We start from the raw sequence: 66,192 nt of genomic DNA, 5'->3' as shown, positions 1-66,192 counted from the left end.
TGTTAGATAAAGTTTTTCGCCCACATCATGGATATCTCATAATCTAGTAACTTTTATAGAATTACTTAAAAGTCTAAAATCTTTTCCATTAAACCAAAGAATAAATTTGGGATCAATCTCAAATTTACATATGATTTTCAATCCAATGTGTGCTTTAGTGCAATTATACACAAAAAAAAAATTGATTGTGGTTCAAATATATACGTGAAACTTTAATTTTGATGTAATTTTAGATAGCTAAAGAAATGAATACTTTAATTTATTTTCATATTAGATAAGTATTCTTATTTATATATGCAAACATAGAAATGTAAAATAGTGGTATAGTAATAATATCATTTGGGTTAAAATATGCTCAAAGCCTTTGTACTCTTCATACATTTGGAATTTAGTCACTCTATTTTTATTTCAAGGATCGATCCCTCTATTTTTTTGATCTAAAAATGTAAGTCCATTTGCTAACAATGTTAAAAATTTTCTATTAAATTCAAGTTCATTACAACATTTTTTCACCACATGGCTACCAATCATGTATTTTTTTTATTTGAGAATGTTACACCTACAAATTTAACAAAAGAATTTTAATGGTGTTAATAATTGGACTTGAATTTTTAAATCAGAAAAGTAGAGGGACGAAATTCTTAAAAATAAAAATAAAGGGATTATATCCCAAATGTATAAAGAGTACATGGACTCGGAGCATATTTTAACTTTATTTTTCTATTTGTAATAATTGAATCAAATCAAAATTTTAGGTATAAATTTAAACAAAATTAAAGTTCATATATCATATTACACCTTGAATCAAATGTCAACATTAAACAATTTTTTATGAAAGAAATATCAAAATCGAATCAAACATTTTTCTTTAAATATTGTTGTTTTGGGATTATTTCTCACAATTAAAACCCTAAGATATTGTGAAGTTCGTGAAATGTTGGTTACTCTGTCTTTGTGAAACGCATGATTAAGAATCCAAGTTGCTTTCAAAGAAATGACTAACCCCAAGTGACCTTTTTTTTCATCCAAATAGCAAAAACAAATTACTGAAATCATTTTGTTGCACCAACATCATTCAACCCGCAATATTAATGCTTAGTTCAAATGTAGCAAACATACCCACCAAAAATTTTACTTGCGTCATCTCGTAACTCTATCCTTTTTCCGTAAACTCTAACATTAAGTAACCAGGCGATTTTTGCTAGTACCTGCACTTGAATATAACCACTAATAATCTTGCTCATGTCACCAATTAACCCTAACCCATTTCCTTAAGCTTTAAACCTTTGGGTCCTGTATTAACTAACCACGTCTTCTAGGCTCACCTTGAACCGCAATTTGGGTGATTTTTAATTGTTGGAAATATACTATCGCAAACAAACCGTTAGCACTGACAGGAAACTAAATTAAGTATAAATAAATAAAGCAATCACTGTGTCATGGAAGAACCACTTCCTTAGAAGCGATCTCGCCCTGATCAGTGTAATCGAAAATGGACGTCGCCCCCCCAAGGTTAACACAGTACTTCCAAATTCGTACACCCGAATGAGGAAAATGTTAGTACAAAACTCCGGTAAGAAAAAAACTCGAACACACGATCGGAACTCGAAAAGAAAAAGAAGAAATAGGACAGGCTCCAAGGCGTGTATCAAGCCACTATCTTTAAGGTTATATTCGCCCCCACTTATCTTCAGTGTGCAAACGAGTTCCAAGCAAATTAACCTCGAGGATACAATGAAGCCAATGACTATTTGCGTTTTGCACTGACGAGAATAGTCCACTATGCACTGAGTAATGTATAACAAAAACTCAATTTCTACAAAGGATTTCTGCAGCAATACTTTATAGAATAATCTAATAATATTAGAAAATGAAGGAAGAGAAGAAATAATATTAGAATTTGTTGATATGATTTCCAAATGAAATCCTATTCCTATTTATAGGAATTTTCATGTCTCTTCATAGAGACATCTTTCAATAGGTGTCTTTATGAATAAATAAATAATAATAATTATTCATTTAATTTTGTAACTATTCAAATAATATTTTTTGAATAGTTATAATTCTTTTTTAAAAAATCAAATGATATAACTTTTGACCAATGACCAAAAGTTTTATCTTTTGATTAATTACACCCATTCATTTATAGTTATTGGGATACTATAAATATTTGAAAATATTCCAACAATCTCCCCCCATTTTCAAAATATTTAGATTTTGATATTCTTGGAAATCAATTTGCATAAATAAAGGTGTCTTACGATTGAACCTTCACTTAGTGAAAACATGTTAAAGTTAATCGAAATTGTATGGTAGACTAAGCTTTGAACCAACTATTCTATTTGATTAACTGAACACATCTCACACAATGATTTCAACATCAGTCAATGCATAGTATCTAGGGACACTATTATAGCCATGTGTCTATGTCCTCTTTTCATGAGTGTTGTCAGAGCCAAGCCCTTAAGCTCCTAGAAGCGGCCACACTTCCACTCACATAGGTAGATCCCATCAAAAGTGTTCCCGTAATTATAACACTCTAACATATTTATGTTATGGGTCCATTAAGAGTACATTACTCATCCTTCCCTTATCATTACGGGTACCTAGCACTTTAATCTTAGGATGGATTTATTTATAGTGCTAACAGTCATATACTAATGATGTACTTTGTCTCATTGAACTCAAGACTTGACGTTATACCAAGCGTTGAGTCGAGTTTCCATAATGGGTGACTCTAATTAATAGGCTTGAGTCCCATCCCTTTTGAGGTCCTTTTTACTGCATCTCTAGCAAGACTTTTTGTCAAAGGATCTGCCAAATTTTCACTTGACCTCACATAATTAATAGTGATCACTCCATCAGAGATTAATTGTCGGACATAACTATGTCTTAATCCAATGTGTCTAGACTTTCCATTATATACTTGGCTATATGCCTTTGCTAGAGTAGCCTCACTATCACAACGGATAGAAATAGGTGAAATTGGCTTAAGCCATAAAGGTACATCATAAAGCAAATTTCTTAACCATTCTGCTTCTTTAGATGCAGCAGCTAATGCAATAAATTCTGCTGCCATGGTGGAATCAGTAATACATGTTTGTTTCTTGGAACCCCAAGAAATGACTCCTCCATCAAGAATGAAGATCCACCCACTAGTAGATGCATGATCTTCCAAACTTGTAATCCAACTAGCATCCGAATACCCTTCTAAAACTGGAGGATATCCATTATAACACAATCCATAGTTAATAGTTTTCTTTAAGTACCTAAGTACTCTATTTAAAGCTTGCCAATGCAAACTACTTGGATTACTTGTGTATCTACTCAATTTTCCAATAGCATATGCAATATCTGGTCTTGTACAAGTCATTATGTACATAAGACAACCAATTAGACTTGCATACTTCAATTGATCAATTTTCCTACCAGCATTAGATACTAATTTTAATTGAGGATCCATGGGTGTAGATGCTGGTATACAGCTGAAAATATCAAACTTTTTAAGCACATTTTCAATGTAATGTGATTGTGATAAAGCTATAGTGCTTTCATCTCGGGTTATTTTAATCCCAAGAATAACATCTGCTACACCCATATCCTTCATAGCAAAGTTGTTTGACAAGAATTTCTTTGTGTTTTCTATTTGTTCCAAATGCGTGCCAAAAATGAGCATGTCATCTACATATAAGCAAATTATAACACCCTTTCCATTATCAAATTTACTATATATGCACTTATCGGATTCATTTATTTTATAGCCATTAGCTAAAACAACCTTGTCAAACTTTTGGTGCCATTGTTTTGGTGCTTGTTTAAGCCTATATAAAGATTTAACAAGCTTACATACCTTATGCTCTTGTCCTGGAACAACAAATCCTTCCGGTTGCTCCATGTACACTTCCTCTTCCAATTCACCATTTAAAAATGCAGTTTTAACATCCATTTGGTGAACAACCAAATTATATATAGAGGTAAGTGATATTAATAGTCTAATTGTAGCAATTCTTGCTACTGGAGCATAGGTATCAAAGTAATCAATACCTTGTCTTTGTGTAAAACCTTTTGCTACCAACCTTGCTTTAAATTTATCAATGGTTCCATCGACCTTCATTTTCTTTTTGAAGATCCATTTACAACCTATTGGTTTGGAACCTGGTGGAAGATCAACTAAGATCCAAGTTTGATTTCCCATTATTGAATCCATTTCATCATTTATTGCTTCTTTCCAAAAAGCAGAGTCTTGAGATTTCACTGCTTCTTCAAATGTAATAGGATCAGATTCGGTATTATAACAATAAGGTATCTTATTGCATATACTTTCACCTTTTCCTTCTACAAGAAACATAATGAAATCTGGTCCAAAATCTTTGACCTTTTTAATCCTCTTACTTCTTCTTAATTCTTGACAAGATTCATCATTATTATCAATTTGTTTCAATGGAATCTCATTCTCATTTGAAGAATGAATCAATTGTTGTGGTTGTAATTGTCTTGATATAGAATTAAATCTATTTTCATCAAAAATAGCATCTCTTGATTCAATAACCGCATTAATTGAAATTGAATCATTTGGTTCAATTACTATGAACCTATATGCCTTGCTATTATGTGCATAACCTATAAATATGCATTCAATTCCTCTTTCACCTAACTTTTTACGTTTAGGTGTTGGAACTTTTACAATAGCTCTACAACCCCAAACCTTTAAATAATTAAGGTTTGGTTTCCTTTTCTTCCATTGTTCATAGGGGGTTATTTTAGTTTCCTTATTAGGAACTCTATTCAATATATGACAAGCTGTTAGAACAGCTTCTCCCCAAAAACCCTGTCCAAGACCTGAATATGATAACATTGAATTTACCATTTCAATCAAGACTCTATTTTTCCTTTCAGCTACACCATTTTGTTGTGGTGTGTAAGGGGCTGAAACTTGATGGACAATTTCAGTGAGTTCAAAATAACTTGGATTATAGTATTCTCCACCTCTATCCGATCTTAAGCACTTGATAAATGATTCACACTGAAGTTCAACTTCAGATTTATAAACTTTAAATTTATCAAGCGCTTCATCTTTTGAATGCAATAAATATACATAACAATATCTAGAACAATCATCAATAAAAGTAACAAAATATTTCTTTCCACCTAATGTAGGAGTATTATGCAAGTCACATAAATCACTATGTATCAAATCAAGCAATTTTGTTTTCCTTTTAACCTTAGGGAAAGGATTTCTTGTAATTTTAGTCAACATACAGGTATTGCATTTTTCAATATTATTATTAAAAACAGGAATTAAATCTAATTTATACATGTCATTCAATTTTCTATAATTCAAATGGCCTAATCTATAATGCCACAAACAAAATGATTCAACCATATAAGCAGAAATAGTATTTTTATTCTTATTAATAATATTAAGTTTGAACATGCTTTCATACATATACCCTTTTCCCACAAAAATTCCTCCCTTAGACAAAATAAACTTATCTGCTTCAAAAACAAGTTTGAAACCAAACTTATTCAACAGACTTCCAGACACTAAATTTTTCCTAACTTTTGGTACATAATATACATCATTTAAGGTTAAAACCTTTCCAGAAGTGAATTGTAGTTCAACAGACCCTTTGCCTTTAATTGTTGCGGTGGAAGAATTTCCCATGTACAAGACATTGTCATTTTCACATTGTGTGAACTTTGTGAACATGCTTTTGTCTTTGCACACATGTTTGGTTGCTCCAGTATCAATCCACCATGTATTATCATCTTGTGCCATATTAATTTCAGATATCATTGCAACGAACTTTTCGTTATTATCAGCCTTAGAAGATGATTTCTTCTTTAAAAATCGACATTCATTCTTGAAATGTCCCGGCTTTCCACAATGATAGCATGAGCCTTTTTGTTTCTTTTTGAACTTAGGTGCTCTATCAGTCTGATTGAACTTTCTCTTGAACGGTTTAGTAGTCTGTACTTCCTCCGTAACATGTACTTTGGCATTTTCAGAATTTAGGTTCTGATCTTATTTTCGATACTCTTCTTCAATACGAAGATGATTTGCCAAAGCCTCAAGAGATATTTCCTCTTTCTTATGTTTTAGACTTCTTTTAAAGTCTTTCCAAGATGGAGGAAGTTTGTCTATTATGGAGGATACCACAATCATTTCATCCATTTTCATATCATATTGCTTAAATTGATTCAGCATCTTTTCAATATCACGAAATTGTTCCATAACAAAACGACCATCAATCATTTGATAATTATTGAAACGACTGACAAGAAATTTCTTACTTGTAACATCTTCGGTCATGTATCTTGCCACCAATTTGTCCCATAATTCTTTAGCGGTGACGTCGTTTTGGTAGGTGTCGAACAAACTATCAGATAAACCATTCAATATGTGGCCCATGCACATGTAATCAGCATTGTCCCATTTTTGTCTTTCTCGGGTTGCAACAACAGATTCATTTTCATTCTCTTCAGGTCTTGGAGTATCCAAAACATAAGCAATCTTCAAAGTTGATAACAAAAAGTGCATCTTTTTCTGCCATCGTCGAAAATTGCCACCATCAAAACGATCAAGTTTAACAAAGTTGGAAGCCAACTCCCTTAGTGTTCCACTTTCATGTGTTGTGGTAGTCATCATGAAATATAACCTTAAAATTGTTAGTACAAAACTCCGGTAAGAAAAAAACTCGAACACGCGATTGGAACTCGAAAAGAAAAAGAAGAAATAGGACAGTTTCCAAGGCGTGTATCAAGCCACTATCTTTAAGGTTATATTCGCCCCCACTTATCTTCAGTGTGCAAATGAGTTCCAAGCAAATTAACCTCGAGGATACAATGAAGCCAATGACTATTTGCGTTTTGCACTGACGAGAATAGTCCACTATGCACTGAGTAATGTATAACAAAAACTCAATTTCTACAAAGGATTTCTACAGCAATACTTTATAGAATAATCTAATAATATTAGAAAATGAAGGAAGAGAAGAAATAATATTAGAATTTGTTGATATGATTTCCAAATGAAATCCTATTCCTATTTATAGGAATTTTCATGTCTCTTTCTTAGAGACATCTTTCAATAGGTGTCTTTATGAATAAATAAATAATAATAATTATTCATTTAATTTTGTAACTATTCAAATAATATTTTTTGAATAGTTATAATTCTTTTTTAAAAAATCAAATGATATAACTTTTGACCAATGACCAAAAGTTTTATCTTTTGATTAATTACATCCATTCATTTATAGTTATTGGGATACTATAAATATTTGAAAATATTCCAACAAAAAATGCAACTCAAAAGGATTGCTCGTCTCGTAAAATTTCAGAAATAAACTGGAAGAAACTCGGGTAAACCACACTAGGTTCAATTCCTAAGAAAGATTGGAGGGGTCACAAACGGTCCCGCTTAAAACCCAATCTCCTAGAAAAAATATCACACTAATGTAATTTAGTAAAACAACGGAAATTTTAAAGAGCAAGAACGGGAGAGAAAAGAGGAAACTGAGTTTTCTTGTTTTTCTGTATTGTGAAAAATGAGTAGAATAGTCTGTTATTTATATTGTTTTCAAAAGGGGCAAAATGGTAAAATAGTAATGTCAATTTCAAAAAATAGTAGAGGATTTTCCTCGACCAGAAAATATTTTGAAAAAATATTATTGATTTTGCATTGCCAACATTATTCATCTAGACAGTTCTCTTAAATAACAAGGAAACTTGTTTGTGCTGCTAACAAACCATAATTCATTTCCATTTCCCTAAACCTAAAATTATGGTTCCTAACCCAAACATGAACCATAAACGTTAACTTGAAACATTTGATAAATGTCACACCAATTTGTTTTCTGGCGTCATATTCAAGCTTAAACAACTTATTAAGTCAAGAATTTCAATCGATTTCTAACTTCAAATGAAGACAACCTCAACTCTCTAAACTGGAAAGCCTAAATAATCTCAAGTCAAAACTTGCAATATTAAGATGAAGTCAAAATTTAGTTGTTCATATTTTCAAGGGATAAATATTAAATTATCATGAATTATGGTTTAATGTGCAATTGTGTATATGAACTTTGATTTTGTGCAATTTTATACATGAAATTTTGATTTGATCCAATCCTTGTAAATTATTAACGCAATTATTAATATAACATAATTTTATGTTTATATATTGCATACATAAATAACTATATTTATCCTATATAAAAATAAATTGATGTATTTGTTTCTTTAAATGCATATGATTAAATCAAAATTAAAGTTTCAAGTATACATTTAACCCTAATTAGAGTTTCACGTGTATAATTGCACCAAATTAAAGTTCAAATATGCAATTGCACATTAAATCAAAGTTCGTGTATAATTTTGAGATTTATCCTTATTTTTAAGGATAAGAAAGGAGTGTATGAAGCTGTAATTCCACGTCATTTTTATCCATTTACATAAAAGAATGATAAATTTTCAGTATTATTAGTTTGATTTAAATTTTTTTAGAAGGAAAAAACTGAAAATCAAGAAAAAAAAATTAGATTTATCATTCTTCAAAAGAGATAAAAAAAAAAGCCATAAAATAACAATTTCATGTAATTCTTTCTCTTTTTAAAGATATAGATTTTGTCAGAAATTGAAAGGACACAAACCTTGACACCGATAAATATTGGAAGTATCCTTAAAGAAATAATTTCAAACAACAATATTTGAATTAAAAAAACTCATCAACCACAATAAATTAAATCAATCTTTTTTTATATTTAATTTTTTTTTCTTAGCCCTATACACAGCCACTACTACTTTATCAAAACCCGATGCACAATTATTGATTTTATTTTTGCATGTTTTTCACTTTACTTTGGTCGGTTTTGAAAGCAAAAAAGAAATAAAAAAGAAATAAATACATATAGGTCATGTTTCCACTAAACAATCCTTAAGGACAAAGGTGCAAATGCAATGGGCTGCTTTTGGAAAATGACTAATATATCCCCAAGTGGCCTTAACTTCTAAGTTGTAGCAATAAAGTGTGGTTATGGGATGAAGAATGTGAAGGACATTTTTGAGAAATAACGTAAAAAAGTTGAGGCTATGTGGAGGGAATAGTTGAGTTGGTTTTCCAAAGCAAGGCAAAGGGGGGGGGGTGTGGCTTTGACCGAAGGCCGCCAACCAAACAGGGCATCAAAGTACGGCTGTATTACGGACACTGCCTACCAATAAATTATGTCATTAGGTGTTATATGTGGGGCTTTCTTTTCTTGGTATCTATATTTATATTTCACTGTTTGACCTTAAAAAAATTGCCCAAAAAAGGTACCTTCAATAAACCCTTCTAATTTCATAACATGAAGTTTTTATAGGTTTTTAAGAAAGATAAACATTATGGATCGTGTCATCTATGCTGGTAGTTGAACACTTTATAATGTGTTTCTGTATTTGTGGTGGGTGCATTCTATTTTAGGTTTGACTTAAACACATTTTTCTTTTATATGTATTTTTTTGAATTTTCTTTCAATGCCGTTTCCTTTGATTGTATGACCATAAAAAAAATTATACATCTTAACATCAATTCGTAATTATTATTAATTATACTAACTGATTCGTATTCTCTTTATTAATTCATTGTGTATTTAATTGTTAAATATGAATTAACATTGATTAAATTATAGTTGTTGTGATCAAATATAAGTGTTTTAAGTTTTATCCGAAAATGAGAATTAACATTTGTGTTGAGAAAAGGAATCTTGATTTTATGAAAGCATTGGGTTTCCTTGGTGTTTTTTGTTTACACATTTGACTTTGAAGATGTTAATTTGTCAACCATCCAATGAAAATAGACCCCTTTTTTTTTCTTTTCATAAAATATAACCCAGATATTTGAAAGAGAAATAAATAATGGAAGAAAGAATGAATATCCAAAGAGTTTAAGTGTTGGGTACTTTGAGTAAAGGTGATATAATTAAAATATAAATGACTTGTGAAATCAGATATACCCTGCTCCCTTCTTTCTCATTCTCTGACTTATGCTCAACTTTCCTTGCAAGATAAAACGACATCTAATCCTTTTATACCAAAATATTAATAAATTAATTAGAATATTCAATAAAAAGATTTTATCTCTATAATTCAATCCAAAGTGTCATAGGAATTGTATGAAAAGTTCGTGTTTTTAAAAACTTTCTGGGCAATTATATTTACCTATAATTTCAATAATGAGAACTTGTTTGGACGTTATTTTGTTTTTCTTTTTTGCTTTTAAAAAAAAAACTTTAAAAGAAAAACACTAAAGGAATAGAATATGGAAAAATGGAGGTGTGAGTGAATGAATGGGGTGGTGGGGCACTTTGTCCTGCTGAAAAAACATTATCTGCTTTTGTGGGTCTCCTTTCAAAGCTTATGGCTGCCTTCCCTCTCTCTCTCTCTCTGTTTGTTGGTATATTCAGTGAGCGCCATGAAAACCTTAAGGCTTAAGCTTAATCCTCTTCTTTTAACATTGATTGATCGACAAGTAAAATACACACCAGAAATTGCCAAAACTTAATATTAAAAGGCTTGGCCTCACAGCCTATCCACTATCCTACCCAGAAGCAAATGAAGTTGCTCATATAAACTAGTTATATACAGACACAATCATGTTTTTTTTTTTAATATTATCCTAAGTCCTACGAATTCATAATCTCTTCCAAAGGAACGCACTTGTCCATAATTAATTTTAATGCGTTTAAGTTTATAGTGCGAATATAGTTTAAAAAGTATATGAAATCGAACGCCAAGTTGACAAGTCCGTCCCCGTATCAACTGAACAAGCCACTTAGGGTGCAGCTTGATGGTTGAAGAAACAAATCCATATGCTGAAATGCAAGCTCCACACCTTCAAAAATGACACCAACATTTTCTTTGCTTTGCTCACTGCTCACGGTGCGGCGTCACCATAGTTTCGTTGCCGATATCAATGCATCTCAATTTGGTGACTAATGCCTTCTTTTGTTGGCCACCGATTAAAAACAGGGACAGTGATGACATGGGTTGCCATTTTTCCTGCCTTTTTTAATTGGTGGGGCTTTTCTCTCGTTGCAGGCGCATCATTTCTCACCATTTTCTTTTTGGTGTTACAAGTCAAATACTTCTCTTTCGGATGAAGCTTGATTTATTTGATTAAAAATTGACTTCATCAATGTACTCAAAATAAAAAAGCTTTGCTTCCAATTTAAGTTTCCCTGGATTTGCCAATTTATCTGCTTAGTTACTTTGTCCGCCAAATCCCAATGCTCCATAACAATACTCCCTCAACAGCTTTGCCATCCGGTTCGATATTGAAGAGATAAATACAATTTATTCTAATTGTTGAAGAAAATAAAACAAAATTCATTCAACTCTACACATCATCAGTAATGGGAAGATTATTATACCACAACAGTACCTTTGAAAAACTCAACACCAAGGTTTTCTGCAACAAAATTGAGGTCTCTCAAAACTGTGAACTTGTTCATCCTGTTGAGCCAACAGGCTTTTAGTGTAAGAACTAAGCTACTCCAGGCAAAGCCAAAAGTATCTGCAAGGAATATCAATGGGATATTGATAGGCATATAACTTAAGTCTCACACAAAACTAGAATATAAGAAGGTGAAGTTGAAATAAAACTGACACTAGCATAAGGATACTTCTTTACTTTTCACTCGCTCTCTCAAAATGGAAAACCTAAGGCTTTGCTTGGTTGCAGAAATCTTTTCTATATGGTTTCTTGACTTTTAGAAATTATATTTGAAAAGTATCCCTTCAATGCAAAAATGGAAAAGAAAACAGCAAACAGGACCATGTTTCCAACAAAGCACATCATTATTTTCATTTGACACTAGTATCCCTTGAATGCAAAAATGGAGATTAACCCATTAAGATAATACGGTACCTAAAAAATGCCAGGCTACCTATTTTTCCTCCAGAAGAACTTTCGTGCAATAAATAAGCGATGACAACTCTTCTTGCTTTGCAAAACCAAAGCCTTGCCATCTTATTCTACCAAATTTGTCAAGCAGGAAAATATACCTTCAAACAAGTGAAAAAGCATCTTCTCAGACTAACAAAACAGAACTGTACGAATATTAGTTATGTTATTGATTAGGATATAAGAAACTTTTGATTACCCAGTTAGAAGGTTCAGTATCTTAAGCTCCTTTCGGAAGTAATAATGATCACCAAATGAATAAACAATATGCCTCTGAAGAGCATCCTTCGCTCCATCACTAGATTTCCTCATAAATTGAAGAAGCAGTCGTTTAATGGGATTCAAGCATAAAAGCCAAGAGTCTATAAAAGATACCTGATAACAGCAAATATATTATTATTTAGCAACACATAATAATTTCCAAACACGAGTATTTTAACAAATAACTTATATAAAACATAAAATCAGCTGCCAAGAATTTCCATTCAAATACAGGAAATAAAAGGACAACTTCATTATCAATTATAGGCTGATCTGATGAGCTGTAAGCTCAACTAGGACGGTCATAACTCATAAGTCATACCAGCATGGTTATCTTCTATTCTTGTTCGTTGTTTTATTTGTTTGTTATTATTATTGACCATGTAACTATAAGTTCTTTCTAGCAACAGAAAACTGAGAATAGTTGATTCACCACACATGCCAAAAAAGAATGAAAAGTTAAATAGCAAAAATATAGAACCTCATATAGCTGCACGCTCTTGGACTCACTAAAGGTGTCATAAAAAGGCTTGCTCCAAGAATCGACCATAGCCTGACAAGGAAAAGGAGTTAAAATGCATCATCAACAACAATAACCAGAAACAAGAGAAAAGAAAAGTTAGCAACCAACAACATCTTTTGTTTCTCATGTTTTTGTTGTTTTCATGATTGCAATTTAGTGCTAACCCCTCCATTGCCATGGAGTCGCTGATATGCCTCCTATCACAATTTTAAAGCAATGCACTATCTATTCGACATTCTCTTACCATGATAAAAATGGAAGTTTTGTAACATCATTAAGAAATACATAAATTTAATCCAAAAAAAAACAAAGAAAAAGGAAACCATACCTGAGAGTTTGCTCTAAATGATAGACAGACTAAAGATGCTTCAGGGACAGCCAGCTTGCTAGCATCAACGCCACTTGCATCAAAAACAATCGGCAGCTTTGATTTTCTACCATCAGAATATATCACATCCACGGCAGGAAACTTCCTTGCAGCAATTCCGGGAATTAGAATCTTATTTGCCAGTGCAATCTGCCAGATAAAAAATAACAATTAAAATGTTTACAGAAAGTAACATTAATTTTACTCAGAAATCAGTTGCAATTCAACCAATTTGAACAGATTTGCAAATGATATAGCCTATATGTATATAAAAAGAACAAATCAGTTAATACCTTACCACCGTGTTGTTTTAGCTCAGACATATCATCAAAATATCCTCTATTCAATTCATCAGCACTGCCCTAAATCAAATTAAAACAATTATTTATATTAAATTTCATGGAAAAAAGAGCACGTAACAAAATTTCAATAAACAAACAAAGCTTAAACTTACAGTCTTGCTCGTTCTTTCTTGATATTTTCCTTGCTTGCAAGCTGCACACACAAGACAAAAAGTTAAAAAAGAACTATAACTTAAAAAATCAAATATTTTAAAGTTAAAAAGGGGGATATGGAGGAATTGCCTTGTAAACATCGAAGAAGCGAATGGATGATTTTGAAGCGAAATGTGGAGGAGGTGAAGGGGAAATCTTTGGGTCATGACTTAGGAGGTACTGACAATTTGAAATCGAAGCTCGTGCCCGGTTTATCACTCGGTTTACCCTCAACATTTTCGGTTTTCGATTTAGATTTCAATTCCCCCTCTAAGAACCCTAAACCTTTGGAAGAAATTTTTAGAGGTTCTTCGTTTTTGCCAATTTTGTTTTTGTAGTTGGAAATAAGTAATGGGCTGTCGCTCAATGCCCAAAACCTGAACAATAATTTGCGTTGTTTGGGTCACGTAATGTGCAGTTAGGCTTTGCTTCTTCCTTTTCCTTTAAGAAGCTTCAATAAATATTTGTGGACTATTATTTTCATTTAAATTAATTATAATATTATAAAAATATTTTAATATTTTATTCTAGCATTAATGTCTGATATATCGTTTCAAATTTATTAAATATATTTATATATAAATTTAAAATTTAAAATTTAAAATTACTAATTAAATTATTTTATTTTATTTTTAAATGCAATTGTGAAAAATAAAAAAATTGATTAAGATAAAATTATTTTATATCATAATTTTGATTAAAATAGAACTTAAACTACTTGAAAATTGACTACATGATAGTTAATTGTCATATTTCATATCTGTAAACTAAAATTTTATCTCTTCTTTAAATAAGTGTTTGTCATTTGGATATTATATTAGTAGTCATCCAATTATTATTAATTTTTTTGTCACTTAACTATGAAAAGTTACAAAATAACCACTCAATTATTCAACTTTTTATTTTTTTTAGTCATCCGCTATTAAATGATTTAGAGAAAGATGATATGGTAGCTTTTAAAATTGGCATCATAACAAATTTAACCCTCAACATTCACATATTGTGTCAATTTAGTCTCAATATTAAAGAATTTAACCCTCAATGTTTACACATTACTTAATTTTATCCTATTGTGACATGAAAATATAGTTTAATACAATGTAAATCATAAATAAAAGTGAAATTATATATATTTTTTAAATTCCTTTGTTATTAATCTAGACAACTCTCAAATACATAACTTTCCTTATACTTCAAATAATTAAGAACTTGATAATTCTCGATGATAATTAATTTATTTTTGTTAGTTTATATTAACTATCATTGATGAAGAAATTTAAAGCTAGAAAATTATTTTTTTCAAGCTGTTAAACTTAATTAGATTGAATTAATGAAAGGAGTCTTTTTTTTTTCAAGCAATTGAGTTTTTTTTTTTCAAAAACTTGGTGTTTGTTTCTTATTTTTGTTAATTGTTTTTAATTGAATCAAATACAAAGACAATGTCAAAAAGTCACAAAGAAAAGAAAAATTGTAAAATGATGAAACTACATAATGTGTAAATATTAAGGTTTTCTTTTTAGAATCAATATTAAATTGACACAATATATAAAATGTTGAGAGTTAAAGTTGTTATTATGTCAACTTTAAAAGTTACCATGTTCACTTTCTATTATCACTTAATAATTGATGACAAGAAAATCTAATAATTAAATATTTATTTTATAAATTTTCATAATTGAGGGAAAAAGCTAGCATTTACTTTTTCCTGGCAAAATAGAAATCTATAGTTATCCCTATACATTGAGAGGCCTTAATTTTGGAATTTAGATGATCTAATTTTAAGCCAAGTGAAGGTATTGATAGGTTTTTGAAGGGTGATTCGGTCATTTAAATTGGTTGGCTTTATGTTGACTTTTAGTCAACATTATGTTTGTTGTGTTTTGCAGGGTTCCAACGTGTAAGCAAAAGAGGTAGCATGTCTATCGTGTTTTTAAATCTTAACTATTCACTTTACCTTTTTTTTTTCTTTTACTATTTTCACTTTCATTCTGGGTTTTTCTTTTTCATGTCTATTGTGTTTTTGGATGGACGATATTTACAATTGTAATAATTAATTTTACTGTTATCATTATTTTTAATTTCATTAGAAATAAATGCATGGTCCATCAAAAGACACCCTAATCAATTTCTACTTTTATTTTTTTTTGTTTGATTGAGCATTTAACTTTTTGCGTTTTTTTCTTTTTAACTTTTTAGTGGAAGATCTTTTGCAAGTGTGGAAGGTTGCTTCTATCTTTTTCCTTTTGGTGAGTATTTTTCTGTATGTTCCTTTTTTTACTTCAAATTGTTTAGTTTTTAGTAAATTTGTTGGTTTAGTGACTAACCTATTTGGTTTACTATATTCCTTGATAGCTAATTTTTTCCATTTAATTTAATTATATTGTTGAATTTTGAATTGAGAAGGCTTGCTTTGAAGGCGACAAAACAAAGTAAATAATTTCGATTCATGGGTGATACATTCAAAAAAAAAAGTTTGATTTATGGGTGACAATAGGATTTGGGTATTCAGCCATTTGCTTAGTTACGATATTAAATTAACTATAATTTAACCTTACGATCACCCACCCACAAATTTGTGTAGAAATTTTAAGAATGTTTGAGATGTAAAGATTGAATTCAACACTTACATATAATGTAGGGATTAATAATAGAATTTTACCTAAATAGAATGACTAACATTCATCATTGAATTTTATATTCGTAAGCGTGAGAAGATCAAGCTGAACCATCTACAAACGTTTGGCCATATTATATATTACACAGTTATTTTAAATAGAAAAAGGTTGATTTTGTCGCAAAATCTCTTTTAGTAAAAAGATTTAGCTATTATTTGAGTGATTGAGATGAATAGTTTTAATCATAATTAAATTAAAAATATGTTAATACATTAATATAAGTTTTTTAAAATAAGTTGAATTTTTTAATCATATTGATTGAATAGAAAAAACACATCTTATGAAGAGATGATGGAGCACTGGTAACATTTCAAACAAAATTGATATATGCAAACTAATCAAATAATATAAGAATGATACCAATAAAAAGAAAAGCTGGATTAAATCAAATGGAGTTGTATATTATTATTTCAAAATTCATCTGGAAGTAAATATTATCCTTTTTGGAATACTTTAAGGTCAGCATAGTACGTTACCAACCATCCCTTGATAATACGCAGTTCTATGTTCCGTTGCTTGGTTAACCACTCTGGATCATTACCACTTTTTGGAAATAAATCTAAGCAGTGAGATCCTGCAACACAAATATACCCATCTTTTTAGCTTTAAATTATTATTTATTTAAAAAAAGAAAGAAAATTCCACGTACCATAAGTTGTAGTTACGGCTTGAATGCTTTTTGAAATATGTTCCAACACCCTACAATATTTAATAAAAAACGTTAAAACTTTTACATTTTAAGATATTGTTTGGTAAAAATATATTTACCCGCCCGCACTGAAAGGATCTCGCAACCCATTTGAAAAAATGATGTTGCTACCAAACTTCTGGAGAATGAAGTTAAAATCCTGCAAAATTGATCTCTAAAATTGATAAAGTAAAATAGAACATTTATATATTAATTAATTTTACCAAAATAAAGCAGGTATGATTTGAGGCTTTATTTTATAAATAAAGTGAAAGAAAATAATTGTGAAGAAATAGAGAAAAAGATTGATACATTGCCACCATAATAAGAAGTGATCCAATGAGGGCGAGGAGCAACGCCATACGTTCGAATGCAATCATTTATAAATGTGTTCAAATCAAAGGGGTTAGGTTGGAACATAGTGTTTTCGCCCACGCCGATGGGTATCACCATTTCACTGCATGTCTAAAAAATAATACCAATATTACAGTTCAGGTTCATATTTAAAACTATAATTATTTTTAAGCTAAACAATTGTTAAGAATTACCTGCCATTTCCATCCGGTAACTGTTTGGGATTCAGGGGTTGGTGGATTAATATAGCAACGGTTATTCCCATTAAAAGCGACAACGGCGGCAAAGATCTTGAAAAGAATATCGTCAGTTTGAGTTTCGTCGATGGCTGCACATACCCGGTTGACTAGATACGCTGGCTGATTAAATTGACTTGCTACCACGTAAATCGACTCTAACTCCTTTTTGAGCTCTGAAGCACTGTTCAACGGACTAATATAACCCCCCGCCCAAAAAAAATAAATTTAAATACAGATCGTGTATAATTACATATATTGTTACTGAATTAATGAAAAATAAAACCATACTAGCAAGTTCTGAATTTGGAGCTGAGGACAGAAAGACCCCAGGGTTGGGAAGCATATGAATCTATTACAGACCATGATCTTCGTATAGTTTGGTAGCAGCTCTCGCTCGTTTCCTGTACATTATTAATTCCGATTAGTTAGTTACATGAAATTATCAAGCCATAAAATCCAGGAAAAAAAGTGAGAGTTGAGTGATAAGTACTCTAAAGGACTTAGTGATGATTGAATAGAAAGCGTCACTTGGTGTAATATTATCAAAGTAAAGAACAGGTGCGGATGAGGCCAAAGCTCCCAATGCCAGATGAGGGTTCTTCAGCCGAAACCATGAAGCCAGCACTGTTTTTAAGATTCAGATTTGTGAGAGAGTAGCTTTTAATTTGGATTGAATTTGTGAGTTAAAATTTGTATGGAAATCAGACTTACTTCCCCCGTAGGATGCTCCGATGACAATCACCGGAGAATGTGAAGCTTGAAGATTGTTCTTGATATCCGCCATGATTTCTGCGTAATCTGCTAAAGCTTGGGCTGAGTTTAAATACCCCATTCTGTATGCGTTTCTAAAGGCTTCTTCCCTTGAGCCATATGGTACTGATTCTCCATAGTAACGATGCTGATGCAATTTATATAGAGGTTAATATTTGATGTTTCTTAAATCCACATATGTTGGATCCAATAGTATCGACTCAAATTTAAATTTAATTAGACCCAATGTATGTGAAATGGAATAAAATCAAACCACTTGCTACACATATTTAAACCCGAATCTTCTTTATCAAAATCGAAGAGACTTGAATGTTTAATTCAAAAATTCATACCTCAATGTATACAATGAGAGCATTGAAGCGGGCAGCATTATCATCGAGGAAACCAATGGTTTGAAGATCAGTTTCCAAAGCCTGCTCAGCTCCAAGACAGACAAAAATGGGAGCAGTAACAGCGCCTCCGCCCCAATACTTGTAATTGATCACATATCTTTGCTGAAAAGTAGCATAGCTTTCAGGCTTGTAGTTGAAGTGATCCAGTGTTTGAGTGTAGAAATAAGTGTGAAGATCACCAGAAAACGCTCTCTTCGACGGAAGATGATGCTTCTTCAAGACGGCTGCTCCCCTCGGAATACCAATCCGGTCAGCACTGCTGCTACTTATTGAAATTGAAAGAAAAACAACGAGGAACAGGAGCCATTCAACTGAAGAATCCATGGCAAATATCATTTTGAGCTTGGAATTTGGAAAGCAACTTAAAAAATTGTTCTATATATCTTTTTAGAATTTTATAAAAACATTTAAATCTTTTTCACTATTTTAAATTTTAAAAGTAAAAAATTATCCATTCTTATTTTCAAAAAAAAATCCATTCTTTTTATTAATAATTATATCATCAATTTTGAATAATTATTCTACTAATTATCTATATTTGTGAATTTTTATCTGGACAGTTTTTTTTAGAACAATTATATCATCAGTTTTTTTTTATTCAATTTTTTATTGAAAGATGATTTTTTAGAACAAATAAAAAATGATAAGGTCTAATTTTGTAATTTTAATAAGGAATTTTTAAATTTTTAAAAGGTTAGAAACAATGAGAACTTAAAGTGTGATTTAAGAATGTTGAGAACTTTTAAATAATTTAACAAAATATGGATGGGTTTAAAAAGGAATTTACCCATTCTAAAAGTTATAAATCTCTATTTTATTGCCTTAACTTCATTTTACATACTATTGATTATTATAATTGAATGAACGGATTTTTTTCTTGTTTATTTATTTTTAAATTTGTTATTTCAATTTGACAAAAAAAATTAGAAGCAAATTTATTCATGTAAATAAGTAAATACAATACTTGTGAGTAAAATAAATAATTTATATATAACCATTAATTTTAAAAAATAATTCATGAAAATACACTTTAATTAAGATTTGATTTTAATTATCATTATTTAAAATTTGGTTTTAATTTTATACTTAAATAATAATTTTTGTTATTATATATTCACCAACATAAATTTAATTAATAATAAAATTAATTATTTTAAATTTTTAGATAATATATCTTTGAAATAATATTATTTTTAAAATTAAAATATTTAATAGTTTTATAAAATTAATTTTGTTCCAATAGTATGATGTTGTTTTTAATTGTCAAAATTTTATTAATTTTATAGAACACGTCTATAGCAGAATATGTAATTTAAATATTTAAATTTATAAATTATTGATATCATTCAAATATGTTATATTCTAAATTTAAAATAACAGAGGTAAATAAGACAATTGCTACATGTCATCACAATAGGTATGACACATGTCAATAAATTAAACCATCATGTCACTCGGGACCTAAAATCTTGTAATATATATATATATGATTTGTAATATTCTAAATATATTATTTGCATAAATATTGTGATACCCTACATCAGACTCAGTCGTCGAATCCGATTGTGTGACATCACATTACGTTGCCAAAGCAATTCAAACTAATTCGACATAATTCCACAAGGTTTAATTCATATTTATCAATAACTAACAAATAAATCACTTAATAAAATCATCTACATATATTCGTAAGGTCTAAAATCTTATTTCACAAATATACTAAGTCAAAACTAGAATTAGAACACGAATCAAAACTCATTTGTCAAAGTTCAAGGTTTTGTCTCGAGACAAGGGATTCCATGTCTTGAGGCAAACTATATTTTTATTTTAGGAATTTTTATTTCGATGACAACATATCTTGTGACACTAGAGGACGTGTCTCAACGCAAGATTCCTATTTCTTCAGATAGATCTCCCCTATTTTCCTATTTTAACTTCGATGTTTGGTTGTCTCGAGACAAGGGATTCTTACCTCGAGACTTGGAACAAGGCAAAATTTATTTAACTTTGATGTACTTTTGCCTCGAGACAAAGGTTACGTGTCTCAAGACTTAGAAGCAATTCTCGAGTCCAAATAGATGTGTCTCGAGACACCAAACTCTTAAATGCACATTAAAATTAGATTTGTTCTAACGTCTTGAGACATATTCATTTTGTCTCAACGCTTAATGGTTAAACAATCAAAACTACATATTTCAAAGTGTTCAAACCTGTCTCTTTTTTGTACATAAAACTTACCTCAATATAAAATCACCATGCCAACATATTTAAACACATCCTATTACTACCAAATCATAATTATCAACACATCAACTCTTAACATATTAATTAGCACATTCACACCTATATAAACAAGCATAAATAGCTAAAATTAAAAGATACAATTCAACCTTAATAACATTATATGCAACATCTCACTCCCGACCTAGTCGTCAGATCCAAATGTATGATGCCACATCATATTGCCCAAGCAACTTAGGCTATCTTATTACATAATTATAAAATTAAGTTCATAATTATCATTCAAACCAATTTCATCTTAAATCATATTCACAATTATACATTCATGATGTCTAAGTTTCAAATTCATCATTTTACAAAGTTATGAAAGGTCAAATTTAGAGTTAGGACTCGAATCCAAACTCAATTATCAAATTTCAATGTTGTGTCTCGAGACAGGGGACTTCTTGTCTCAATACAAACTTCATTTTAATTTAGGGATTTTTGCTTCGAAGTTAATCTATCTCGAGACATTAGACATTATGTATTGAGGCATAGTCTCTTATCTCTCGAGACCAAACTCCCATGTTTTCTTATTTTAGCTTTGATGTTTGAATGTCTTGAGATAAAGAGTTCTTGTCTCGACACTTGGAATACGAAAAAATTAATTGGCTTCGATGTTTCCTTGCTTCAAGATAATGACCGCTCTGTATCGAGACCTAAATGGAAGTGTCCCGAGCCTATTTAAACAATGTCTCGAGACATTAAAAATATAAATAGGCAATAAGGTAAATTTTGTTGTTATGGTCTTGAGACACATTCATGCTATATTGAGACTCAATGGTAAAATGACCCCAAATGCACATTTTCAAGTTCAAACCATACCAAAATGTACTTAAACATACCTAAAAATTACCTCAATGTAAGATCATCAATTTAACACACACACAACCAAACATTATCAAATCCTAACCATCAATGCATCATTATCTAACCAACTGTTTCACTTATTCAACAATATATAATCTAGCATAATTATCTACCAATCAAAAATCGAAATTCACCTTGATAAAGCTTATATGCCAAGTATCAAATATACATGTAAACCCCTTACACGACCAGATCGCCGGGTTTGAGCTACAGAATACTACTTTAGTTACCGAAGCATCAAACAACAAATAACATTCAATATATAATATTACACACATAGATACAAGCACAATAGGCATATGATGAGATATATAACTAATTTCAGAACTTACACAAACTTAGGAATGTTCTTATATTAGTCCATGCTAGTCTCGACGTCACTTTCTGTGATGTGACCAACTCTAGACGTACCAATGTCCAGAGTAGAAATCCTGTACAAAATATATCAAATAAGCGGTATCCGCAAGTATACGAGTCAGGTTGTAATATAGTTACAACGAAGTAAGTGAGCACTCCAAAGATCGTACCCAATAGAGGTGAGGACTAAATTAATCCTAACCTAAGCACAAATAGAACTAATTAGTACTTTAAATTATATTACGACTAAACGTAAAAAGAGAGTTTTTTAATAACTAAAGAAATAAAATAATATAAATGGAAAAACTTGGAAGATTTTCTATGAAAACTTAATCAGATACGAGTATGGGTGATTAGCTCACTTCAGTAATCATAACTAACTGTAACATTAGGTTTCTTGTTCAATCAAATAGTCAATACCCTAGCAGGATTTCTCGATCTTCCATTAGAATAACAAGTCGAAAAGCAATACTTATCTCTCGACCTCAGAGTCTAAACCGGTTCGGGGTTAAGGTGTTCACGGATAGGCCATAACAATTTTGGGTTAATTCCCACCTAAATGACTTCCTAGGGTCATTAAGCCTAAGGTTTACGTTCTTCCTCTCCCGAACAACTGATCCGGTAAGAGTACCTTACAAAATAGTTAATTAATCATACCTCCACTCGCTAATCCCCCATAAAAGGATTAGTTCACATGGTTTGACACATGGTTGTGTGCCACATATAGGCATGTGGCACATGCGTGGTGGTCATTAAATTTTGGGAAGTGATTGTTGAACATGGTCTCGGTGAGTTACATGGTTGGATACAAGGCCATGTGCCTCCAGCTTACAAGGCCTCAATTTGTTACACGGTTTAGGACATGGCCGTGTGACTTTTGTTAGAAACTTTGCATTTAGGTCCACACGACTTCAGTCTATTACATGGCCTAGCAACATGATTGTGTGACCCTGTTATACACGATTTTAGTTTATTGCATAGGCTAGGTACATGACCATGTCATCTAGCTTCACACAACATTAGCTTATCACACAGCCGTGTGACCCCTGTTTTGCCTTTTTACCTATATTTTTGTAAAAGTTTCAAATTAGTCCTGAATTGATTCCAAGTTTGTTTGAGAGCTTTGTAAGCTTGATTGAGGCTCATTTTTTGTTGCAATTCATATTATACTTATGTTATTGATTGCTTGTTTTTTAATTGGATATTTAAGATGAATTCATAAGTGTTAAATGTCGTTCATTGTAGTAGCATCTTATAGCTTAGGTTTGACGACCGGACTGGGTATAAGGTGTTACATCTTAAGCTAACCAAAACACAATGTTTTAATAGGAAAATAAATTGAAACTAACATACATTAACAGAATTTCAAATGTAGTTGACCATTATTGGCTATTAACTGTTGCCTCCCATATTAAAATAAACAAGGGAAAACACTGGAGATTCCTTTAGCTCTATCTTTCTTACAAGGCTGTAGAGGGGAGTGTTAGAATAACGAAGGCTTCAACTTGCGATTTTGGGTTTGAAGGCAAGGGAAACACCACTGGTGAACATGTGAAGGCATCAACATCACTAGGCCCTTGTTTAAGCCTTCAGACAATCATTTTGAAAGATTTTTGACACCATATTTTCAAGATTGGTGAGATTAGGATGAAATCCCAACTTAATATCTCTAATGAAGGCTTTAGGGGGTATTTTACCAGTTTAGATTTGCATCTGAAGATTGCCCAAAAGCTACAATTTGTTTGGTTAAAAAGGGAGTACTTTAGTTACTAAAATGAAAATAAATAATTGAATGAAAAATAATGAGGTGGATATTAATATTTTAGGTGAAAAATTTAAAAATAGTTGGAATGCCATGTAATATTCCCATTTGCAATTTTAACTGGAGTGATCAAAATGAACAAACTTTGCATGTGAATGTCCATTTCACAAACTTTTTTTTGATACCTAAAATGAAAATTTTTGAAGATTGAGTGACTATTTATGTAGTTTACCTGAAATAAAATAAAATAAATTCTTAGATGAGCTCAAAGCCTTGAACCCGTGTTCAAGATTTGATAATTAAAATTTGTTTGAAAAAAATATTTTTATTAATTAAATTTAAAGTTAGAAAAACTTTTCAAAAATTTTCAATTTTACAAAAACATGTTTAGTAAAAACAATGAAACCATAATAATAATAATATTATTATTATTATTTAATTTTCACATATTTTTTATTTTAAAAAATTCAACCGAACGTGTTTTTATTTTCTCAAGAAAAATTAAAATTAAAATCACATCTATTTTTTGAAAACAAATATGAAATTATAATACTTTCTAAATAAGGCTATTAGAATAATATATGTATTTTTTGGTGTAAAGAATAATATATGTTTTAGCTTATACAATCATCATTTTTTAAAACTGGACTAGATCAGTTTGGTTGGGAATTGATTAAAGTATCGGTTCAGAATAATGATTATACTAATTGACTCATGAACTGATATGATTCGAGTTAAAAAATTAATTGATAGACAGTTGAATTAGTTTTCTCTATTTTTTAATATATATTTTAATTGTTATAATTTTTTTGGAACAAATCAATTGGAAAAAAAAAACAAATTTTGTGACCAATTTGATTATCCAAATAATAAATTTAAAAGTAGAGATTTGAAATAGAGTTAAAAATACACGATGAATATGTTATGTAGAAATAAAACTCAAAAATAGAAATGGGAGGAATTGTAAAAGTAGAAAGCAAACACGGTGCAAGGAAAATAAGGCCGTTTGTCCTGGAAGTCAAACCCTGTGACACTTCTCATTGGCTCATTGCATAAAACTCCAATAACTCTCTCACCGTTCCTTCCGTTGGAGCTTCAAAACTCAACTGCTCACTATTTTTCACCGCGAAATTTCAACCAAACAGTCCCTAACCCCCAAAAAGAAAACCAAAACCAAAACCAAAACCAAAACCAAAACCAAAATCAAACCTAATCTTACTCGGTTCCTGAAACCTCCTTCACTCCCCAGCCGATCCCAAAAAAGAAAGCAGATCTCTATAGAAGAAAAGAAAAGTCGTTGCGAGGCGGTGATGTTTGTTCTCGATCTGGAGTTGAAATGAAATGCAGCAGCCGCAGCCGAATCTGTTCCCCTTCGGCAGCGTTTTTGGCAATCCTTTTCTGTTGAATGCCGGCGTTGGCGATTTAAGTGACGCTGGATTTGAGAGCTCTAGGTTTTTCTTCTTGGTCCCGTTTTTATTATTTCAAGGCGGTGGAATGGATTTCTCCAATGTGGGGGAAAAATTCCTCAGCTCCGTACGTTCCGCCCGATCGCTTGGTCTCTTGCCTTCCGTTTCTTCTTCTGACCGCCCCGAGGTAAGCAATGTAGCTCAAGGTTTATTGAATCTTTTGATATTTTGATTCTTGAGTTTTATTATCAAGTCTTTGTTGAGGTTTATTCCGCTGCATTTTGCTTAGTTTTAAGAAATTTGATAGTTGTCATAAATTAGTTTTATTTTTCTGAAATTAAATTAATTTGACTGAAGTGAAAGTTAGTTTAGTTGCTGGACTTGCTATAAGTGCTGCATTCTAAACGACTCAAGGCTTTGTTTGGTTGTTACTTTTACTACTTCCCTTTTTCCTTAGAATTTTGCTACGAAGCAAATAATAATGCATGTAAACTGAACATATGACTAAAATGCAACCTTGAATTCTAATATAATTGTCCACTATAAAAGTAAAATCATGCGTTTTGTTTAAAAGAAATTAAAAAAAAAATCTTCAAGGGCATTATTTACTTTTTATATCTCTGCTCATGCAATTTTTTTATTTTTTTTTATTTCTGAGGCAAAATGTAAGTAGCAAAAGTAATTTCTGAACGGTCTCCAAGGAAAACAAACAAACAAACAGTGATAGAACTAGTTATGATTCTTTTATGTTTATTAATCTTGCTGGTTTTGTGATTTATATGACAGTCATGGTCTTTAGATGTTAGTTGATAGTTCTTATTGTCATGCTCACAAGCAATCTTAACTCAAATGAGTTGTAATTTCATATGTTCTTTATTATCTTATATAGGTTCCTGCCCGAGCTGCAGCAGCAGCTGCTATTGCTCGTGCCCTTGCAGGATTGCCTCCTCATCAGAGATATAGTTTTCCCTCGGCTTCCGAAGAACTGAGGTCAATATATGGAAGCAGACCTCAAAGTCAAGTAGTTGAGGAGCTGGAGGAAGACTTCTATGAAGAGGTATTTCTTGGATATTTATGAATAGTTACACAGGCATTAATTTTCATTTCAGAACCACTGTTGATCCTTGATAGTGCAATGCAAAATCAGTGAAGCTGTATGTTTATAATTTCAGCTTCTGTTAGTTTTATTAAGCTGAATACTAAGGAGTTAATATGGTTGCAAATTTTTTTGTTTCAAGTTTTATTTTTTTAGTATTTCTTTATTGCTCTATTTCTTCTATCCATAGTAGTCATATGCTGAAAGTATATGCTTTGAATGCATAGCGGGAAAGGACATGAAAGATACTGTTACGATATTGCTGGTGTGTTCTTGCTTTTCCATTTCTTGTTGGATAAGAGATTTTGAATACAGAGAGGAAGGGGGTAGGGGTGAAGGGAAGGAGCAACTGCAACCATAGTTCATTGGAAGCATATAAGAGATAGTTTGAAAGGAATAAAAAATGGAATAACTAGTTTCTGTTTAATTTATTTATTTCTATTCTACTCAAGCATGGCAAATTATTTTTTATGTTTCTTCAATTTGTTTCCCTCTAGTTTTTTAAAGTTGATTTTAAATATGGTCAAATTGTATTAAAAAAGTCTATCTATGCAGGAGTTTGATCCAATAAAACACATCCTGGAGAATATTCCTTCTGAAGAAATTGATCTAGAACATTTTGAGAAACAGGTATTGTTTTGATTTATTTATTTTCTTTTAATTTTCTTTTTGAATTAGACTATTTCCTATTCTACTAATATTCTCTGGATTCACTGATCAGACTGTTAAAAAAGGTGAAAAGAATGACTTAAACAGCGTTTGTCCATTTGGCACTTCAACTATTTATGTTGTGTGAATGTCAGAGTTTTAATGCTTTATGTATTCCTTTCTTGGTGATTTTGATCCAATGAATATTGGTCAACTGCTGTTCACTACAATGTTCAAATCACCTAAATTTTTTGTTTTGCCTCGAGCAAAAGCTTTTTTTTTTCATTTTTTATATTGATTTATAGTGCATATTATAAGTTATGCATATGAAATTAGTTTGCTTACTCTCTTCATGAATAGTTAACCTTTATGAGTCATAATCCCATTGCTTGCTGTAACTTGTTTCGTTGTCCACAAACAGTTCTTTGCTCATTGTTACGTGTTTGAACACGCTAATAACTGGTTATTATTTGGGCATTTGATCATGAGGTCTTCTGATAATGACAAAAGGTGTTGCCTGAGTTATCACTGGGCTGCTTTTTTGGTTTTTGTATTGCCTGAGTTTGACTAAGCAAGTGAGGAGCAAAGATCCTGGGGTGGACAGTATTCCAGTGAGCTAAACATGTTTACGATTTATTCCTTGTAATCTGTGCATAACCTTTTCTTGCCTATCCCTAATTTTACTTTTCAAGCATTTCAAGAGAAACTTGTTTGATTCTCTGAAGGCTATAACAATGGAGAGGTATAGTGTTCATCATGGCTTTGAGGACATTTGTGTTTCCATAGTTACTTTTATTTTCTTGAATTATGCCCTTTCCATGAATTCAATGATTATGTACTGCTAGTTGATATGGTCATTTGCACAAATCAATCCAGTACCAGGCCCTTTCTCCATCACCAAGGTTTCATCAAACTTCACTAATGAGAGTTCAGATTGAAACCATAAAAAAGAAGAAGGAAGGTTCCAGATGAAAGTAGCTATCCATGGAGCTTTAATGTATATCTTGTTAGCCGTTTGATAATTTTTTTTTATTACTAAATTTATAAACTTGTACTTATGTTAAATATGGCTGATTAATTTCACCTGTTTGAGCATTAGCTCACTAGTTTTTTTTTTTTGAAAAAATAGGTAATTAGTTGTTAAATGAGGATTTGGCAAAAGGCTGGAGAGGGAGTTCATAATGGATTGCTATGAGACAGCTTCCTCTCTGGAATTTTCATTAAGTTGATCTATTTGGTCATGCATCTCCATCTCTTTTGTAGGCCACTCTTAGATTAGCACAACTGGACATAGTAGCAGAACAGTTATCCCATCGGGTCATGGAGCATCATGAAGTAATGGGTAAGTTTTCTAATGAGATTTCTCACATTTTCACTGCAATTGCAAGGATGTAGACTCTATTATATAAATTCTTGCTCACCTATCAATGATTAGAATAAAAGGCATGTATTTTTGCATCTTTGAATGAAATTGTCAATTGATATTTTTAAACTCACTTTTCCCAACCCATACTTTTTTCAACTGCAACAACAATGCCAAATTAGGAGTCACTAATGTTGGCCCCATGTTGCTAATTACTCAGTAAAGATTGAAACATTAGTGTGCTTATTTGTAAGTTTAACTTGGCATGATGCGTTATAGTTTTGGTTTCATTGATGTTTGTATTAAGATATATACTTTATACATATATCTGTGGGGTTATACAGAGTGGTTGATTTGGTTGTCTTTTGGTTCTTTCTTTAGTTAAGGGGGCAATTTTTTAATTTAACTATTGCTTTGGAGGAGGGGCTGGAAGTGTTTAAGATTTTTTATTCTATCTTAGATTTTAGTTATTGTGTGTCCTATGTTGATGGTTTTTCAGAAGTTCAGAATTCATTTTGTCTTTCTTTAAGTGAGGTTTTGATACTTGCTTTTGGCCAGTGAAGGGTATGAATTTGGTCAGGGAATTGGAGAGAGACTTGAAGGTTGCAAATATCATCTGCATGGTAAGCATATGCATTGTAGTATTCATGTACGGTTAGGGTGTTCAAACGGTTGGTTCAGTTATTAACTGAACCGAATTACTATTAACCGAATTATCCGAAATGTAAAAATCTTTAACTGTTAACCGGACCGAAATTTTTTTCAAATACATTAACCAAACCGAAATATTTCGGTTTATTCGGTCGGTTAACCAAATTAACTGAAATTTATATGTTTTTGTCTTTTGGTTAAAATAAGTATAAAACATATAAAAAAATACATTGCTAATGTTCATTTTCTTTTTCTTTAATAGTTCAAAAAATTATATTATGTATAATATATATTATTTATTTCGATTAATATAAAAAATAATAATTCAAAAAATACATTTCTAATATAAAAAATATATTATATATAATGTATATTATTTAATTCGGTTAATTACCTGATTTCGAACCGAATTAATCGATAACCGAAATTTCAAAAAATCATTAACCAACTTCCAATTGAACTAAATTCGGCCACCGACCAATTAACCGGATTAGATCGGTTCAGTCAGTTAATTCGGTTTTAATTGAACTATGAACACCCCTATGTATGGTTGTTAAAGAACCACTTCTGGAGAAATGTCTGCTTATTTTTTCTGTTTGTTTCCCTGTACCTGGTGATTCTGATAACTACAGTTGATATTACCAGTACAGCTGTTATGCTGCTGCTGGATCTGTAGCTCATTAGAGTTTGCATTATGGTGTTTGTAGAATGGAAGGAGGCATCTAACCTCATCGATGAATGAGGTTTCAAGGGACCTTGTTGTGAATACTGATTCTAAGAAGAAGCAAGCTCTTATGGTAAACCTCTCTTATACATGCCTTACCAATGCCTCTCTTTGACTGTGACTATGTATTCCTTCCTTTTTGACTCTCTGGGAAAAAAGAATAATGTTTTAATATTCTTCATGGTTCTCATTACAGGACTTGCTTCTAGTATTGGCTGAACTTCTTCATGCACGGGATATGCAAGTATCTCTTGAATCCCTTGTTCAGGAAAATAATTACTGCAAGGTAGTTTGTGCCAGTAAGCAGTAACATAAGTTTCATTGCCTTTGATTCTTCAGTTTTTCCCTTCAATGTACTTTATCTTAATTATTTTCTATCACTCTAAAAGAATTCACTGAGTATAAGTTACTGCACAGGCATTTCAAGTACTATCCGAGTATCTACAAGTACTTGATAGTTTCTCAGAGCTCTCAGTTATACAAGAGATGAGCAATGGTGTTGAGGTGAGTATTAACTTTTTGTTATGTAGTTCTTACATAATTTTTATCAAAAGGTATTTATCTTTCTGTCTCCCTCTCTTAGTTTCTGTTTCTATATATATTAAGAGCGTATGAAAGCTATTTGTTAAGTTGTGATGCTGCATCTTATTTCTCTGGACCAAATTCTTGTTCGTTCTTATTCCTTGCTCATACCCAATTATGGATTAAAACCTAAAGTAAGCTTCTTTTAACTATTTTAATTATTAATGCAGTTTTGGCTAGGAAGAGCTCTTCAAAAGCTGGATTCACTCTTGTTAGGAGTGTGCCAGGAGTTTAAAGAAGAAGGCTATTTAACTGTCAGTTTTTATTCCCTGCCGCCAAATTATTTTATTTGTCTCAAGTGTTTTTAAACATGAAGTGGCTGCCTCATGACAAGTTCAATTTATGGTCAATATGCTTGATAAAATGGATGATGTATCATTTTTGCACCTTTGTACGACTATATTTCATTTGTATGCATGGAATACTAGTGACGCAGATTAGAAGATCGGCTACTGATGCTTGATACTTTGAGCATGAGAACTATCTCAACTTTGTTTTGATATTTTTTACTAGTGAAGATACTGCTGCGACCTCCTCCCCTGCTCCCTTTTTGATTTTCTGCTGGTCTAGTGCTTGTGTGTTTTCTCTTACTTACATGGAGACTAATCCAAGTTTTCTATTTGGTTTGTATGTGCATTAGAAACTCCTTTGCTCTATAGTCATTACTGGAACTCAGATCAAGGTTATTTAGTTTTCACTGATAGATAATTGCACTATTTTTATTGATAATAGAAGTTTTTATTATAGTTGCTGAGCTAGTCATTCTTTGCCTATGACACATGCTTGGGTTAATCAATTTTAGAAAATTTTAAATTCTTATATAGTATTATATTTTTTTCTTCGCCAAAATATTCAACTCTCCTTCTTTCTCATCTGGATTGGCTTTTTGGGTTGTTTTGCAATTAGCATAAATCTTCTCATTCTTGTAGTCTACATGCTAGGCCTTGTCAAGTTTATTTACATTTTTCTCACTCTTTTGAGGGAAACTGCATATTATAGTGTTTTCATTATTTATTCTTTCAAAATTGAGGTTAGTGTGTCTGTTTTGCTTCAGGTGGTTGACGCATATGCTTTACTAGGAGATGTCTCTGGTCTTGCTGAAAAGATGCAAAGTTTTTTCATGCAAGAAGTTATCTCAGAAACTCACTCTGTTTTGAAGAGTATTGTTCATGAGGTATGATGTCATATTAATGTTTTGGCAATATAGATGGTAGATTCTGGGAAAATACGTATGGTACCTCAGTTTTGTTTACTACTTAATTTTAATATACTATTTACATACTCTAGAAAATTATTTTAACTTGGTGATAAGTATGTGATGTGAAATTCTAGATTTGAGGCCTTCTCCCTTACAATCTATTAATGTACATGATGCACTACTTGATAAAGGATGCTGAGGTTACATAGTGCCTTTTCTAGGTAATTATATTGATACAAATTCAAATTTAGTGATTTGGATGATAATGTGTAGAGTTCCATACATAAACTAGCAGTCTTTTCCAGGGAGAAGGAATCTCGATTACACTGGTTGATCATTACGGACAGGAAACCATTAATAAAAGAGAGAACTAATCATAAATTTCTTGTTTGAGTCTTCCTCTGCTTCTCACTTTTGTGTAGGTCATTTTCTTGGAAAATTCTCCTTGGTCTTATTTATGTCCTCTTTGCCTTTTGCACCTTATGATACTATTTTTTCACTGTCTTATGATAGAACTTGATTGATTTATTAACTTTTCAGGATCAAGATGCACATTTGCAAAATAGTAGGTATGCTTTCTAAACTTAAGTAATTTTGTATCAATTATGTCTTGATATTTTGCCATGATCTCTAACTTACGTTTTGATTTGACTCCAGACTCACCTACAGTGATCTATGCCTTCAGATACCTGAATCTAAGTTTAGGCAGTGTTTATTAAAAACACTAGCTGTCTTGTTCAAATTGATTTGTTCTTATCATGAAATCATGAGCTTCCAGCTGGAGAATGAGGTCGACTTGAATCCTTCCTCTTTTGCATTTGTTTATGTAGAAAATTTGTTGTTGTTTTAGTGCTAGTGACTATTTCTGCTTAAAAACTCCTGTTGTATCCAACTATTTCTTCTTGTGAAATTTATGGAATTTGTTGGAATCCCTATAATTAAGGATAGAAATCTTACCTTATTACTAGTAGTTCCATTGTAAATAGAAACTAATCTCAGTTACTGATTCTTAGGAAATTAGGATTTGTTTCCTTTAAAATGATTATTCCTCTCTTTATAATTTGTAAACTAAAGCAGTAGAATTACAACAAAATTTTTTCCTCTGAGTTTTTTCATGGCATTAGAGCTTTAAGATTCATTCGATCCTATTTTTTTTCTCTAATTTCCCTTCCTAAAAATTCCTTCGGTTTAGTCCTCCAATGGGTGATATCAATGAAAATTTCTCTGAAACTGAGACATCACAAATAACTCAGAATATCAATCAGGGAATCACTCAAGGTGAAATTAATTCCTCCCTTATAATCACCAATCATTGGCTAAATGGGAAGAACTTCTTGCAATGGTCTCAATCGGTTCTTATGGTGATTCGCGGTCGTGGCAAATTAGGGTACATCAATGGAGAAATTCCATGACCAACCATAGCTGATCCTACTTATGCCACTTGGGAACTCAACAATTCAATTGTAATGGCTTGGCTAATCAATTCGATGGAAGGCCATATAAGCCGCACCTATATTTTTTTCAAAACTGCAGAAGACATGTGGGATGCAGTCAAAGAAAACTACTCAGATCTTGGAAACGCCTCCCAAGTATTTGAGATCAAGCTTAAGTTAAAGGATATCCGATAAGGAACACTCGAGGTAACTCACTACTACAACAATCTGAAAATTTTGTGGCAAGAACTGGATATGTATTATGAGGCAAATTGGGGTGAAGGCGTAGAACACAACAGGTTTATGACCTATCTCAACAATGAACGTCTTTATGAGTTTTTAGCAGGACTGAACCGTGAGTTAGATGAGGTCTGTGGCCGAATTCTGGGCAGATCACCTCTTCCAACGATCGGTGAAGCTTTTGCAGAAGTTAGAAGAGACGAAAAGCGTCGTCTTGTCATGATGGGAGATGCAAAGGAACCTAAACCTATGACCCCGATTTCTAACCGTCCTACTGAATCCTCTGCACTCATCTCCAAAGGTCCACAGCCACAAAAACGTGCTGGAAATGATTCTGGATCAACAAGACTATGGTGTAGTCACTGCAATCGTGTTGGTCATACAAAAGAAAAATGCTTCAAACTCCATGGCTATCCTGAAAAAAAAACAGAAGGATAATAAGACTGCCAAGTTTATCCTCCACTACTGTTGATGATGTTCTTGATGTTCGCTTAACCAAAACAAAACTTGAGACTCTCCATAAGATACTTGGTACTCCCACTACTCGTGGATCTCTAGCCACTCAAGGTACTGCCCTCAACATTGCTTTTGAATCTAGTAATCAATCTCCTTGGATACTTGATTCGGGCGCCTCCGATCACATGACAGGTGACTCCACGTTGTTTCACACCTACACTCCTTGTCATAACAAATCCCAAATCCGCATAGCTGACGGTTCTTACTCACCTGTGGCTGGAATAGGAGAAGTACAAATGACAGAGAGTTTTTCTCTTGATAAAGTCCTATATGTCCCAAACTTGTCCTGTAATTTACTTTCAATTAGTAAACTTACTAAGGATGAAAAAGTTCTTGCTGAATTTTCTGCAATTGGTTGTGTGATACAGGAACAGAAATCGGGGAGGATGGTTGGCACTGCTAAAGTTGATGATGGACTATATATTTGGAATAAAAACAGTACACAAGGGGGATTGGCTCTATCCACTTCAAAAGAGGACACTATTATGTTATGACACCGTAGGTTAGGACATCCTAACTTTGTGTATTTGAAAAAACATCTTTCCGTTGTTATTTCGAAATAAAAGTATTAATTCCTTGAAGTGTGAAATTTGCCAATTATCTAAACATACCCGTGTGCCATACCCATTAAAACCACATATTCAGTCCCAACCTTTTTCGCTAATCCATAGTGACTTATAGGGCGCAAGCCGAGTGAAAAATATTACAGGGGCTAGATGGTTTATAACATTCATTGATGATCATACTAGGGTTTGTTGGGTTTATCTACTCAAAGAAAAATCTGAAACACCCAAAGTATTCCAAAATTTTCACTCAATGGTTCGAACCCAATTCAACTCTACCATACATACCCTTCGTACTAACAATGGGAGAGAATACTTCAACTCTGTCTTAAGTCCATACCTTTCTGACCAAGGCATTATACACCAAAGCTCTTGTCCTGACACTCCTCAACAAAACGGGATCTTTGAGAGAAAAAATCGTCATCTCCTTGATGTGGCTCGAGCCATAATGTTCACTATGAATGTTCCAAAATACTTGTGGGGAGAAGCTGTCCTCACTGCCTGTTATCTCATAAACCGAATGCCATCAAAGATCCTCGATTTCCAAACACCTCTAAATACTCTTTTAAAGGCCTTCCCTCTTTTCATGTTCCTTATCTTCCAGCCAAAATATTCGGCTGTAAAGCTTTTGTCCATAACCATCAACCAAATCAATCAAAACTTGATCCTCGAGCCCACACCTGCATCTTCATTGGATATTCCCCTACACAAAAAGGCTACAAGTGTTACTCACCAACATTGCGCCGAATGTTTGTCTCTCGGGATGTTACCTTATTTGAAAATGAACCATACTTTGCAGCATCTCATCTTCAGGGGGAGATTTTTAATGAAGATGAGACCCTTAATACTCTCCTCATTATACCTCTTGATCCTAATACTACTATCACAAACAAACCTATCCCAGATTTAGTTGCTGTTTCCCCTGTGCAACAAGAATTTAACACTGTCCTTCCCAATAACAATACCTCCACCGAAGTAAAACAGCCACCTGATCAAGGAAAACAGCAAATACAGGTTTACTCCCGACGGAATCGTTCTCCTGAAACTGATACAGCAGTGCCAATTACATCTTCAACCGAGGACTGTTCTGAAACAGAAGTCCCACCTCCGTCACCATCCATCTATCTTCCAATTGCAGTTCGAAAGGGTACAAGGAGCTGCACTCAACATCCTATTTCTCGGTTTGTATCCTATGGAAATTTATCTAAGTCTTACAAAGCTTTTGTGACTATTGTTGATTCTGTAAAAACTCAAAAAAATATAGAAGAGGCTCTTGAATCAGCTGAGTAGAGACAAGCCGTGATGGAAGAAATGAAGGCCCTCAAAAACAATGAAACATGGGAAGTCTCGAATCTACCTAAAGGGAAAAAAACCGTAGGGTGCAAATGGATTTTCACTACGAAATTTAAACCCGATGGCCGTATTGACCGATACAAAGCTCGACTTGTGGCTAAGGGATTCACCCAAACTTATGGTCTCGACTACAATGAGACGTTTGCATCGGTTGCCAAGCTAAACACCGTTCGGGTCCTGCTATCTCTTGCTGCCAACCTTGATTGGCACTTGACTCAATTGGATGTAAAAAATGCTTTTCTCAACGGGGAATTAAATGAGGTGTACATGGATTTCCCACCCGTGTTTGAAGAAAACAAGGACCAAGTGTGTAAGTTGAAGAAGTCCTTGTATGGGCTGAAACAATCTTCACGAGCGTGGTTCAGCCGATTTGCAAAAGCTATGACTAGCAGAAATTACATTCAAGGACAGGCAGACCACACCATGTTCTACAAGCACTCAGAAAAGGGTAAATGCTTCATCCTTATCGTTTATGTCGACGATATAATATTAGCAGGAAATGACTCGAGCGAAATTTTGAGATTGAAAGAATTTCTTGGTACAGAGTTTGAACTTAAAGACTTGGGGAGTCTTAAATATTTTCTTGGTATGGAGGTAGCAAGGTCGAAAAAAGGTATCTTCATTTCCCAAAGGAAATATGTTCTTGATCTACTGTCGGAAGTTGGTTTGATGGGCAGCAAACCAGCCGAAACTCCTATGGAGTTTAACCATAAATTGGGAACTAATGAGGATGGAGAAGAAATCGACAGGGGGAGATATCAACGTCTAGTAGGAAGGCTCATCTACCTATCTCACACCCGTCCAGACATAGCCTTCAGTGTGAGTGTTATTAGTCAGTATATGCATGCCCCGAGGGAGAAGCACTTGGAAGCTGCATATAGAATACTAAGATATCTAAAAGGAACTCCTGGTAAAGGCCTGTACTTCAAGAAGACTGTCAACCGAAGCGTGGAAGTCTACACTGATGCAGACTGGGCAGGTTCTGTTAATGATAGACACTCTACAAGCGGCTATTGTAGTTATGTTTGGGGTAATCTCGTGACGTGGAGGAGCAAAAAACAGTCTGTGGTAGCACGCAGCGGTGCAGAGGCAGAGTATCGAGCACTATCTCATGGTATATGCGAAGGAGTTTGGATACAAAGACTTATGGGAGAACTAAAAGTGCCTTATACCAGACCTATGAAGATGTACTGTGACAACCAGGCTGCTGTCAGCATAGCACACAATCCTGTGCATCATGATCGGACCAAACATGTGGAAATAGATCGTCACTTTATAAAAGAAAAAATACACTCAGGAGAAGTATGCATCACCTACCTACCTACTAGACAACAAGTTGCTGACATGTTAACTAAAAGTTTGAACAGAAACATGTTTGAAGAACTTATTGGCAAGCTGGGTTTGATTAACATCTACACTCCAGCTTGAGGGGAGTGTTGGAATCCCTATAATTAAGGATAGAAATCTGTTGGAATCCCTATAATTAAGGATAGAAATCTTACCTTATTACTAGTAGTTCCATTGTAAATAGAAACTAATCTCAGTTACTGATTCTTAGGAAATTAGGATTTGTTTCCTTTAAAATGATTATTCCTTTCTTTATAATCTGTAAACTAAAGCAGTAGAATTACAACAGAATTTTTTCCTCTTGAGTTTTTTCAGAATTTTCTTTTCCCCTTAGTTAGTTTTAGGAATTATGGAAAAAGAATTTTAGTGGACATTATAGAGTATCTAAGGCCTGGAAATCTAGCTGCTTTATATTAATTTGTATGGAAGAGCTAAGTTAGTGTGGGAGTTATGCAGTTCCCTGCTTTTGCTTACATGGTTTTCTCTTTTTGTATAGTTTCTGTTGAGACATCAGTATAAATCTATTGTAATATATGGTATATAAGTATGTGAATCTATGTGGATTTATATGAAATCTTCTGTGGTAATTCTAGGGCCCTTTGTTTGCTCCTGCTTTCTTTCCTATTTGTGGGGGTTCTATCTCTTTTGATTTCGTCCATTTTGATTTTTTTTTTTATTTTTGTTGCAGGCTTTAGAGTGCCCATCAACAAATGCCAAATTGATGGAAGGTAGCATCTTTTTGTAAATACTATAGAGGTTGATCAAAGTGATTCAGTTTCTGAAAACCCTTGCAATTCCAATGGGTTAACTGCTCTTTCCCCCTCTGAATCTGTAGACAGGACACCAGGTTCATCTTCCTTAGAGGAGTCTACAAGATCCACTTCCTCAGCTGATATATCTGAAGGGACCTATTATGGAAATGTAGAATCCCATCAACCAGTTTCTGAGGGTAGAAATGGTGATGGTGCGACATCAAGCAGTGGGTCTCCATGGTATCATCTAAGGAAAGAAGCCATAGCTTTTGTGTCACAAACCCTGCTGAGGGGACGGAAGAATCTTTGGCAACTTACAACTAGCCGGGTACTAGTACTGCTTTCTTCTTCTGCTGCTTCTACAAGCATACATCAATTTTTGAAAAATTATGAAGATCTTAACACATTCATCTTGGCTGGGGAAGCCTTCTGTGGAGTTGAGGTAGTTGAATTCAGGAAGAAATTGAAGGGTGTTTGTGAAAACTATTTTTCAGCATTTCATCAGCAAAATATATCTGTAAGTCGGACTTTACACTTATTCTTCTTCATGGTTATTGTTCTTTTTGTTATTGGTTTTAGGTGTGGAGGGATTTAAAGTTCAGACTTTCTTCGGAGGCAGGGTGTGGCTATCGTTAAGTTGTTTCTAATCATGGGCTTCATTATTTTTCTTCTTGAAAAGTAGAGCAACTCACTTTTTTCATAGTAGAAGCACAGCCCGGTATTACAGCATTACAAAACTTGATGTCAAAACAAGAGACTCATGCTCTGAAGATGAAAAACGGAATAAAAACAGTAAAATCAAAAGTACAAAAAATAGGAAGCACTCTACACGGTAACAACATGCCACCAGAGAAATCCAAAGCAAAGTTGAAAGACCAGAAAACACAAACCAGCACTTAGAAATCATAAATTCTTGTTTGCATTGTTAGTATTACACAGATAATATTGACAGATTTTCAGGCCTCTTCTTATGGGCAATATTGCTTGTAGTAACTATTGATTTGGGAATCATTTGCACCAATTTATATTAAACTTTGAATAAAAAGTGAAACATGGAGCACTGATATTGTGGGACTGATATCAGTGCTTGCATGTTTATTCTTGCATATAGTCTGTTATAACACTGTTTTGTCTGTAGGCATATCTTGCTGTCGCATAATGCTGACACTTCCCATTTATGGCACCAACAATATTGGGAATTGTTGCTAATTTATTTCTGCAATCAATTTATTTCCTTCTGTCATATTATCCTAACAGTTGAAACAGGCAGGAGCTTATTTTCTGTTTCCTTTTCAGGCACTTAAAATGGTTTTAGAGAAGGAAACTTGGCTTATATTGCCACCGGATATGATGCAAATAATTAGTTTTGCTGGTCTAGTAGGAGACGGGGTACCTTTTATTGCAGCATCTGATGGTAACTCCTCTAAGCCTAGGGTGCTTCACACTGACAAATCAGCAAAAAAAATTGACAGAGTTGCCAAGAAGAGTGGATTTTCTTCTTGGGTTAGAAATGGAAATCCATTTTTGCTAAAACTAAGTGGTAGTGCCAAAGAAGCTAATGATTGCTCCCCGCTTAGTGGAGCAACCTCTGGTGAATACGAGGGAAATGTTCATAATCTTCATGTTGATATTGTCTCTTCCTGCAATGGTGATGTAAACCATATCAATGGCTCCAATTCTATATCAGAAGAGGAAAATGAGGATTTACTTGCTGACTTCATTGATGAAGATAGCCAACTCCCTAGTCGAATATCACAACCCAACTTTCCAAGAAGTCGCTCGTTGCATTTCAGTAATGATGAGTTTACAGCACAAACTGGATCATCTGTTTGTCTTCTAAGGTTAGTGCTATACAGATAAAGAAAAGTATGAATCTTGCAATTAAGAGCTGAATGCTGATTATGTTCTTTATGTGAGTACAATTGAGCTGTTTTCTAATTTTTAAACGTAGGTCAATGGATAAATATGCAAGGTTGATGCAGAAACTTGAAATAGTAAATGTTGAGTTTTTCAAGGTGTGATTCTGGTTAACCTTTCTTTTCCTAAGCTTTACTTCTTTAACTGCCGAATTCGATCCGAACACTGATTTTTCTTTTCCCCTTTAAATTAGTCTTCCTGATTCAATATATTATTGCAGGGCATATGCCAGTTATTTGAGATGTTTTTCTATTATTTATTTGAAGCCTTTGGTCAGCAAAACATGGGTTCAAGTGGAAAGGCCGATTCTCTTACTTGTAAGTTAAATTTTTGTGAATACATGATGGAAATTCATTTGTCTATTAATATCTCTTTCAGTTATGTGTTCATTACTCATTTGTACATTTCTTTTTTTGTGCGTAATCCTAGATCGGTTAAAGAGAGCCTTATCAAGAATAACAGTGGATTGTGATCAGTGGATCAAAAGTCCATCAGGATCCTTATCATCTACATCTGCACATGCAGATCTGACACGTACTGCTCCTCAAAGTTCAAATTTTGGTCATGCAGCAGGCGTGTCATTTGGTCTAAAGGTATAAAGTAAATTTCTTTGTATAAGGTATCTACTGATTGATAGGATGATATTGATATGCATCTTCCTGAAATTCCTGTTCTTCCCTGGATTGGATGGGCAAAACTGCTCATGGTTAGCAGATTCTCTTGTTCTCTTTTCACCTTCTGTATTATTTGGGTAGATGTATTAATGTGATATTAACTAAGAACTAGAAAAGAATTTCGTTTGTTGATGCAATAATTTTCATAAAAATGCTATGCACTGACTCTACAAAAAGAATACATCGAATGCATAAAAATACATACTGTTTCCAATTCTTGATTACTTCAAACTAAGGTTCCTTTCTTTGTATTTTGTTCTTGATACTGGAATGAAGCATTTGGAAATATATGTCCCTGTAAATAACATGACCCATATGTTGCAGGAAAGATGTGCTGGTGCTGATACTTTAGCCCTTGTTTCTCGTATATTGCATAGATCTAGAACTCATCTCCAATCATTGCTGCTTAAGAGTAATACAGCTATAGTTGAAGATTTCTTTGAACACGTGGTATGTTTCTCATTTTCAATAATGTGGGTTAAGGAAATTCAAAACTTAAGTGATTTACGTTGACGTACATTTTGGTTTTTGTCTGAATAAGACCAGAATAGTTATTAATTGACAATATAGGGCCACTGTGAATCCACATTAACTGGAACTGAAAAATACTAGCAATAAGAAAAGGTATTTCAAGACTGTCCTGATTTGTGTAATGAGGTATTTCAAAAAAGATGAGTTTTATTAAATAAATGGTCAATGCTGTAAACGATCAAGATTTTAGTTATACCTTCCATAGAAAAGCAAGTACTTTGTCCGTCTAGACAAGAATGGGGGTCACTTTACTGAATCTTCTGAGTGACTTTGTGAGGTCAGTAATAGAGTATTGGTGACCTGGAGGACTATAAGTTATAAAAAAGTGCAAAGTTTAATCAATTTCTCTTTATTCATACATTGTGTTCTGTCCAAAAAGTCAAAATGCTGGTCATAGTCAATCAACCAACAGTGAAATGGAAATAATTAAAGGATAAAGACCTAGTAGAAGAATTATCATACCCAGATAACTGATCCAAGTAGAATGCAAAAGTAAATGCCACTGAAAGAGTTAAAGGATGCAAAGCTTGATAAAAGAAATTTAATTTCCCATTTTACTGGCTTATATTAGTTTGATTGAACTTTTTTGCACATATTGAACACATCATAATATATTCAAGCATTTGTTTTGTACTAAATACATATCGAATTCAGTGAAATCATTCTTTGGTGCAATGTATGATAAAAATATGTGAATAGTAAATCCAACCAACCAAGCCAGATTCTTTGAACAATTAGTTGTGGGAATCTGTAAATTATGAAAATATAGGCTCTTGAAGGGTTTTGACACCATCTTCTGCTAGATACCTATGATGACCGTATCAAATAAGTTTCCCTTCGTTTAATACATTAGTGAAATTCATTATTGGTTTTCCAAGTTAGTTTACTTGTCTAATCAACTGCAGCTAATTATATGTATATGTTGAATTTTATTTATTCTGATATTCTTCCATTAAGTTACTTTCTATTGCCAGATGGATTCAGTTCCAGATCTTACAGAACACATACATAGGACAACCGCAAGAGTGCTGCTCCACATTAACGGGTAAGATCATTAAATATCTCTTTTGATGGACAACCACGATTGGTTTCTCTTGTAGAAGCCAAAAAACAACCAAAAGAGTGCATATGAACAAAAGCTAAAATCTCTTCTGACAGATCATAGATTTTCATGGAAAAGAAAAACCATAATCTTACTTCTATGAATCATTAAGATTGATTACATGATAATATTAGAAATTTCTGCATTTTGATCTGTGACTTGGCTTTTGCTTTATGGTAAAATTTGAATGAAAATGCAATAAAAAAGCAAGGAGCAAAAGAGATAATCCTTTGTTTCTTATGATTTTAGACGTTGATATCCATGTATGCACGTCTATGGCCCTGTGAATGCTAGGACTGATTTTAAGATTAATTTCTTCATTCAAACTTGTAATGTCCAAATTGCTGCAGTAGTCTTTGTTTGCAGCTGAAGTCCATTCCAAATTGATTGAACCAAGGAAGATTAGAGATGGCAAAACGAACCTGAGCCCGAATACCTGACCTGAAAATAATCAAGCCGCAACATGTCCAAACTCGATTTGACCAAAATGTTAAAAAGCCAAACCTAGAAAAACCCGAACACGAAATAACCCGAACCCAAAATGGCCCGAGATTGAAATGGACTGAACTAAAAAAAGTCCAAACTTAAAAAAGCTCGAGCCCAAAAAAACTAAACCCAAAAAACCTTGAACATGAATTTAATACTAAAAATAAAATAATCAAATTTTTAATTAAATGTTTTTTATAAAAAATAATAATTAATTTTATTCTAGCATTTTAAATAAATTGTTGAAAATTAAATTTTAATATATTTTATATATGATGAAATAGTAATTTTTTAAGAAAGTGGGATTACCACTACCATTTAGAAACAGAAAAGCTTTATGCCTTTAGTACCTAATTTTTGAGTTTGCTCTCTTTAACTTCTTGTCTTAGCATTTAGCAGTATTATTTTAGCTTTTGATTCTTGAAATATAAATTTACATTGGACCGTTTAATTTTTATTTTAAATGATTTAAATATAAGAAATATTTGTATATTATAAAGCAATATCTATATCTCCTGCCCTAAGTATTGGTAAAAAAATATAGTATAAAAACTAAAAATTACAATAAATACTTTTTTAAGGGAAAAGATAAAACAATACAATCTAAGAAATAAGAACACTAAAGAAAAACCTCAAGCTCGAATTCTAATTTCATGATTCACAAATTAAATTAAACGTAAGGACATACATGTATGTAAAACAATGATTAAATCAATAAAGATGAACGGTAAAACATGCATCTTATAGCAAGTTAAGAAGTTGAAAAAAAAATTAATAAATAAATATAGTTGCCCGTGGGAGAGAGAGAGAAAAGTTATGTAGGGGGTTTTATTACTCTAAAATATATATTAAGATTCATATAGTAAAGCAATAATGAAAATGATTTAAAATTTATGCTAAACATTTATTGTGAATAATTTAATAAAAAAACATAATACCAAACATTGCTAGTAAATTGTTATTAAATTCATAAAACCAAATTTATCTTTTTTTTTTTATTTTATAGAAAATAACGTCAAAGATATATATAATTTGTTAAGATTTGTTCATTTATATAATAAAACTATAAAACCATCATGAATGTCTAGATTTTAAAAAAATATAGCACATATCATTTAATTTAATTTTGGTAATTACTTCATCAATATACTTTTGTGTTATCGAATGAAAAAATAGGGTTTGAATTTTTATTAGTTGAGATAAATAATTTTTTTTAAGTTAATAAAAGTTTGTTTCTAAAGTTTTATATTTAAAACATATAATTTATGTAATCAAATATTAATACATGAAAGTATAATTTATTTTTAGAATTTAAAAGTATCATATATTTTTAAATGATTATTATATATATTATTATTTAGTATTATATCATATCAAACTTTTAGATTACTTCACATGGTAACATTTTTTAATAATAAAAGTTGAATGCCAACTTATATTGTTCTCGTAAGCATAATCTTTTTGCATTTTACAAATGTATAAAAAAACTTGTTTTATTTTCTAAAAGTTTCTTATTTCATAATGAATAATAATATAAAAGATAATGTATTATTCGGGAATCAAGTTTACCTTATCAAATATTTTAAATGAATTTAGTATATCATATCTTTATAATAAAATTATTTAAAGCAGTTGATTTTATATAAAAAATTAATGTTAATATCATTTTGATGCTCACAAATATAAAATAACCAATATTGATTTTAATAAAAATATAATTAAAAATATTATATTACAACAAAAGTTTACTCAAAAATAATAATCTAATAATTTATATTGAGATGTAAACATTAAAGTTATGTATATTAATTACATCTAATATAAAATAAACTTGAACTTAACCTGAACTTGAAACAATTCAAACACAAAAAAAAACAAACCTGGTAAAACTTGAAAAAAACTTGAACCTGAAATAACTTGACTTAAATCCGTCTGATTGCCACCTCTAAGGAATATAATCTGAGGTAAAAAGATAAATAAATAGAGTTGAAATGTTCTTAAACTGTTGTGTCCAAATGCTGAATTGTGAGAAATGGGAAGGAGAGTAAACACAAATGCAATGGGTAAACACAAATGCTGAAATTGCAGTCTATCTGAAAATCCATCAAGGTTCATGACTATAATTTCAGTCTGTGGTTGACGTGGGATAATATACTATTTCTCATGCCAACCCAAGTAATATTATGTTGCATGCTTTTGTTTTTTGTAACCAATTAAGTGAACGTTTGCTTTAGCTGTTGGACTTTTGATATTCTAGAATGAATCAACATTTTCAGTGAGGTATTTAATAATATTTATAGGCTGGCGCAGTACATTGCTGCTAGTTGTACAAAATTGCTTGTGTCTGGACTTTTCTCCTAAAGAGCTGGAATTTCCTGGCAGGTATGTTGATCGAATTGCTAATGCAAAATGGGAACTGAAAGACCTTGGGATGGAGCACAATGGGTATGATCTCTCAGGATCTTCTTTCATTACAAGTCATTGCTTTCATTTTGTTTTTGTTTTTTTTTTTTTCAGTTTTGTTAACTCATATTTGCCCATAGATTCATGCCATTATCTTTGCTTTAATAGATCCTTGATCACCATTTGATGAGGTCTCTGACATGAGTTGTTCAATGAATAGGTATGTGGATTTGTTGTTAGGAGAATTTAAGCACTATAAAACAAGGCTTGCTCATGGGGGAATTCACAAGGAGGTAACATCATCCACCTTCCTGTTAAATTCACCAAAATAACAGAATTATTGAATTACAAAATTGTTTGCCTATTGCTTTTTGTTGCCACTTGATTAACTGCTCTTGAAGGAACCATTCATGTTGGAAATGATCTAGTTTGCAAATTAGTTAATAATACTGGGTTTTTGGTTATCATCCTAATATGATAATCAGGACTGGGAACTAAAATTAAGGGAGGAAGAAAGAGAAGAAAACATTATAACCAGATTGGACAATGATAATGGTGACTTAAAGTCCATAATAGAATGTGAATTTGCTTCCTTTGCAGTTGCCATAGTGGAACATAAAGGCTACATTAGTCTTAACTCTGCACTAACACTCATGTCTGGCACATTCTTTGTATGGATATGGCAATGTGATCTTCTAAAGATCCTCCAGATACATGAAAAGACTTGGAAAAAAATGAACACACCTATATCGGATGCATACTCGTATCTGACACTCACATTGGAGTTTGAGTAACATAGGATAAAGGTGAATATGAAATCAGCATCTAATTTGCAGAAAGAATTCAATGGATTGATGTTTAATGTTATTATTTTTCATGAATCTACTTGGTTATCATGTCTTTGCTTTTTGATGAAAGAATACACATCAATTATCAGAAATGTGAAATGACCTAACATTAAACTCGAACTTTGTTTTCTGTGAGTTAGGTTCAAGACCTTCTCTTGGACTATGGGCTTGAAATTATTGCAGAAACTCTTATTGAAGGTCTATCACGAGTGAAAAGATGTACTGATGAAGGACGAGCTCTCATGTCATTAGACCTTCAGGTGATGATTTAAGTTTTAACGGGAATTTGGTATGTAGTTCCCATGCCTTCTTTTCATCTTCATCAATTTTAGGGACTGAAACCTTTTTCTTTCAGGTTTTAATCAATGGCTTGCAACACTTTGTCTCCTTGAATGTGAAGCCAAAGTTACAGATCGTTGAAACTTTCATCAAGGTAACTGCATAGCTAACATGGTTGATTCAGAAACCTATGCTGTAATCGCTATCCTTCATATCAAGTTCAGTCAAAATTAATTGCACTCTCCATGTTTGCTCATGTCAGGCTTATTATCTCCCTGAAACTGAATATGTACACTGGGCACGAGCTCATCCTGTAAGAAGTCTTCTGTGCTAACGTTTCGTTTTCATTCACACTTTATCTGCTATTTTTATAACTTAGAAACCTGAAAAATACTTTTACATTGCAGGAATTCAGCAAGAATCAAATTGTGGGATTGATAAACCTTGTTGCTTCAATGAAAGGTTGGAAAAGAAAAGCCAGGTTGGAAGCGCTAGAAAAGATTGAATAAACAGGTACATAGCCTTGGAATTACAACTTAAAGTTTCACTTTCATAAATTGATTTTTTTGGTCTTTATAACAAATTGATATGTATATCTAATAGTTTCTGGATTCCTGTTTCTTAAATTGAGTGCAATTGGGGTTTGTGTATCTTCAAAATGTCACTGTTTATAATACAAAGAGTAATGATGTCTAATGTAATCTTGAGTAACACTTTCTGCTAAATAATGAGTTTACTTTTAAGTATGGAAGCTCAAGGATATTTTTTCCCCTTAAAAGTAATCGCATTTGATATTTTAATCTGATATATGCACGAACTGAGTATAGTGTATGATCCTTCACATATATGCAAATATATGTATATATATATTTAAATTGTGTTTATCAGATGTATATACTCATAATTGCAAATCCGAATGGAACTAAGATAGCTTTTGAATTAAAGCCAGATTCATCATCTTGAAGTGCTGATAATTGGATACTATATTATAATTCCATTAATTTGGAATAAAATAGGCAAATATTGATGGTAATATTTTATCTGAGACATTAAATTATGCATGTAAAGAGTAGTTAATTAAATTCATGTGTTAATGAAAGGTTAATTTGGGTTGTTTTATCTGGTCGAAAACCAAAGGTGATTGATCAAGGGAGTCAAGGGTAAGTATTCTTGTTGTATATTTTTAAGCAAAGTTTGGAACGAAATGAAGCCGAAAAAACCTGGCTCGGGTCTTGGACAATGGTTCATTTTTGTAATTTAAGTCGGTTTATTTGGAATATTTACTAGTGTGGTAGCCTGGTTTCACATCGGGTTAATTGTTAGCGTTAAATATGTATTTATCTTTATTGGTAATTTTGGAATAGAGAATTATATTGCTCTCAATATATATATACTGAAGAAATATACTATGACCTCTTAAGCTGGGTATGTACAAAATATGAATAAATATGATCATGCTAGCTAAATTGATACGTTAAATGTAAAATATTTATGGTAGTGAAAAAAAGTTCTTCAAATATCAATGATTTTCTTGATAAAGGTTGGAGATTAATAAATTACTATATTGTGTGGAAAACAAAACTTATGACACGTGCTTCATTGCATTTTGGAGTTTTAAAAATGTTTTTTAATTGCAGAACTAATGAAGAATATTTGATTTTTTAAGTCAAAATTGTGATGAAAAGTGTTTTTTCACTTAAAAGCAAAAGTTTTTGGAAGTGAAAATTATAGAAAAAGGAAAATTTTATTTGTATTAACTATTTAAAATATATATAAAAATTAGATTAATTTATATTTTATGTATTATTACATTAAATTATTTAAATATTTCATGTATCATTATATTAAATTATTTAAATATAATTTATTACTATATTTAAGTTTTTAAAATATTTTAAGTATTATTAATTTTATAAATAATTTATATTAATTAATTAAAAGGTATTTAAATTTATACTTCATGTACCATTATATTAAATTATTTAAATATCATATAAATTAAATATTTTTTAATAATTTTATTATAAGTTCTGATTATATATGTTTTTTTTTAAGATAATGCCTAAAACTATTCATAGCTCTTCCTTAACTCATAAATAGGAGAATAATATGCTTCAATGCACTCAAACTCACATCATTTGCATTAACAACAATACTCATGTCAATTGAGTTAAGACTCAATCGGTAACTTAAATTATTTTTAACTTTTCACTATCGTGTCTAAATATTTTTTTAATAAATTAATTATAGTTACTTTCTCGATAGTCAAGAGGAAGTTGGTTGAAATTATTTATCTTATAAACAAATAACCCTATAATTTAGAGAAACATAATTCTAGGAAATAATGTGTTAAAATTTAACAAATACAAAATTAAAATTTCAATTGACAAGTTATCAAACCTAGATATTTATACTTAAAAAGAGATAAAATTAATTAATTAGATCTTGAAGACACAAATTTTCGAAATTGATTTGAGTAGAAAAAGTTACTAGATCTAATTTTAATCATAGTAATGTGTATTATTAAGATAAAATTCGTATAAAGGTGGAAAAAACAAAAACGCCCTTAATTAAAGCATTATTTTTAGTTTTTTTGATATCTTTGTATCGCTGATTTCAAGGTCATTTTTGGTATCTTTCCAACATTTTTAGGCAACAAGAACTAAACTGGCATGGTTAGATATTTTAACCCTGTTTTAACGATATATTATAGGTCTAAATTGGAGTTTTGTAATTTCGAATATGATTAAAATAGTAAATCAGGGTCAAGTTGAGATTTTTAAATAAGTCCAAACCACATAATTTATCAAAAATAATATTTAAGTTTCATTTTCTACTATGCTAAGATTTTTGTTTTTGCATTTATAATTGTTTCTGTTCAATTTGTTCTCAGTAGGAATATAAGGGAGTTGGTGTCATTTTCGAACTGAAAATTATCTTTGTAACTAAGCAAATATTCAAAAAAAAAAATCAACATAGCATTTAGATGATGCACGCGTCTTACATTAAACATTGAAAACATTTGTAAGTCTATTGCAACAATAATTCCAACACCCATTGGATTAAGTCACTGTGTGATAAATCTTAACCAACTAGTAGGAATATGAATTCTCATCCAATTAATATGTGAATCCAAATACATTAGAGGCAAATTTAGGGGGCTGGCAGGGCTCAACCCCTCCCCAAAATGAAAAATTGTCATTTAGGCCATTTAAAGTTCTTAAAAATTTTAAATTTGTAAAAGTTAAATTGTACTTTGGCTCCCCCTAAAATTATAAAAATTCAATTTAATCCTTTAAAAATTATAAAGATATAGACTATAAAAAATTAAAATTTCATTTAGCCTCCTTAAAAATTTGTTCTGGTTTCGCCCCTGATCACATATCAATAATCGTTTCACGTTTGTCTATTATTCTAACTTAAGTAGAGCTTCGTAGGAAATTACTTAACTAGAATAATCTTGAGTGTATAACTATCAACTCAATACCCATAATAAATATGTACTCTACATGAGTCATCTTGAGACAATCTAATGAGTAAAATATATGACTAGTTGTCTTCCCTAGTGAAGTCCACTTGATAATACTTATTATGGGGTGTGACAAATGTAAAATCTGCTCAAAGTATTATCACATCATCATACAAAGACCATTGATGAAGGTCATAGGTCTTATTTAGAAATCTTCTTTCACTCAATATTTTAAGAACATGTAAGATTTTTATTCTAGTTTCAATCATAAATGATTAAATATGCAAGGAAAAGTACAAATGACATTCTCTTTCCAAAACCATATGGTATGCTTATATTATATCCGCATGAATATGCCAATTTGATCTCATATTGCATGCTATAAAATTGTGAAATTAAATTAACTTTGATCAACTAAAAGTTTCATGATTCTATTCTAATGAAAAAAAAAATTATAATATTTTTCCCAAAGCATTTTTGGAGAAAGCCAAGTAACTTGTGGGTTTTTAAAAAATATCAAAAAAAGCTTAAATTAACATGTTCTCCCAAAAAAAATAGTCTCAAAACCCGACAACTCAAAATTTAATCAAAATGGGATCCACCGTTGGGCCATCGCTGTTGGCCACTGCCAGTCAGGTCATTGCCAACCACTACCGTTGGTTCTTGTCGCTGTCTCATTCAGTTTCAATTTCGGTTTTGTTCACGTTGTCAGTCACCTCACTTCTTCGATTTCCACCAAAAATTTTATGTTACAAAAATTTCTAGTCCGTTTTCGTCTCACATAAAATTTTCTAATTTTTACAAGAAATAAAAATTAAAATAAACATGCGTGGAGATGATAGTCCACGATCTAATTACAACCCAAAATTTACGAAAATCAATATTACATCCAATCTAGTTTCTAGGAATCACCATCTTCGATAAATTTATTTTATAACAGAATATAAATAATCCATACATTCATCCTCATGCATAATAATCCAAAACATGCATACAATTTAAGAATGTCACTTCTCATCTTCATTTAATCAAACAATGAGAGAGAGAAAAAAAATTGAAATCGTTTTACACCATAAACACAGTACAACCTAGCTCTGATATCAATTGCTAAAAAAATCTATTTAGAAAATAGTGTTTTTAGGCATAGTGGAAGTTTAATTTTTTTCTTTAAAACTGAGTTTTATGATATTTATAACAATAAATCATTGTTCTTTGTACAAGGTGGTTAAGTCAATCTCGACTTTCCCCCAAACAATCTTTTTTGCTATTCTCAAACCATGAATTGCTTTGAGTGTGGACTAAAACAACACGAACCAATCGCATAGAATGAAACTTTATTAACTTTTAGTGGGAAAGTTAATTCTTTCTATAACCAGAAACTATGCGTTTTTCACATAAAATAGAATTTATTTTGTAAAATAAATTTCCACTATTTTCTAATAGAATAACGATGCTAACGATTTGTGTAAATGGTGTAACTCATAGTTCTTATTTATAGAAAAATAGTATAAGAGTTCTGTTCGAATAAAGTCTAATTAAATAATAATATTTTAATAGAAAACACAACTTCTACTCTTAGGTAGAAGTGTTGGGGGCGACAACATCTTTAGAAAAATACTAGGGTTTGCCGCCCATTGTATGTAACAAGACTTGATTGGGTCTTCCATGTATTAGATCTAGTTATATGTGTTATCAGGATTTATTCAACTATAATATTGTTTTCTACTTTCGAAAATATTATTTATTTAATCAATTTATTTATTTAATTAAATTATTTTCTAAACCCAATTCTAAATTGTTAAAATCATGACAACTTTACTATACTAGAATCCATAAGAAAATATATTTAATTATCTTATTCAATAAATCTATGATGACTAATTAATTTAATTTTTGCTTCGAACTTCAATTATTTAACTACAATTAATTAAATAATAATTTAAAGAAATTAAATTAATTTCTACGTCATCTTTTGTACTTAGCGAGAAAACACATTCATTGGAGATAGTGATGCATGCAATCTATTTCTCTTACTTCATTTTCATTCATTCCATATTGTATTGGTTCTACATGCAATTTGTTTTTGGTTATCTTGAGCTAGTGGAAGAACCAATTGGATATATATAATTAGTGATAAGATAATTTGTAATTAAGCTTCGGCTCTGTACTTATTAATTATAATATTATTTAGTTATGAAGTCATTCCACCAAAATATCATGATTGAGCTCTCCCTTTTTATATGCCATTATGAAACCTACTCATTAAGTGTTTGTCTGATTACTTTGCCATAGTTCTGTTACTTTCATAGAATATCCTTAACTTCTTTGGGATAAATCTGTCATCCCAGTATGATCTTATTTATCTCATAGTAAGCATTACATATTCCTTCATGAAAAGTCAATTACTAACAAATATTAATTAAGTCATTTATCCCTAAGACAAATGCCCTGTAATCACGTTACTTTTTATCTATCATGTAATGTTGATAGGAGAATATCATTTACCCTTTATTAGACTATGAATTTCACTATTGCGGAATGATGCTACATCATGCAGAAGTCGTATACCTAATGTATCAATTTTCAGTTTCTTATCTATTTGAACTCAAACTTTCATTTACATCAAAATATACGAGCCACACATAAATAGTTCATCATCCACTTAAGTTTAAGATATGTCACACTATGAATGTCACCAAGTGAATAAATCTATTAACGGATTTAGAATCTATTTTACTTGAGTCCTACCTGATGTACTACTAGTCCAGTCAGTCACATCTATATCTCTATCTTTTGGGAGTCATTCGTTCCGATACATAAGATAATATATCTCCCCAATTAGATTTGATAGATGACATATTAATCTTTCAATCGATTTACTCAATTTCGATTAGACTGAGGATGTTCAGATTATCTACTAATATAATTTGTCTTCTAGCATTATGATCCAACAACGTAATGTCGTTTAATATTAGTTTAAACATTAGATAATCAGTGAGCCAATATTTACTTCGTTCTTTTTTTGCTTTCTATGCAAAAACCGTAAAGGATAATATACAAAAGATATTAATGATTCTAATAAATTTTTATTAAACCAATTTATTTGAAAAATTAGAAGCATATAGACGAAATCATTGTACTAATAATACTAGATCCCAATAGTTAAAACTTTATGAAATCTTTTATTAAATTCTATAAATATATATATATATATATATATATAAAAATTCATGTATGTAAATGCCTATATCTAGAAATGAAGAAGCCGCAATTCTTCTTTCCTTTTGTGAATTTTATTTTATGATTTTGCATTGCTTGAATTGTTACAGTTCCTTATCAGTCTCTTTAAGAAATAGATATTAGTATTTTAATATTCTTCAAAGCCCTAAGATCCTTTGGTCTTTGAAATCCAAAAGAAGAGCAACATAAGTTCTTTCGGCTTTCGCCTTTCATACAAATTAAAACAATGTTTTAAATTTTGAAAAGCAAATAAAAAAAAAATCGAGACACCATTTTACTTTTTGAAACTAAAAATGAAAAATGCGACCAAACATGTAAGTTCATTAACTTAAAACATTGTTTCATTTTTTAAAACTATAAAGTGCCTTTAAAACTTTTTTTTATGAAATACGCATAAATTGTCATTAAAATTTAGTACTTCAATTAACTTTTCCTTAAAAAAAAATACATTTAACCAAAATTTTCCATAAAAACATGTAATTTAACTAAAATTGTAAGTTGAGAACTAAAATGACCCTAATCACAACTCATGACAAACTTATGTGGTGAAGTTCAAAATTCAATCATTGTACTTGTAAGCCCATGACCCTTCCCCTTCACTTGTATAAAAAAGAAAAGGAATCAATGACTAAATTAATCATTATGTCAAAAAAATATTGCAAAATTTTAGTATATTAAAAAAAAAACAACCATGAATTGATAAGGTTTAATTTTACTATTATTTTTTGCAAATTAAAAGAAAATGCAATACACAAGTTGAGATATAAGTATTAGAATACAAGGGTAAGAATAAGAATTTTCCTTTTTCTTAAAAAAAACAAAATACTCCCTTACTAAATTTCTTTCAGTAGGGCAAAAACTAAAATAATTTTGTAGAAAATTGTGATCGGCTACAAGAAAATAACTACAAAAGGGACTTTGGGGTTTTATTGATATAAACCTATATTAGTGAAACTAACTTGATAGTCTTTGTTTCACTTATTTCTGGTGATAACTCTTTGGGTGAGATCAATAAGGGCCTGCCTTGACTTTATTACATCTTCATCATCACTTTGGGGTAGTGAATCAATGGCTGCAGCAGCTAGATTTGCATGTTTCATGGCTAGTTCCTTGGTCCTTTCTATTCCCCTACTCTTCCCAAGATACTCGAGTGCCTGTATTTGATACAAGACTTGGTAATTTTGGACATGACACCAACATAACATAAAATAGAAAATAAAACATATTAAAAAACACTATTTTATACGGAGATATCAAACATTATTGTATCATGACATAATAGCAGGGACCGGAGGTTCCTTCATAGTTAATACATATGTAAAGCAAGAGTAAATTAGTACAAAAAGAGAAAATGTCTAAAATCAAATATTGTTGCAAGCATAATCACTTTAAAACCTATGAGTTCAACTATCTTGAACAGCATATCAGTGTATCGAAGACCAACTCTTTTCTAGAATGCTTCAGAATCCCACAAGTTAAAGTGAAAAGTTAAAACGACAAGAAATTTTAACCAAATTTCAGGTCTCCAAAGCCTTCATTGACATTTAACAACGACATTGTAACAGAATAGTAATAGAAATTGCACATAAAACTAAGATCAATAAATATAAAACTTACTATGTCAACATTTGCAGGGTTGTCAAATCCCTTGTCAACGACTGCTCGCAGTTGAGGATATTCTTCCATAGCAAACAAGATTGGAGCTGTTATGATTCCCTGTGGCACATATTTTGACAAGACAAGTGTACATCATTTTATCTGCCATCGACAAACATTCATTTAACACAGTATTTCTTTTGAGATACAGTCCAGTAAATATTCTTGAAGAACCCTCATTTTTTCAGCTCTCTATGATTAACGTTGCCACAGAAAACTATTTCACAAGGTCAAGTGCCAAGGCTAAGATTCATGAACGAGTTCAAAGAGGCTCAACTGATGAATACATTTCCCTAAACATAAGTATTGCATGATGCAAACTATCATGACTTATATAATATGCCCCCATAGACCATTAGACAAGCTCTTAGATTCATGAATGAGTGCAGAGAGCATAAATGGGACCCATAGCCATATGGCAAGAAACATATGGACAGTTTGAAAGTTTTGAAACTAAGAATTTCAGACGTAGATGTTAAGGGGGATGGTAGTGCCACAGGCATAATAAAGTGGAAAAATATGGCTTAAAAATTGGAGGCCTTGAAGCGTGGTTGGAAGGTTTGTCCAGATTTCCAGTGGGTTTATCTTTCCATCAATTCTAACAAGTATATCACTTACATTCATGATTCATGGTCACCGTTTCTCATTTAACAAAAAAGAAGACGCGAGCATGGGGAGATAAGACATTAAGGTAGATGAATTACATGTCGGATATCAGATAAAGAACCCTTTCCAAGGGATGCTGATGTGCCTGTGAAATCAAGAACATCATCTATCAATTGAAATGCTAATCCCTGCAGAAAAAAAAAAGAAAAGAAGCAAATGATTAGACTAAAGAAGCATAATAAATAGAAATAGGACAATGTTAATACTGCCAGATGGCGTGGCATAAAATGGTATGAATTGATGTCGAGTTCTAATACTCAATTGTAGAATGCTTGAAAGTTCCTGTCAGTTGATAAATTACTGAATATCAACATAGCAAATTATGGTTTAAAAGCATGCAACCACCTTTATACCTCAGGCACCATTTTATAAGATTGAACTAGACCATAAACTTAAAACACCAATCAGATTGTCATAGTGAAAGAGTACTGTTATTGTATCTCCAGAAATATTTTGCATAATTTTCCATTGACTACCGCATGAACCAAGAACAATGGAGGTATCAAAGATTCTTTTAGTAATCTTCACTTTCTAATATATCAAGCAACCATATCATGCATACATGTTAATTGGTGTTACTACAGTCCACAGAGTTCTCCATGATACATATGTTGTAACATGCAACATAATCTCAAAAAGGTTTCCATTAGAAACTCTGAGGAATTTTTTTCCTTTCTGACCAAGAAAATATTTGTGGGATTTACAAACCAGATTTTTTCCGTACTCAAAGGCTAACATTGCGATTTCTGCTGTGTGCCCAGCAAGAAGGGCAACTGACTTGCAGCTGTTTGATATTAAGGATGCAGTCTTGTTGTATGTCTTCTGCATGTAATATTCCATGCTGCATTTAAAAAAAAGGTTACATGGTTACTTAAAAGTGCAATCCCAAGACTATTAATGAGTACAGCAATTATTCACCTTATTAGCCTGCCCTTGTCATGGATAAGCAATCAGAAGGAGACAAAGTTTAAAAAGAAAAAAAAATCGCCACACATGCAATGAATCACCAAGCGTGTAAACAGGCAAGTTACTTGCAAAATACATAATTATTTGATTGTCAAGCGTTATTAGCTAGCTAACTGTGCCATATTCAAGCATTGAATCAACTGAGATCCAGCTTAGTCGAGCTTATAATATTTAGATTATATTTGTCCTCTATACACGAAAATTGATATGCATGCGCAAAACACTTAAATATACTTACACATGCATGTAGTACTATAGTATTTTATTCCTATTTACAATATTACAGTAACCGGAAAAGGAAACTGCATTTTTTTATCCCTTCAGACGGCACAAAATTGCAACAGCAGTAGCCATTTCCTATCTAAATTTGTTCCCTTCAACCCCTTCTCCAAAAATAATAAAACTATTGGACAGAATTTTATTTTCTTTTGAGCAGTTGATTGAGCAGGTTGTTTGGTAAAGGCACAAATAGCAATTATCTAGCTAGTCTTTTCTTTATACTATGTGCTCTGATTTCTTTCATAGAAAGGGTGTTCTTTTAGATAAGTAGATAACTTGGATTTACAGGCCTCACATGCATACTGCTTATCCTTCGAATATTTGTTCTTACCAGAAAACATAAAGCATTACAAATGATCAAAGGATGAAGATAACATCAAGCCTCATTACTTCCAGAAGTAGAATGATCAAATTTTACATGTATTCGACAGTATTAAATATTAAGCAGAAGGAGAAGCAACATAAAAACAATCATTATAAATACAGGGTAGAAAATGTCCTATAGGAATAAACTTGTCATAGGACTTTTGATGTCTATTCTCATAAAACAAAACTGCAAGTTAGTAATGAATAAATGGGTAAATAGCAAAGTGGTATACCTAAAACGTTTATTAGAAGCGGTTGTTAGTTGCATGGTTTCACCAGTAACAAGATTCTCAATAACTGTTGCAATTAAGGTGACAACCTACATACACTCAAAACCACAGGTAATGAATATAAATCACTCAGATAGATATTTAGAAAGCAAAGGACAACATCCACGATATCAAAAAGGGGTTAAAAATACCTCTGTATTTTTTAAAGAAGCAAGGGTCAGACAAGCTCGAGAAAGCAGGAAATCTCCTGCTAAAACAGCCAACTGCATTACAAACAGAAATTCTTAGAAAATAAAAATTGGTTTCAATCCTCTATTAACTTATCTTCTGCCAGGTTGAATATCCATAAACAGCTTGATTAGCATAAAGTAAGAACTACTTTTGCTAGGAGAAGCTTAATATAAAAGGAGTCTTAAAACAACAATGAGAACTTGTTGCGGAACCTTCTTTCAAGGGAACAAGAAAAATATTGGCACCTTGTTGCCCATTACAGCATTTAGTGAACCAACACCACGTCTTGTGTCTGCATCATCCAAGACATCGTCATGAAGGAGGCTTGCCACCTGATCCAAGGGCATGGCCAAGTTAATCTAGAAGAAACTATGAGGAAGTTACTTGACATCCAAGTAACTGCAGAGGTAAAATTGAAAGCAAAGGGGACATAAACGTTACATGGATCATCTCTGTGATCTCAGCTATACGCTGCTGTCTTGTACGCAAATCAGTTGGCAAGGTATCTCCAATCCCAGGAGGAGATAGTTCAGGTATATGCACATCCAAAGCTGTCGCCATTAAAAGTAAAACCTGCATAGAACAACTAAAATAGCAATTTGGAAACTAACCCTAATCTGAAATATAAGATGAATGGTTTTAGAATCACGAGCAGTGCTTTCCAAGTAAAAACACACCTATAAAATAAGCCTAAGAACTTAAAACAGAAAAACAGAAAAAACCAAGTGGAAAGGGTTTTTTTTTTTTTTTGCGACAGTTGCACATCTAAATTGGGCTATGTTATTCATCTTGTGTGCATAAGACAAGTCCCAAAAAGCAAGGGTGTGATCAAAGGACTGGTTTTCATGGGAAGGACCTTAGGTTACTATTATCTTATTCATGACACCCAAAAACTATCTACAATCAAAGAAAAGACAAACTTTTGGCATTAGCCTTGAGCAACTACTGTTATTACCGTGGGACGAAACCTCTTTCCTTCAGCCCCAATTTTGAAGAAGTACTCCGCAGCTGAAGCAAGATTAGGAACCTGTAGGAAATGGATACAGCAATTATCACAGGAGAGAAAGATCTTAACCTTTTTACACCAGAAAAAAATAAAAAATAGTAAAACTCAGTTAAAAGACCTGAGAAAGGACAGTTACATACTTCAGCAGCTACCATTGACCGCAGTCTGGTGGCAATAAGTGACAGCTCATTGGCAACAAGGGAAAATGGGTCCACTCGTTCCTGAAAAACGTCCCACTATCTCAATAGAGTGGTAAATTCAAAAATAGATAGAAATGGGAATTAACAAAGTAGTTTTTCCAGGACATTTTTAAAAGTGTAACGGCTTATGTGCAACAACAAATAAAAATAAGAGACAGATCAAAGGAGTATGCAATGACATAAAACATTTTTCTTCAACTGATTGTTTCTGAATCAAAGTATGAATGACCTAGGACATACATTCTAGAATGCTTCATAACTTAAGATCTTATATGTGTTTTATTTTCTTTGAATAGTAAACACTATGTGTTTGATGCATTTCTTCAGCCTAAACAGCATTGGATGCTGATGGGAGTATTAAATTTGAAAATTAACAAAAGCATCTAGGATTGAAGAAGCAGTAGTCACAATTACAACCATGATCGAACACCTGGTCAGACTTCCATATTTGCTATTGTGCAATCTCCCAAAGACAAGAAATTCACGTTAACAAATGAGAGGACCTTGAGGCCACCACAGGCAATTTTCCTCTATCTGCCATAACCCAAGTCTGTAACATAGGAGCCACATAAGCCCGAAGTTTTAACTATTGTAAGAAACATCAATTTCTCATCTTAGGAAAAACCTACATCTCATTTTAAAAGCAACTATAGCCCCTTTTTGTTTATTCTTCCAAAATAAGAAAAAAGAAAGTGTTCAACCTGGGACATTTTGTGACACTTACAGACTTAATCCAAATTTCAAGAGACACCGACAATATAAATTTCTCAAGGGTTAATGCACTATTTGAGGCCTGAACTTGGCATTGTTCCCATATTGGGGCTTGAATACTTCTTTTCCAAGATAGTCCCTAAACTTGGCAACTGTTCCTAAATTGGAGCCTAAACTTTTTTTCGGTCCAACTTTTTTAAGGAAATATCATGGACTAACTTGGACCCAAAAAAAGTTCAGGGACTAACTTGGAAAAAATGTTTAAGCCCCAATGTGAGAGCAATTAACAAGTTAAGGGACTAACTTGGAAAAAACAAGTTCAATCCCCAATGTGGGAATAATTGCCAAGTTAAGTGCATTAACCCATTTCTTAAAGTTGTTTTACTATGATACAGAAACAAAACAACCACCAGACAATCTGACATAATAACCATTGGTGAAATTGAAATACTCCAAACAGTACCCCCCCCCCTTCTTTCATAACCAGAAAAGGAATGAACAAGGTGGAAAAGCTGATAACAGTACACTATCTAGATATAGTACAGACCCACCTATGGTTTCCATTTACAACTAGGGTAATTCATGCAATTCCCCTGTTTATTACACGGATAATGCCAGATTATAGATATTTTAATGGTAAACTTTAGTTGGAAATTGAAACCAGAAGTTGTTCGCCCCTCACTCTGTCTCCTTTCGCTATTTTCACTATCTTTATATAATTACTGCTTTCATATGATACATCAGAAAGACCACAGGACGCCCGAAGAATCTTATTGAAATATCATATGGAAAAACATGACAACAACTTCGAATGACATTAATAATTACTAGCAGCAGTAACTTCCATTAATCTTTCAATATTCTTACCTGTGGTTCCATGACTGCAACGCTGGAATCCGTATCATTACCGATAACATCATTTAGAGCAGCTTTTGAGCTGAGCAAACAAACAACATCCACTAGTTAAAACAAATCAATTTAGACCCTATTCAAAGAAATAAAAAAGCCAAAAGAAAAAGAAAAGGATGGAACCCATTGGACCTGAAAGGTCTGCAAAAACCTGCCCACTTAATCCCTGCTGCTGGTGTCTTACTATTGCTTCTAGTCATCAGCTGCTTATATAAGCAATTGAAAAGAAAAAAAACCATCAATTTAGGAAATACGAACCAATCAAATGAACCACGAAAGAAAACAAAATAAAAGAGAAAGGCATTGAAAACTTACGCATCTAAAGGCGGAGAGAGGTTCTGCAGCTGCGGCGGCGGCAGCCGTGCGGTATCTTAACAAATGAAGAAGAGCAGCCCTTGCCATATCAGTGAAAGGGTCGGCGTTAGTCTAGGGTTTTTGTGAGTGGAAGCAATTAAACAAAGATCTGCAGATTGTATTTCCAAAGGTTTCGGGTCGGCGGCTTTAACATCCTTTGATTCAAACGGTAATTTGTTCTGTTTGACTCTATGTTTAGGGAAATATACCTTAGCTTAATGTTTGGTTTCCATTACATAAAATGGTTCGTGAAATGTGTGGTTTTGATTACATAAAATGTGATTGTTTGCCATAAAATATTTCGGGAATTTAAATGTTTCATAAATTGACTTGAACTACATTTTCAATCTATCAACTATTTCACAGGATATTAACTATTCACTCATAATTTTTTTTATATTGTTTGGTGAATATTTGGTTCGCTCAACCTTAAATATGAATTTAAAATTTTGTTTAAGTTCGTTTAGATTTGTAAAAAATTTATTTAAGCTCATTTTAAGCAATCTATATTATTTTAATTTAATATTTAATAATTTTATATATTTTTATTTACTAATTTTTTTATATGGCCATCTTAACATTATTTTAATGCTTACATTAGAGTAATATTATCTATTTAGTATGGATTTATTTCTTTACGTGTTATAAATTACATAATATATAAATAAATTACATAATATAAAGTATTATAAACTTAAAAACAGGTTGGGCTGGGTTCGAGCCTTAAATGTTCAAACTCAAGTTCAACTGAAATTTTAAACGAGCTTAGTTTTTCTGCCCAAGTCCACTTTTCGAGTCTAATTTTTGTGCCTAAGCTCTACCAAATTTCGAACAGACCTAGGTAGGTAGCTTCAAACTCATGAACAGGTCTAATTTTCATTAAATAAAATGGTTCCCGATACAAATGAGATTAAAATTTTCATGTTGTTTAATGAACATTTGGTTTGTGAAATAAATGGTATGGTTTCCATTAATAAAATGATTTCCAAGACAAATGAGATTAAAATTTTTCATGTTGTTCAATAAATATTTGATAATGGTGATAATGGTAAAAAATTTTAAAAATTTATCACAAAAAAATTAAAAATCTAAAAGTATTGTGCATTAAAATTATATATTTTATTTTTATAAAAAAATTACATGGTCCAGTGAATATTTTCATGCTTTTGATTTTTTTTATTATAAATTTATAAAAATTTTGATTTCTAAGAGCACTTTTTATAAAGTTTTTTATACAAATTATAATTTTTTATAAAACATTATAAAAATTATTTCAAAAAATTGTTTTCTTAACTTTTTAGATTTTTATGAAACAATACAAAAATATTTTTATTATTTTTCTGCTTTTATAAAAAAATCATCGTCACTGTTAAATATTAGATTTTTCACGTGTCAAATATTTATTGAGCAACATGAAAAAGTTAACATCATTTATTCAATATACCATGTTTTTTTTTGTATAAAAGTCAAACATAGCTACCAATATAAGCTAATTCGAAAAACAAGTTTTTATATTACAATTAAATTGCATCGTACAATTTCAAACATTTTTAATCCTCTACTAGTAAAAAAAATCACACTATTCCATTAAGGCTATAAACAATGACAACCATATGGGTAGATGAGGTAGTTCAACAAGTTTAAAAAACCCCACTACACTTAGATATTCTTTAAGTTGATCATGCTATTCATCCGGCATCAATTAATTTATGTTTTCTTAAAATTTTTAAAATTTTTCTTATTGACACATTTGTGAAAATTTTATGATTTTTTTATAAAAAAGTTGTTGGAAAACTTTGATTGCCTTGTTCGAACAACAGTTAAAATAAGTTGTTTTAAGTAATTAAAGTTTTTGGTGGTGACATATTTGACTTTTAATACATTTTGTTTTAATATTAGTTAATAGCAAATGATAAAGGAATTTCATGGTAAATTAGAATATGATCATCATCCATTCGATTAGTCTTGAAGAGGAAGGAGAGCAGTTTGAACTTTTGTGGACACACATATTTATCCTTATCTTTAAGAGTATTTGAAGCTGAGGAGCTTATTTATGAAAACTTTTATATGATAAATACTCAAGATAAGTAATATGATAATTTTAGCTTTTAAATGAGAGTTTAAAGCTTATCAAAACACTAGTAGATGATCAATTGAAGAGGCCTATAAATAGGTAGCAGGTTGGTGACCTTAATGTGCAAAGATTTGGAGTTCCTTAGTTGTCAACTTTGTTGTGTCTTTCTTGTGGTTATATTTGACTTTCTTTTAGGTATTCTTTGAAGAGTTTATGTTGGTTATAAGTGAGGTATTTTGGAGAGTGGTTTGTAACTATTTGGGTTCGACTTTGTCACTGCAAATATCCGTGTGTGTAAAGGGTAGTTTGAGCTTTAACCAATAGTTGTTCCGAACAAATTGTTGAATAAAATCATTCTCTAGCCGAGGCTCCGTAGAGTAGGATTGGTGAATCCGAACTATGTTAACAAATATTGCATGTTATTTCTCTCATTACTTTGCATCTTGTTCTACCTTGCTAAAATTTTGTTTTGTCCCATTCCTTATTAGAATAAAATTGTTTTGCAACCAACCAAGTGATCAGTTTGAATAATAGTTAAAACGAAGTGCAAACAAAAGCTTTTTCAATTGGTATCAAAGCCGGCTTTAAACGCACTTTAAAGAGATCCTAAGTTATGGTTTCGATAATTAAGTCTAGGAGGAAAGGTAAATCTATCTTACATCCACCTTTGGTGATTAAGCCATCAAACCAGACCACGACAATGATGTTCCTTTCAACAACCAAGAGGAATCGTTCAACTAAATGTTGAAGAATGTGGAAGTATTGTGCCAATTAAATGAGTCATTGAGGGAAGAAGTTATTATTCTCAAAGGAGAAAAAGAAAGGCTTGAATCTATAATCAAAGATAAAGATGATATTATCGTCAATCTTAAGAAAGCCAACACAATGAGTAAGAGTAAAGAGTTAAAATGATACCAAAGCCATTCTAAAAAGATATGAAAGTCAAAATGAAGATATCTTAGTTGTTGGGAGATCCGAACCTAGTTGTAACGAACTTGGTAAGAAACATATATCTCTTACGATTTTTGTTAAATCTAATAAGATGGTTGCTACTTTTTCCTACTATTGTGGAAAGATTGTACATATTAGATCTGATTATTACAAGTTGATGAATGATCAAAGAAGAAGAAGTACAAGGAACAATCAATCTAAAGTTGCAACATTTAATGGAACAACACCTAGACAACATCATATATGTAACAAGGAGAAAGGAAAATTTGTATGTCATTTTTGTGAGAAAGAAAGGAACACCAAACAACCATTGTTTTAAGATGATGCCAATTTGGAAGAAGTTTAGCTTGGTTGTTAAACTTGTTTGAACAACAAATAGAACAAGGAGACCACACATAGGCAAATTTGGCTGAGGAAGAATCAAACAAATTTTAGTTATAAAGATTAACGTTTGATTGATGCTTACGTGAAGCATGAAGTTGCAACTGATGGAGATTATATTGAAGATTTATCAAGTATTGGACAAACTTCTAGGTTCTTTTTTGGAAAAAGTGCTTATTGTTCCATGAGCTACAACCCCTATTGTTGATGTAGCATTCGTTCTCACTCCTTTAAACAACATGATGGAAATTGATTGGGAATTAATAGAGTAAGGGGAAGTAATACTGCTAATTTTACTTATGGTTAATTTCAATTTTTCTATACTTTGAATTGGTGCACCTGAAATGATATTGTTGGTTGCTGTTATTGTTATATTCTTGTTGATTTTAGGAGGTTATTGTGCTGAAGATACAATCTGGTTTGATCATAACATTCAAGAGATTAGTGGCTAAGATAGCAAAATTTTGCTGAGTTGATATGTAATCTTCCCCAGGTATTTGAACCAAGTTCAAATCTTAAAAATGACATTTTTGGGAGAGGTTTAAATGAATATTATTTCGTCTCAAGCAGAACTAGGTTTAGATCGTAAAATAGAACTAGGCTCAAATCGTAGAACTTTTTTTATTGGAAATAGAATGGATGATTATTTTCACATATTTTAGAAGAAGAATAATCATCCTTTCTATTTCCAATAAAAAAGTATTTTTTTTATCATTACAATATTAAGGAGAAGAAAATGGTGGTAGGGTTTGAACTTGTTTCATTTAAATACTAGACGGAAGCTCTAACTACCGCTTCAAGTAAATCTCGATAAAAAAAAAGAAGAAAACTTAATTGTCAACGATTGATGGAATACTCTTTTGAAATTTGAAATTTAGTTCCTATATTTAATTTTGAGATATTGAGTCCCTGTACCTTTTTTATTTAAAAATCTTGGTCCATTTATCTAATTTTGTTGACTGTTATAAAAAGGTGAAATAACTTTTTTAACCCTCAACATTTATAGTTCTTTGTCAATTTGGTCCTCACTCTTTAACCTAAAATAAAAAAAATATAAAAAATTATTATTATTTCTATGTCTTAAAATAAAAACATAAAAATTAAAAATATATATTTAAAAATCTAAAATTATGAAAAAACTAAAATTATTTCAAAAATAAAAAATCATTTAAATATATAAAAAAATTAAAATTCAATGTTGTCTAAACCAGAACAACTAGAAAGACCTAGAATCGATTGTGGTATCAGGTCTAATGAGAGGTGAAAAGTCGGTTGGCCTTCAAAATAATATAAACAAGTTGATTCAAGATAAAACTGATTGAACCAATAGTTAAACTGAGTTTTATACTTTTTAATATTTTTATTTTTTAACAATTTATTTGCTTTTACCTAGTCGAACTATTTAAATTATGAACCAATTGGTCTAACCATTTCAACCACCAGTCTGGTTCCAAAAACATTGTCAATAAGCCATGTGTTGAAATCAATGAGGTAATGACATAAGCTACTTAAATTCAATGTTTAATTTATTTTCAATGATGAATAATGTTTAAGTTTTGGATTAGGAAACTCTTATAATCTATTCATGTAAGAAAATTTGTGTAATTTTCCCCCCTAAAATTGTGAACTATCATGCCATTTTAAAAATATCTTTAAAAAATGTTAAATTACACTCGTGGTCACTCTAAAATAAGATTTGTCCTATTTTGGCCACTTAATTTTTTTTCTCAATTTAGTCACTTCAATTCAAATAATTATTTGAGGTAGTCATTCCTATTAAAAATCTCATTTTCCACTAACATACTGCATAGTTAACAATTCATGTCTTCTTTTTCCACGTAAGAAAAGCTAGAAAAACCAAATGAAAATTCTAAAAAACATCATAAACCCTATCCCCCAAAAAATACTTGAAAGGAAAAGTAACAAAGAATACAATCACACGCGGATAAGAGAAAAAAAAGCTTGAAGGAGGTTTTCAACCTAAGGCTAGCTTCAAGAGTTTGTGTCTTTTGCTGAAAGATTTGAATGGTGAAGAGAGGTGGGCCCAATCGAAACTATAGTTATTGGATAGCCAAAGAGGTGAATCAGAGAAGGTTATGGGTTTAGACTTTAGGTTTGGGTTCATTAAATCTAGGACCTTTTCAAGATAAATATTTGGGGATTAGAGAAAAGGACATAAAGCTGACTCGACCAATGCCATTTTGTGCCCGAAGCAATGATGACAATGATAGCGATGGTGTTACCATTCAAAAATAAAGGGAAATCGAAAGTCATTCATTAGAGTGACTATAGGTGTAGTTTACCCCTAGAAAATATAAATATTAATATAGGAACTATATCTAATTTCCTTATGCTCGTGTTTTATTTCCATAAATGATATGTGATTCAAATTTTGAAGAAATTTTTAATTTTTACTT

General features: G+C 31.7%; 4 protein-coding genes across 13 annotated transcripts; 1 reads left to right on the top strand and 3 right to left on the bottom strand.

Annotated features, from left to right (window-relative positions):
• Positions 1–10,466: 10,466 nt before the first annotated feature.
• On the bottom strand, positions 10,467–14,000 carry LOC107954167 (uncharacterized). Of its 5 annotated transcripts, none has more exons than XR_005916156.1 (9): positions 13,677–13,945; positions 13,547–13,587; positions 13,386–13,449; positions 13,054–13,242; positions 12,684–12,755; positions 12,141–12,316; positions 11,925–12,042; positions 11,420–11,551; positions 10,467–11,301 (listed from the first exon to the last, which is right to left on the bottom strand). XR_005916156.1 is itself a non-coding variant. In XM_016889650.2 (8 exons), the coding sequence occupies exons 1-7, from the start codon at positions 13,821–13,823 to the stop codon at positions 11,925–11,927; spliced, it is 807 nt and encodes a 268-aa protein (XP_016745139.2). In that variant the 5' UTR covers positions 13,824–14,000; the 3' UTR covers positions 10,680–11,551; positions 11,906–11,924. The 5 variants fall into 5 exon arrangements, 2 of the variants coding, with proteins under 2 accessions (XP_016745139.2, XP_016745138.2); XR_005916157.1 differs by having other exon boundaries at positions 10,680–11,336; XR_005916155.1 differs by having other exon boundaries at positions 10,680–11,336; positions 11,906–12,042; positions 13,677–13,944.
• A 2,565-nt stretch (positions 14,001–16,565) lies between these two features.
• LOC107956038 (lysosomal Pro-X carboxypeptidase) lies at positions 16,566–19,052 on the bottom strand. Its single transcript, XM_016891793.2, has 9 exons — positions 18,646–19,052; positions 18,254–18,440; positions 18,033–18,166; positions 17,831–17,943; positions 17,498–17,735; positions 17,262–17,414; positions 17,030–17,109; positions 16,911–16,960; positions 16,566–16,835 (listed from the first exon to the last, which is right to left on the bottom strand). Exons 1-9 carry the CDS (start codon positions 19,039–19,041, stop codon positions 16,696–16,698), a joined length of 1,491 nt encoding a protein of 496 aa, XP_016747282.2. The 5' UTR covers positions 19,042–19,052; the 3' UTR covers positions 16,566–16,695.
• Positions 19,053–24,937: 5,885 nt separating this feature from the next.
• Positions 24,938–46,832, top strand: LOC107954169 (syndetin). Of its 3 annotated transcripts, XM_041097572.1 has the most exons (26): positions 24,938–25,567; positions 26,270–26,437; positions 27,032–27,106; positions 28,388–28,466; positions 29,046–29,110; positions 29,846–29,935; positions 30,059–30,148; positions 30,280–30,366; positions 30,615–30,698; positions 31,499–31,618; positions 32,183–32,211; positions 32,300–32,432; positions 37,783–37,822; positions 37,930–38,363; positions 39,143–39,687; positions 39,798–39,861; positions 39,984–40,080; positions 40,193–40,356; positions 40,762–40,887; positions 41,943–42,013; positions 44,939–45,001; positions 45,180–45,252; positions 45,948–46,067; positions 46,163–46,240; positions 46,349–46,399; positions 46,494–46,832. In XM_041097572.1, the coding sequence occupies exons 1-26, from the start codon at positions 25,316–25,318 to the stop codon at positions 46,593–46,595; spliced, it is 3,300 nt and encodes a 1,099-aa protein (XP_040953506.1). In that variant the 5' UTR covers positions 24,938–25,315; the 3' UTR covers positions 46,596–46,832. The 3 variants fall into 3 exon arrangements, with proteins under 3 accessions (XP_040953506.1, XP_040953508.1, XP_040953509.1); XM_041097575.1 differs by lacking the exons at positions 24,938–25,567; positions 26,270–26,437 and having other exon boundaries at positions 29,051–29,110; XM_041097574.1 differs by lacking the exons at positions 45,948–46,067; positions 46,163–46,240; positions 46,349–46,399; positions 46,494–46,832 and having other exon boundaries at positions 25,027–25,567; positions 41,926–42,013; positions 45,180–45,213.
• Positions 46,833–53,491: 6,659 nt separating this feature from the next.
• Positions 53,492–60,649, bottom strand: LOC107954170 (solanesyl-diphosphate synthase 1, mitochondrial). Of its 4 annotated transcripts, none has more exons than XM_016889653.2 (13): positions 60,331–60,649; positions 60,148–60,218; positions 59,974–60,043; positions 58,336–58,416; positions 58,145–58,216; positions 57,631–57,762; positions 57,435–57,521; positions 57,150–57,221; positions 56,962–57,047; positions 55,826–55,958; positions 55,156–55,245; positions 54,413–54,511; positions 53,492–53,949 (listed from the first exon to the last, which is right to left on the bottom strand). In XM_016889653.2, the coding sequence occupies exons 1-13, from the start codon at positions 60,415–60,417 to the stop codon at positions 53,770–53,772; spliced, it is 1,260 nt and encodes a 419-aa protein (XP_016745142.2). In that variant the 5' UTR covers positions 60,418–60,649; the 3' UTR covers positions 53,492–53,769. The 4 variants fall into 4 exon arrangements, with proteins under 4 accessions (XP_016745142.2, XP_016745141.2, XP_040953505.1 ...); XM_016889652.2 differs by having other exon boundaries at positions 60,148–60,221; positions 60,331–60,644; XM_041097571.1 differs by lacking the exon at positions 60,331–60,649 and adding an exon at positions 58,826–58,945.
• Between the last annotated feature and the right edge of the window lie 5,543 nt (positions 60,650–66,192).

Source organism: Gossypium hirsutum, chromosome D07 (assembly GCF_007990345.1).
Source record: "Gossypium hirsutum isolate 1008001.06 chromosome D07, Gossypium_hirsutum_v2.1, whole genome shotgun sequence".
Taxonomy (NCBI): domain Eukaryota; kingdom Viridiplantae; phylum Streptophyta; class Magnoliopsida; order Malvales; family Malvaceae; genus Gossypium; species Gossypium hirsutum.
This window is presented reverse-complemented; position numbering and strand designations above follow the sequence as displayed.

Coding starts and splice junctions, on each gene's coding strand:
- LOC107954167 (XM_016889650.2), bottom strand. CDS start 13,823: ATGTTGAGGGTAAACCGAGTGATAAACCGGGCACGAGCTTCGATTTCA. Junction 12,756..13,053: donor CATTTAGAGCAAACTCTCAG/GTATGGTTTCCT, acceptor TTTCCTTGTCAG/GCTATGGTCGATTCTTGGAG. Junction 12,317..12,683: donor AGAGCGTGCAGCTATATGAG/GTTCTATATTTT, acceptor TGCTGTTATCAG/GTATCTTTTATAGACTCTTG.
- LOC107956038 (XM_016891793.2), bottom strand. CDS start 19,041: ATGATATTTGCCATGGATTCTTCAGTTGAATGGCTCCTGTTCCTCGTT. Junction 18,441..18,645: donor CTCTCATTGTATACATTGAG/GTATGAATTTTT, acceptor AAATTGCATCAG/CATCGTTACTATGGAGAATC. Junction 18,167..18,253: donor CGGAGCATCCTACGGGGGAA/GTAAGTCTGATT, acceptor TCTTAAAAACAG/TGCTGGCTTCATGGTTTCGG.
- LOC107954169 (XM_041097572.1), top strand. CDS start 25,316: ATGCAGCAGCCGCAGCCGAATCTGTTCCCCTTCGGCAGCGTTTTTGGC. Junction 40,081..40,192: donor AAAGGCCGATTCTCTTACTT/GTAAGTTAAATT, acceptor GCGTAATCCTAG/ATCGGTTAAAGAGAGCCTTA. Junction 42,014..44,938: donor GTGCTGCTCCACATTAACGG/GTAAGATCATTA, acceptor ATTTCCTGGCAG/GTATGTTGATCGAATTGCTA.
- LOC107954170 (XM_016889652.2), bottom strand. CDS start 60,417: ATGGCAAGGGCTGCTCTTCTTCATTTGTTAAGATACCGCACGGCTGCC. Junction 57,522..57,630: donor AGATCACAGAGATGATCCAT/GTAACGTTTATG, acceptor CCCTTGGATCAG/GTGGCAAGCCTCCTTCATGA. Junction 55,959..56,961: donor GCTTCTAATAAACGTTTTAG/GTATACCACTTT, acceptor TTTTAAATGCAG/CATGGAATATTACATGCAGA.